This window comes from Phoenix dactylifera, unplaced genomic scaffold (genome assembly GCF_009389715.1).
Source record: "Phoenix dactylifera cultivar Barhee BC4 unplaced genomic scaffold, palm_55x_up_171113_PBpolish2nd_filt_p 000843F, whole genome shotgun sequence".
Lineage (NCBI taxonomy): Eukaryota > Viridiplantae > Streptophyta > Magnoliopsida > Arecales > Arecaceae > Phoenix > Phoenix dactylifera.
The window spans coordinates 109,872-180,819 of NW_024068208.1; the positions used below are offsets into that span (position 1 = coordinate 109,872).

Here is a 70,948-nt window from a genome sequence, read left to right on the forward strand (position 1 = left end):
GCTTGTGGCACGCAGTGCAGTCCATTCTTGGGAATGGTGAGGTGTTGACAGTCGTAGCAGGGTATGATCCATGGTTGATATGTCGTGGCGTGGCCGCCAAGTAAAGCATGGTGCGGTAAGGTTGTTACAGGGCATGGCCGCAGCATGTGGACGACGAGGTCGGTCTTCTGAGGTCAGCTCGGCCTTCTGTGCTCGACAGCCTTCTGAGCTCGGCCTGCATGAGCTCGGTTCAGACTGCATGAGCTCGGCTCGGACTGCATGAGCTCGGCCTGCATGAGCTCGGCTCGGACTGCATAAGCTCGGCCTGCATGAGCTCGACCTGCATGAGCTCGGCCTTCTGAGCTCGGCCTGCATGAGCTCGGCCTCATGAGCTTGGCCTGCATGAGCTCGGTCTTCTGAGCTCGGCCTCATGAGCTCGGCCTGCATGAGCTCAGTCTTATGAGCTCGGTTTGGACTGCATGAGCTCGGCCTTATGAGCTCGGCCTGCATGAGCTCGGTCTTCTGAGCTCGGCCTCATGAGCTCGGCCTACATGAGCTCGATCTTCTGAGCTCGGTTGGGACTGCATGAGCTCGGTTTTCTGAGCTCAGCCTCATGAGCTCGGCCTGCATGAGCTCGGTCTTCTGAGCTCGGCTCGGCCTGCATGAGCTCGGCCTAAATGAGCTCGGCCTGCATGAGCTCAGGCCTCCTGTCGAATTTGGGTGCTTTAATTGTATTTATGGGGTGGTCCATTTTTCCCCCAACAGTATCTTTGAAGCCGTGATGATTTCACCCAAGAGAGGCTGCAAGCACTGACGGAAGATGAGAAGAGGTTGTGCAGGTCCAGGACTATAAGGAGTTGCACGGCTAGCTGCCCAAAGAGCCTAGACCCAGCGAGGGCAATCGCTGCTATGAGGACCAACCATCAACTGCACTAGTTTTTCTCATGTGCACATGCTTCTCCTCTTCACTTGTAGTTATAAATGGTTGCTAATAAGTTGTATATATGCTTGTCATGTTGGTGATTACTTCTATAAGCTACGTGTATGTGAGTCATCACGCACGTAAACATGCCTGTGAGAGCAAACAAAATGCTTTTATTATTCTTTTAAGTGGAACTTAGGTTATATTTCAAATGTGTTTCGAGTTCCATAGGAGTATAGGTTCTTAGTGCTAGAAACTGTTTATGGCCACTTGTGGTTGGTAACAGAGATATCAGATGATATTTTAACTTGCACACTCTCATCCGATCTTCCTGTATATGGTTCGTTGCTCATGTATATCTACAGGGATATGACTAACTGTGTATCCCTTCGATCACTCCCATTCAGTTGTTCTTTCCACTATATATCTGCACATACTCCATTTATAAAGTTATCGAGATTACAAAATCTTTATGGTATCAGAGCACGTTTTTTCCTCCAACGAGAAGAAATCGATCTCCTCCCATGGCCTCTAGCGATTCATCCAGTGCTACCCTTGCTGTGGTTACCAGTCCCACCACCACCATGTCTCAGCTAATCTCGATCAACGCAACCACCCAGCTTCCTTTGAAGCTCTCGTCGTCCAACTTTGCTTCATGGCACGCACAATTTGTTTCTCTTCTTATTGGCTATGACCTAATGGGTTATGTGGTGGGGACACAGACCTCCGTTTCCAGCATGTATATAGGCGTCGCCGGTGTGCATAGCACTTCGGCCACCCTAGTTTTATTTTTTTGTGTATTTTTATTTATTTATTATGTATTTTCATCTTTTATTAGTTGCTGGCTTGTATGACTGTATTTAGCTAGTGTAGTAACCCATGATGTTGTTGGATCATGGGTAGTTACATGATCATTTGTGGGGATCATGGGTAGTTGCATAGGGGGCTATATATGGCACCTCCATATCTCCTGTTTTAGTAGAGTAATTTGGAAATGAAAACTTTGTCTTGACATCTGGCAGACTCCAGAACTTCTCTCCCCTCCCCTTTCAATTCATATTTTCTTCCCTAAATCATCTGTCCTGCATCAGAGTTGGTGGGGACACAGACCTCCGTTTCCAGCATGTACATAGGCGTTGCCGGCGTACATAGCACTTCGGCCACCCTAGTTTTATTTTTTTGTGTATTTTCATTTATTTATTATGTATTTTCGTCTTTTATTAGTTGCTGGCTTGTATGACTGTATTTAGCTAGTGTAGTGACCCATGATGTTGTTGGATCATGGGTAGTTACATGATCATTTGTGGGGATCATGGGTAGTTGCATAGGGGGCTATATATGGCACCTCCATATCTCCTGTTTTAGTAGAGTAATTTGGAAATGAAAACTTTGTCTTGACATCTGGTAGACTCCAGAACTTCTCTCCCCTCCCCTTTCAATTCATATTTTCTTTCCTAAATCATCTGTCCCGCATCAGTTTGGTATCAGAGCTTAGGCAGGCTTGCCACTATTGCTAAAGCCTCGATCCCTCTTCTATATTTTCCACTGTTCCTACTGTTCTCTTCTTCTTTCGGTTTCAGATAAAATAAACACCTTTTGCTGTCTCCTCCCTCTCTCTCGGATCTCGCACCAGACAAAAAAAAAAAAGCAGAAGCCTCTGCGGCTGGTCCTCCACTTCCATTCTCGGCCACTTCTCCTTCCACAGAAGCACCACGCCGATGTATGGCGGAGCACTGCCGGATCCCAGGATTCCGGTGGGCACACGAAATCTACACGGTACCCCGACCCGGACACCGGAGCGTGCTGATGGACCACGAGTGACTCCCGTTGCCAAAAAGAAGAGGAGCATCGCTGCCCTTCTTTCGGCTCTGTCCCTCGGACCCGCTGAAGCGCCCGCCGGCCACCGCGCACACGAAGAGAGACGGGAAGACATTACTAGTGAGAAGAGACCCAGTGCCAGAGCAGGTGACCGATTGCCGGCCATCACCACTGGCCACTAAGATCCACCCACACTGCTGGCATGAACTTCGGCACGATCGGCCGCTGGGAACCGCCAGCAACCGTGGGCGTAAATCTCAGCACGCTCACTTGAAATTGTTGGAGAGTTTCAAGTTGGTAAACGGGTAACCTCCAAACTCGTTAACCCTCGGTCAGTAACCCGGATCCGTTCCGGGATAAAGAAAAAAAAAGAAAAAAAAAAGAAAGGGTCACATGACCCTCACGTGAGTCCCGCACGTGACTTCCACACGTGACAACCTCAGGCGAAAGCACGTGACTTGCACGTGCTGTTCCAAAAAAAAAAAAAAAGTGTACCTATCGTCCCGACGAAGAAGAACCCTAGATCTTGGGTTCCGCCACCACCGCCGCCGTCGACGCATCGCTGCCACGCCACCACCGCCGCTGTCGCCGCTCTTACAACCGCACCCACACTTCCGTCGCCTCCCACCCCTCTCATGAGACAGTGCTGCATCCGAGGTATTCTAGAAAAGAGAATACCTCTTCTTCTTCACGACCGGCCATCCACAGGGCCGCCGCCGGCAGGTCGCTGCGTTCCCCTTTGCTGCCGCCAAGCCGCCTCTCCTTTCCACCGCCAGGCCATTCTCGTTCGCCGACGCCGCTCACCTCCATGACCGCACACACCGCTGCCTCGGTCACACCGCCACCCCCCCATCATCTTCTCTGTTGCCGCTACCACCTCCTCCTCCATTGTCGACTCCATCGTCCGCCATCGCCGCTTCCTTCGCTCCCCAAAACAAAGATCGCCACCCTCCGACATCGCTCCTCCCTTCTCCCCCCTATCTCCCTCAGCCCTTTTCCCCATTGCTCAAAGGGATCTGAAGCTATTCCAGAAGCTTCGGGTCCCTTCTAAATTCCTGCTTTCGGGCGAGCGGGCCGGCCCAGTGCTTGGCCCGTTGTCACGCGAGCCCGGTTGATCCTCTGGCCCATTGTCTTGCGGGCCCAGCTTTCAGGCCCCTGTACTTGGAGCCAGACCCTGCAGTGAGTTGGGCTTCCACAACGATACCCGTAGTCGACCGTCTTCCAGCAGCATCTTCTACAAATCGTCGGGCTCCGGTTCTGCATCCTACACTCTGACATCCAAACTCATCCACTGACTCAGATCTGTAAGAAAAGGTCGTATCTTTCCTTTAAATAATTTTTCAGCCTTTTCTTATAAACTAGTTTATCTTTAGATTATTATTGTTTTCACTTCATGTTGTCGGTTTAAGATAGGACCTTAATTTTGTAATAGCCTATGCCCCTTGAAAATACATATTGAGCCTTATAAATTATTTTCAAATCCTCAAAAGGCAACTAGAAAATTTTACTTGAATATGGTGAAACCCAAATCAATTTGAAGGACCCCACTTTCGTTAGATTAACCTGCGAAGATTTTGCATGACCCAGACCAAGGTTAGCAGTATCTAAGGTCCTGATATTTAGTTATAACCTATGTAAATTCGAGAGCAACCAAGACTCTGACATAAGACTTTTAGTCAAAATTGTTAATTTTAATCTGAAAGCTATTTTTATATCTAGGATTTTCGTATTCTAGAGCATGACAACTCGTAGTGGTACATCCTACTCACATGAGATGTCTACCAACCCAAACCAACACGTGTTAGATGCCATAGCAGCATTAGAAACCAGATTAGGGGCAAGGATCACTGACCTTGAAGCTAGGCTGAATACCCGCTTGACTGTGGCTGAAAATTCAATCACCAACCTTCAAGTTACTCACAACGATGGAGAGTTTGAACTTGGTGAGTTTGAACCGCCCCGCCCCAGAAGCATTGGGCAACAACACCAAAGGGACTATCTAAGAGCGCGTGAGACACCAGATGAGCATGTAATGTGCAGTATTAGGATCGATGCACCAAGTTATGATGGTCGTCTCGACCCAAAGTCTTCATTGACTGGCTCGCTGATAGGGACCATTACTTTGAATGGTATAATCTATCTGAAGATCGTAGAGTTCGTTTCGCAAAAATGAAGCTCACTAGTCCCGCAAAGTTGTATTGGAATACAATAGAAAATATGCTTGCTAGAGCTAGGCAACCCCCTATGGTACAATGGGATGAAATGAAGGAGAAGTTAAAAGAAAAATATTTCCCAACATCCTATAAGAGTCGCCTGTTAGATTAGTGGCAACGACTGATTCAAGGAAACAAACCTGTGTCTGAGTACATCGCTCGTTTTGATGAGTTCTTCATGCGATGCGATGCACGCGAGAGTGTGGAATTGACCCTTTCTAGGTTTAGGTCCGGATTGCGAGATGATTTACAAAAAGAGCTTATTCTACGCGAGGTCAATTCATTAGAACATGCCTATCAACTTATCCAAGACATCGAGCGTTATACTAATAAGACAACCTTTAGGTGATTTGATCTTAAGGAGACCAATCATAAGTTTACCCACGGTAGTCAAACTAACACTTGGAGTAAGCCTAATATTAGAAATCAAGCGACAGAATCCCCAAAAATTAATGATCAAAAGAATAAGGGAATTTTAAGTGAACCACCCAAAATTTCTCGAGATCAGTATTACAGATGTTTTGGTTTTGGGCATAGAGCTAGTCAATGTCCTACTAAGAAAACACTGGTCATCGAAGAAGATAGAAATGATGAAGAGGATGAGTTGGTCCATGAACCAGAGATAGACCTTGAAGAGTCAGATGAAGGTGAGGAACCCGGCTCATTTGAGGGTTCCACCCCTTTAGGCGTAGTTAGGTGTGTCCTTACACAACCTAAGCAAGAAGATGATGACTGAAGGCGTCGATCCATATTTCACACCTATATCAAATGTGGCGAACATAGCTGTAAGGTTATCATTGACAGTCGGAGTAGTGTCAACATTGTATCCACAAGAACTGTCAAGAAGCTACAGTTAAAGACAGTGCCTCATCCTAATCCTTATAATGTGTCTTCGGTGGATAAAACCGCTATACCAGTCACTGAGTGTTGTCTAGTCTAAATCAACTTTTCTGAATATAATGATAAGGTCTGGTGTGATGTTATTTCCATGGACGTTGGACACATCATCCTTGGTAGACCGTGGCTTTATGATTTGGATGTGACCATTTATGGCAAATTCAATTTCTGTTCTTTTGTTCACCAAGGAAAGAAAATTTGACTAAACCCTTTGCCTCCTAGGCCTTCTATTGCTGGAAAGAAGGATGTGAAGGTTGAAAAGCGCCTTCAAATCATTAGTCCTAAGGAATTTGAGAAAGCAGCAGCCCAAGAATCCATAGTCATTGTGTTAGTATCCAAAGAAGTTGTTCCTAATTTTCAAATAGATTTTTCGAAAGAAGTTTATCATGTTCTGGAAGAATTTAAGGATCTCTTTCCTGGGGACCTTCCTGATGAGCTTCTCCCTATGCGTGATATTCAGCATGCCATAGACTTGGTCCTAGGGGCGACTCTTCCGAACTTGCCTCATTATAGACTCAATCCGATTGAACATGCTGAATTGAAACGGCAAGTTGATGAACTACTCCAAAAGGGGTTCATCCGAGAGAGTCTTAGCCCGTGTGCAGTGCCTGCACTTCTAACGCCCAAAAAAGACGGCACTTGGAGAATGTGTGTAGATAGCAGGACAATCAATAAGATAACGGTTAAATATCGATTTCCAATACCACGATTGGATGACATGCTTGACACGATGGCAGGTGCCACCATCTTCTCCAAAATTAACCTTAAGAGTGGTTACCACCAAATCCGTATCCGTCCTGGTGATGAATGGAAAACAGCTTTCAAAATCAAGGATGGATTATACGAGTGGCTAGTCATGCCCTTTGGGTTGACAAATGCACCTAGCACATTTATGCGAATTATGACCCAAGTGCTAAGACCTTTCATGGGAAAATTTCTTGTAGTCTATTTTGATGATATCTTAATTTATAGCAAAAACAAGGAACAACACCTTGAACACCTACGTTTGGTCTGCAATTCACTAAGGAAAGAAAGCCTATATGCGAACCTTAAGAAGTGTTCATTTATGACTGATCGTGTAATCTTCTTAGGATTTATTGTGTCTTCTGAGGATGTTTCAGCAGACCCACAGAAAGTCCAAGCTATTCTTGAATGGCCCGAGCCTACTACATTATTTGAGGTGTGAAGCTTCCACGGCCTAGCCACCTTTTATAGGAGGTTCATCAAGAATTTTAGTACGATCACTGCACCGATTACGGATTGTATCTGGAAAGGTGAATTTCACTGGACCGTTGCGGCCTCAAAGGCATTCCAAGAGATCAAGACTAGAATGACAGAAGCCCCAGTAATATGCCTCCCCGATTTCACTAAAGTTTTTGAAGTCTCTTGTGATGCATCTGGTATAGGTATAGGTGGTGTCTTAAGCCAAGAAAAACATCCTATCGCATACTTCAGTGAGAAGCTGAATGATGCCAAACGAAAATATTCTACCTATGACAAAGAATTTTATGCTGTTGTACAAGCGCTGCGTCACTGGCGTCACTATCTGCTACCTCAGGAGTTTGTATTATATTCCGACCATGAAGCTTTGAGGTACTTAAATTTTCAAAAACGATTGAGTTCACGATACGAAAAATGGGCTGAATTTCTTCAAGAATATATCTTCGTGTTGTGTCACAAAGCAGGTATTGACAACAAAGCAGCTGATGCCTTAAGCCGACGTGTAGCATTATTTTTTTCAGTAAGCATAAATGTTACTGGATTTGAACGTATGATTGACGATTATGCAACTTGTTCAGACTTCGTTGAGATCTATGCGAGCGTGTTAGAAAGTTGCACCAGGGACAATAGTGATTACCTTATGGTTGATGCCTTCCTGTTCCGAGGAAACAAGCTGTGTATCCCTCAAACATCCTTTAGAGATTTTCTAGTTTCGGAACTTCATGCGGGAGGAATAGCTGGCCATTTTGGTAGAAATAAGACCATTGATATGGTCGAACAAAGATTTTATTGGCCTAGTTTAAAACGGGATGTTGCAAAAATTATTGGTCAGTGTCCTACTTGTTATCTATCCAAACAGCGCAAACAAAACACTAGTTTATATACCCCCCTCCTATCCCAGATCGTCCTTGGCAGGACATTGGTATGGATTTCGTGCTAGGATTGCCAAAGACTAGAAGTAAGCATGATTCCATTCTCGTGGTAGTGGATCGGTTCTCTAAGATGACACATTTTCTGCCCACTTCCAAGACTTCTGATGCCTTCAAAGTTGCGAGGATCATCTTTGATGAGGTCGTTAGGCTCCACGGGCTTCCAAAATCGATAGTGACTGATAGAGATGTCAAATTTGTTAGTTATTTTTGAAAGACCCTCAGGAACTTTATGGGTACTAAGCTTAAATATTCCACAGCCTATCACCCTCAGACAGACGGGCAAACTGAGGTGGTCAACCGCAGCCTAGGAAACCTTCTACGATGTTTAGTGGGTGACCACCCAGGTAATTGGGATCTTCTCCTATCCATAGCTGAATTCGCCTACAATAGCTCTGTGAACAAGACCTCTGGCTTGAGCCCTTTTGAAATTGTCTTAGGCTATGTACCGCAAAAACCTGTTGATCTTATCCCAGTAGCACCTAACAATAGAATCTCTGAGACCGCTGAATCCTTTGAGCAATACATGCAAAATTTACATAAAGAGATTAAAAAGAAAATTGAAATCAATAATACGAGATATAAAATGGCCCTTGACTTACGTCGACGTTATCAAGAATTTCGAGTGGGTGATGATGTAATGATCAGAATCAGACCTGAACGGTTTCCACCAGGAACCGTTAGAAAATTGCACGCCCGAAGTATGGGTCCATACAAAATTCTGAAACGGGTTGGATCTAATGCATATGTGGTGGATATTCCAAGTGATTTTAGGATTAATCTAGTTTTTAATGTAGAAGATTTAGTTGCCTACCGAGGTCCGACAACTATTCCTGCAGACCCACTCAATGAGCCTGACACTGCCTCACATCCAATTTTGAGAAAATATCTCCTGCTCCTATCTTGCCTCCTGTACCTTTTTCTCCGTAGATCACAGACACAGTGGAACAACTTTTGGACCATCAAATTGTTAGTACGCAGAACGGTGGTTATCAGCGATACCTGGTCAGATGGCATGGTCGACCTCCGTCAGATGATACCTGGATTAGCAGAGATGAGCTTCAGCAACTTGCTTCAGACCTGTTGGAGCATTACCAGACATCCGTTTCGCCAGAGGCGAACTCTTCTCCGCTGAGGAGAGTTGGTGGGGACACAGACCTCCGTTTCCAGCATGTATATAGGCGTCGCCGGCGTGCATAGCACTTTGGCCACCCTAGTTTTATTTTTTTGTGTATTTTTATTTATTTATTATATATTTTTGTCTTTTATTAGTTGCTGGCTTGTATGACTGTATTTAGCTAGTGTAGTGACCCATGATGTTGTTGGATCATGGGTAGTTACATGATCATTTGTGGGGATCATGGGTAGTTGCATAGGGGGCTATATATAGCACCTCCATATCTCCTATTTTAGTAGAGTAATTTGGAAATGAAAACTTTGTCTTGACATCTGGTGGACTCCAGAACTTCTCTCCCCTCCCTTTTCAATTCATATTTTCTTCCCTAAATCATCTGTCCCGCATCATTATGTCAACGGCACAACCCTGTGTCTGCCAAAGGAAGATGCGTCCGCTTCATCATCCTCCGCTTCGTCGTCTCTTTCCCCAGCATATCTTCTCTAGTTCTGACAGCACAAGCTTCTACTTCATGCAATCCTGGCATCTGTTTCCGAAGCGATTATCCCACTGATTGCAACGTCGGAAACCTCTCATGCAGCCTGGTCAAAGCTTACTCGGCTTTATGCCAACCGTTCTCGTACCAGAGTCATGCAGTTGAAAGAAGAGCTTACCCACATCCAACATGGTTCTTGTTCCGTGACGGACTTTCTCCATGCTGTGAAGATCATTGCTGATAAGCTCGCTGTTATTGACACTCCCCTCTCAACAGATGATGTTACACTTCATGTCCTTAATGGACTCGGCCCTGAATATTGGGATATTGCTGCACCAATCCGAGCGTGTGAGCCTCCTCTCACCTTTCAGGAACTTCATGATCTGCTCCTCAGTCATGAAACTTATATCCGTCGCCTAGAAGCATCTACTGCAACCTTGGTTGCAACCGCAAACTCTTCTCAACGTCGAAACCCCAACTCCAAATGGTTTCTTCATAACAAGAGCTCTCATCCTCCCTTTGGAAGGCCTAGAAATGCTTCTCGTCATGACAAGGCGTCCATTATTTGCCAACTCTTTGATCTCCATGGCCATTCAGCTAAAACCTATCGAGTGAAGCTGAAGCACAACGCCTCTGTCAACTGTGCTTCTCCCAATTCCTCTTCGAACAAACAATGGCTTATTGACTCAGCAGCATCGCACAATGTAACTTATGACCTCTCTAATCTCTCGATTCATTCCGAGTATGATGGTACAGATGAGGTTGTCATCGGTGATGGATCATGTTTGCACGTAACCCATGTTGGCTCTACAATTGTTTCTCATCCCACTCGTTCCTTCAACTTATCTAACATTCTATGTGTTTCGTTCATTCATAAGAATTTAATTTCTGTTCATAGCTTCACCAAAAAGAATGATGTTTTCTTAGAATTTCATCCGTTTCATTTCTTGGTGAAGGATCAGAGAACGGGGGCGACGCTCCTTCAAGATAGTTGTCATGATGGTGTTTATCCACTACCGGCACCTGTGTCTTCTGCGTATGCTACTGCACTTGTCCATCAACGAACCACCACTGCTGTCTGGCACCATCGCCTAGGCCATCCTTCAAATAAAACGGTTTCATATGTTCTTCATCATTTCTCTCTTCCCTTTCGACAATCTTCGTCGGATGAAAACTCTTTATGTATTTCCTGTCAATGCAATAATAGTCATCGCCTTTCTTTTCGATCCACTTCCCTTATGAGTACTCATGCTTTAGAATATTTGTATACTGATGTTTGGGGACCAACGAAGCATAGCTCCATTGATGGCCATCATTACTATGTGATCTTTATTGATCACTTTACGAAATATTGCTGGTTTTTTCCTCTCGCCCGCAAATATGATATTCTGTCTATCTTCCAGCAACTGAAACCCATGCTTGAAAAATAGTTCGGTCATAGAATCAAAAATCTTTACTCTGATAACGGGGGTGAATTTGTGAAGCTCCACTCTTATCTTCTCCAACATGGCATAAGCTGGTATTCCACCGCACCTCATACTCCTCAACAGAATGGGACGAGTGAACAGCGTCATCGACATATTGTCGAAACAGGTCTTACCCTTCTTCATCAGGCCTCTCTACCACCATCCTGAAGGAAAAATTTCCCGAGTTGTCCGATAAAATCGAACGCCAGGCATGAAAAATCAGTTTTAAATTTTTTTTTATTTTATTTATAACAATTATAAATATTAAATTTAAATTTTATATAAAATTACCTCAAGCCCGTAGCGGAAGTTGGTCGAGGTAATTTGAATCTGGATCTGGATCTGGATCCCTGAAGGTAGCTCTGCAAGGCCTGGATCTGCAAGCCCTCTACTTCGCACGCACGTCAAGCTTCGCAAGAAGGTTGGATGATGTCTTTACTCGTGCAAAACAATCTTTTACAAAAGGGACCCTTGGAAGAAAAGAAATCCAGAAAAAGGACCTTCCCTTTTCTCTTTCTTTCTTTCTTCTCTTTCTTTCTTTCTTCGGTTTCTTTTCTCCCGTTTCTTCACAGCACGCCTAAGCCACAGACGCCCGTCTCTTGATCCTGATCACAGAGGGAATAGAAGGGAGGAGAGGACATCGGATCTGGGCCGAGCTCCAAACCACCAGAGAGAAAGGACTCCTTCCTCTCTCTTCTTCTTCTTCTCCACAGAATCAAAAACTCCTTCTGTCTGACTATTTTCTTCTCAAGAAAATTCTCATCCTCTCATCTTCAAGATGATACGGTGGCCTCAAATAGGCCAACGCTAAGAGGAGTTAAGAGGCGCTATTGACCAAGCATTAAAGAATTCATTTATGGATGAATTTCATAACGCTTGTTTCAAAACAAACGGTGGGAAAAAACTAATGAATCGATGAAAACGTGCCAGATTTCAAAGATCTAAATGAACCGGAATGTAGCCGGTTCAAAACCGAACATTCCGGTCCAGACGGCAAGCCGAACGGAGTCCGGATGGTGGCACGTCGTGGCGTTGAACCAAGGACGGAGAAGACTCTGTTTTTGCTCCCAGGCTTCCTTTCCATCGCGGCTCACAAGCATCTCTTAAGGGTCCATGAGCTTAAGGGTCCATGGGTCCACAGGAGGTATTTAAATGGGATTTAAAAACCAAGTCAGCCGTTAACCATTGAAATGGTTTTAGCCAAATAGGAAATGGGTTAGCCCATTTTGTAATAAAGCAAGCCTATTTGGTTCTAATCCAAATTGACAGCCGATTTAAATGATTTTTGACTCGGAAAAAATTCCACATGAGTCCGACTCATGGGGAATTCAATTGGGTCCAGTTTTGGCTCGATCCAAGTCCGACTTAGATCAGAACAAATACGAAATTAAATCCCACTTAAATCATGATCGAGCCCAATTACACTAATTTAGACCCAATCAAATCCAATCTCAACAATTGAGTCCTGATCAAGTTCCATTACATTAATTGAAACTTGATTGACCCGAAATACAGACTTAATTAGTTGTTCATCCATGAAATTTAGCATGTACCTCATGTTCAGTGCTAGCTGAACATAGACAGAACCAAATTCCAAATGACCCACAATTTAATTCTTAATTAAATTGGGTCAAGACCTTCTTACTTAGTTTGACTAATGTGCGTGACTCCGATAGGTTCGAACACTAAGCCGGTAGTACATGGACTACTCCATGCACTAATCGAGGTGACCATCTAGCAATGATACCCGACGTCCGGATAGGTCGAATATGCAAAGCAACATTCAAGAACCTAGACGTATGGTTGTTGCATAATTCATCCCTATGACCATCGATGCTCAAGATGACCTCAGAGTGAACTGTCGAACTCTGGGTCCGGTCATCCATAGTGTATTTCAATTAATCAAATCAAGTGACCATCACTTGGTTTACCCTGGCCAAGGTTTTACTGAATTGAAATACAGCGAGACATCAACTCCTATAATCTGGAGCGGTCAATCCCATCTTGACTCGTACACAGACTTCGCGAGTACTTGACTGCACCCAGCATCCTTCCGATCCCTGAATTAGAAATTCAGGTCATCCAGTGCCTAAGTACAGTGAGTTGCTTGCAAGTCACCGTGACAGTCTCAGGTCTAAGGGGTACTTATGCCCATACGCTTTGCGAGCTAACTCCCGACAGTAGAGTGCTACGCAGGTGAGTCACTGTTCAGTGATGATGTACTCCTACATCTCACATGTATGCCATACAGTGTCTCCACACTTCTTGGTTTAAGAGGACAACCAACTAAATGACACACAACGACCTATACTTGACATAGCTATTGTCCAATTGACAGCTCATCATTTGGTCGCGAACTGGTTTAAGGACTAAATGATAAAACCTCTTTTATCCACTAAATTAGTCCTAAGGACTTCATCACAATACACAGGAGTTCAATTTGAAGATGTAACACTTGTGATGAATAGAAAATTGCCAGAATAAATTTTTATTCATTTTAATAAAATATATACATAATCCAATTTCTTACAATTAAAAATTGGCTTTGGGACACAATTCCCAACAACTCCCACTTGGACTAAAGCCAATTTGTACAGTATCTTATACCCATCTTCGATTTGTGATAATCGAACTCCTTTACAGAAAGGGCTTTAGTGAATGGGTCAGCTAGGTTCTCCTTTCCATCGATCTTCTGAAGATTGACGTCACCTCGTTCCACAATCTCTCGTACAAGGTGGTAGCGACGCAGAATGTGCTTGGTTCTATGGTGAGACTTTGGCTCCTTTGCTTGTGCAATGGCTCCAGTATTGTCACAATACAAAAGAACTGGACCATTGATTGAGGGAGCAACACCAAGTTGATTTACAAACTTCTTGATCCAAACAGCTTCCTTTGCCGCATCTGATGCAGCAACATACTCTGCTTCGCATACGGAATCGGCTACTGAATGCTGCTTGGAACTTTTCCAGCAGACTGCTCCTCCATTCAGGGTAAACACAAATCCTGACATACTCTTACTGTCATCATGGTCTGACTGAAAACTAGAGTCTGTAAACCCCACAAGTTTTAAGTCAGATTCTCCATAGATTAACCATTGGTCCTTAGTATTTCTTAAATACTTAAGGATGGTTTTCACCACCTTCCAATGGTTCTCATCCGGATCAGACTGATACCTACTCGCTACTGCTAGTGAGTAAGCAACATCCGGTCTTGTACATGTCATGGCGTACATGATAGAACCTATTGCAGAAGCATATGGGATTCTACTCATACGCTCTCTCTCTTCGGAAGTTGTCGGACAATCTTTCTTAGAGAGAGAAATTCCTTGGCCTATCGGAAGATAGCCCTTCTTGGAATTCTCCATGTTGAACCGCTTCAACATAGTGTCGATGTACGTGGATTGGGACAATCCAAGCAACTTCTTAGATCTATCTCTATAGATCTTCATCCCTAAGATGTAGGATGCTTCTCCCAAATCCTTCATGGAGAATTGTGATGACAGCCAAAGTTTCACATTTTGTAATGCAGGAATGTCATTCCCAATTAAGAGAATGTCATCCACATACAACACAAGAAATGTGATCACTGAACCGTTAACCCACTTGTAGACACAAGGTTCTTCTTCGTTCTTAATGAAGCCATATGTTTTGATAGTTTTATCGAAACGTATGTTCCAACTTCGAGAAGCTTGCTTAAGTCCATAAATGGACTTTTGTAGCTTGCATACTTTGGACTCGTCTATGGATGTGAAACCCTCAGGTTGTATCATATACACCTCTTCTTCCAGCTCTCCATTTAGAAAAGCTGTTTTCACATCCATTTGCCAGATTTCATAATCCATATATGCTGCTATAGCTAGCATGATCCGAATAGATTTTAGCATTGCCACAGGGGAAAAAGTCTCGTCATAATCAATACCATAACGTTGACGATACCCCTTGGCAACCAGACGGGCTTTATAGGTTTCCACCTTTCCGTCTGCGCCTCTCTTTCTTTTGAAGATCCATTTGCACCCTATGGATTTTATCCCTTCGGGTGGATCAACTAGTGTCCATACACTATTGATTTCCATGGATTCCATTTCGGATCTCATGGCGTTAAGCCATAACTCAGAATCGGACCTTTGCATAGCATCCATATAGGTAATCGGATCCTCATTGTTCTCATCAAGCTCAATAGGATCTGCATCTTGGACCAAGAAACCGTAGTATCTGTCCACTTGACGCGGTACTCTACCTGATCGCCTTAATGGTGCTTCTACATTGGGCTCCGGGTTTGATCTAATCGAATCCGGTTCTGTGGGTTCAGTAGTTTGTGTTAAATCTTCCATCTGCTGAGCTTCATTAAGTTCAACCTTAGAGGCAACAATTCCTTCACTAAGGAATTCTTTTTCCAAAAAGGTTGCCTTAAGTCCTACGAACACCTTTTGTTCATTAGGAAGGTAGAAGTAATAACCCCTAGTTTCCTTGGGGTACCCTACAAAATAACACTTATCGGACCTAGGACCAAGTTTGTCAGTTTGAGAACGTTTAACATAAGCCGGACATCCCCAAACCCTAAGGTATGAAGTGTCGGCTTACGCCCAGTCCATATCTCATATGGAGTCTTCTCAACAGACTTACTTGGAACCTTATTTAGTATTATACACGCAGACTCTAAAGCATAACCCCAAAAAGATACAGGCAGACTAGTAAACCCCATCATGGATCGAACCATGTCTAACAGAGTTCGATTCCTCCTTTCGGATACACCATTGTGCTGAGGTGTTCCTGGAGGGGTCCATTGTGAGAGAATCCCATTCTCCTCTAGATAAGTCAAGAAATCACCAGAAAGGTATTCTCCTCCTCGGTCTGACCGAAGGATCTTAATACTCTTTCCAATCTGTTTTTCTACTTCATTACGAAATTGTTTGAACATTTCAAATGATTCCGACTTGTGCTTCATCAGATAGACATACCCATACCTGGATAGGTCATCTGTGAAGGTTATGAAGTAGGCATAACCACCTTTGGCACTTACGTTCATAGGTCCACATACATCAGTATGTATGAGGCCAAGAACATCGCTGGCTCGTTCACCCTTTTCAGAAAAAGGTGACTTGGTCATCTTACCCAGAAGACAGGATTCACAAGTTAGCAATGATTCACAATCATTGATTTCTAAAATGCCCTGTTGGGCTAACCTGTTTATCCTGTTTTTATTTATGTGACCTAACCGGCAATGCCACAAATAGGCTTCATTGACATTATCTAACTTAGGGCGTTTATTAGAGGTGTACATTACATTCACAGGCAGTGATAGAGTATAAATGCCATATTTCAATTGTCCACGAAAAATTTTAATACCATTCAAAATGATATCACAAAAATTTTTTTTATTGATAAACAATAACCATTTTTGGCCAAAAGGCCTACAGAGATGATATTCATTAAAAATATTGGACAATAATGACAATCATCTAATATGACTACTCTAGATTCAAAAACAAGCTGAATGACTCCTAAAGCTAGGACTGGAACTGATCTTCCATCTCCAACGTTCAGGAATCTCTCGTCATTCTTGAATCTTCTACTAACTTGAAGTCCCTGCAACGAATTGCAAATATTAATTGGACTTCCGGTATCCAATACCCAAGTGGTAGAATCATAAATTGAAAAATTACAAGGTGTTATCATATAATTACCTTGTGCAGCAACTGTTTGCTGCTTTTTCTTCTTAGGCCTGTTTGGATCAAGGGACGCTATGTAAGCCGGACAGTTCCGCTTCCAATGACCCATCTTCTTACAGAAGAAGCACTCTGCCTTGCTCTTATCGGCTTTATGCTTCTTAGTCTGGCTGGGCTTAGAGACCCCAGCACGAGCTTTCTGCACCTTCTTCTTCTTTCCTTTCTTAAAGAAAGAAAGTCCTGCAGAAGTCCCACCTACCACATTCACCGACTCCTTTTTGAGTTGGTGATCCTTCTCATAGGTCTGCAGTAAACCTAGCAAACCATGATAGGATACTTCAGGTTTAGTCATTCTATAATGACTAAGGAAGGTCAGGTAGGACTTGGGAAGTGAGTTTAAAATGGCGTCCTTGCCCAATTGCTCGTGCAAAGGAAAGCCAAGTTTACTTAGGCGATCGATTTGTTCGACCATGTACAATACATGATCGGTGACCGATGCTCCTTCCCTCATGCGGGCATTGAATATAGCGCAGGAGGTTTTATGCCGTTCAACATCATCAGGTGTGCCGAAAGACTCCTTCAACATTTGAAGGATTTCCACTGGCTGCGCTTCCTCGAATTTACGACTAAACTCATCATTCATCGAGGCCCTCATGATGCAACGCACTGTAGTGCGATCGTTGAGCCACTTCTGATAAGCGTCTCTGATTGCACGTGGTGCATTGGCTGCAGGTTCCTCAGGTGCAGGATCCGATATCACATACAGGATCCGCTCATGCTCTAATACTATTTTCATCTTTCGATACCAGCTATCGAAGTTAGGTCCATTAAGCTTATCATTGTCTAATAGTGTTCGGAGGGACAATGAGTTAGCCATATCTGAAAAATAAAGGAAAAACCCAACTAATCAGTATATGATTTATTTAATCCTAAAGACTTGGACTTTAGTCTAAAGTTTTCTCCCACTATTTTAATCGAATTAATAGCCTCTACCTTTAATTCGAGGAATTACTTTAATTCCCTAGTGGGTACTAGAATCCGCATAGACTGCATACGGGCCCGAGGAAGGCTCGGCCAACCCATGTGCATCTAAGGGTAGGTACATTACCAATTATTTCTCTAAACAATTTCTAGCAATCAATTTTGCCCCAAGTGGTAATCAGTAGGCGGAGGCCTCCACTGAAAATCCTGGTTAGGTCCAACCATTAATGAACTAACTCGATGATACTACCTAATGTATGATCAGGCCCGAGGAAGGCTCGGCCAACCTAATCACAATTAGATAGCTCAAAAAGTTATCATATAATGAAGGATAATTCCAGTATTTAGAGGAACACCAGAAGGAAGCGTCCTGCATGTTCAACTATAATATTGGACCTATTATCATTCACCTTAATGGGAGGCTATGATCTAGTTATCTATATAACTTTATCATTTTAAGGATCTAATAATTTAGAGGATTTTAAATGATATGTAATACTGACCGATAATTCTAAATCCTCCCACTGACTTCACCAAATCATATAGAGGACTAGCTCTTATTGGTCTATTAGACACCTAAATCAGTCACACTGATTTTTCTTAATGGCATGGGTGAGTGCCAAGTATCAAGGTACCTTAATCAAAACTTGATCGACCAAATTGGCCAGGTAAGAGAGATCATGGGAGGGTTACGCCATTAACCTCTTTCCTAGACACCAACTATGTTGGCCAGGTAAGAGGTAGCCCCAATTAAAAACCATGATCAAATGCCGACTTACCTTAGACACCAATTGGTTTATCAAGTTAATTTAGGTTATCCTTGGGAACTCGGGCTCGACCACTAAGCCACAATCAGATCCAATTGAAATGTTTGGATATGATAAACTACAACTATTGAGTTTGATCATTTTATAAACCTTGATTTAGTCTAGTTCAACTATTGATTAGATTAAATCATGTTTCTTAAGTTAGTCCATTTCAATTTGATTTCATGATTAGGTCTAACCTAGTCAACTAATCTGATTGTGCTAACCCATCCCCAAATCCCATGTTCAAATTTAAATTTTAATTCGAATTTCAAATTTTGAATTTTAAATCTTTATTTGAAATTCAAATTTTAAATTTTAAATTCAACATTTAATTCTTTATTAAATGCATTATGATCATGGATTCAAGGTGTCAATTTATTCCAAATATAAACAATTTATATTTAAATTTTGTGGTCATAATAAATTTAAAACTGAAATTTCATAAACATCAATTATGCATAATTTCACAAAAATAAACTATTTATTTTATGATACAAATTAATCTCAATTTTGCGCTAGGACAACCTTTTCACTATAAGGGGTTAACCTTATTGCAGGACAACCTTATAATTCAGCACAAGATTGATATTTTATCAATAAATCTAGATCTAATCTAAATTTAAAAATTAAATCATGCATAATTCTAGATATTATAGGCCAATTCCATCGGCCAACCTGGCTCTGATACCAGTTGAAGGAAAAATTTTCCGAGTTGTCCGATAAAATCGAACGCCAGGCATGAAAAATCAGTTTTAAAATTTTTTTTTATTTTATTTATAACAATTATAAATATTAAATTTAAATTTTATATAAAATTACCTCAAGCCCGTAGCAGAAGTTGGTCGAGGTAATTTGAATCTGGATCTGGATCTGGATCCCTGAAGGTAGCTCTGCAAGGCCTGGATCTGCAAGCCCTCTACTTCGCACGCACGTCAAGCTTCGCAAGAAGGTTGGATGATGTCTTTACTCGTGCAAAACAATCTTTTGCAAAAGGGACCCTTGGAAGAAAAGAAATCCAGAAAAAGGACCTTCCCTTTTCTCTTTCTTTCTTTCTTCTCTTTCTTTCTTTCTTCGGTTTCTTTTCTCCCGTTTCTTCACAGCACGCCTAAGCCACAGACGCCCGTCTCTTGATCCTGATCACAGAGGGAATAGAAGGGAGGAGAGGACATCGGATCTGGGCCGAGCTCCAAACCACCAGAGAGAAAGGACTCCTTCCTCTCTCTTCTTCTTCTTCTCCACAGAATCAAAAACTCCTTCTGTCTGACTATTTTCTTCTCAAGAAAATTCTCATCCTCTCATCTTCAAGATGATACGGTGGCCTCAAATAGGCCAACGCTAAGAGGAGTTAAGAGGCGCTATTGACCAAGCATTAAAGAATTCATTTATGGATGAATTTCATAACACTTGTTTCAAAACAAACGGTGGGAAAAAACTAATGAATCGATGAAAACGTGCCAGATTTCAAAGATCTAAATGAACCGGAATGTAGCCGGTTCAAAACCGAACATTCCGGTCCAGACGGCAAGCCGAACGGAGTCCGGATGGTGGCACGTCGTGGCGTTGAACCAAGGACGGAGAAGACTCTGTTTTTGCTCCCAGGCTTCCTTTCCATCGCGGCTCACAAGCATCTCTTAAGGGTCCATGAGCTTAAGGGTCCATGGGTCCACAGGAGGTATTTAAATGGGATTTAAAAACCAAGTCAGCCGTTAACCATTGAAATGGTTTTAGCCAAATAGGAAATGGGTTAGCCCATTTTGTAATAAAGCAAGCCTATTTGGTTCTAATCCAAATTGACAGCCGATTTAAATGATTTTTGACTCGGAAAAAATTCCACATGAGTCCGACTCATGGGGAATTCAATTGGGTCCAGTTTCGGCTCGATCCAAGTCCGACTTAGATCAGAACAAATACGAAATTAAATCCCACTTAAATCATGATCGAGCCCAATTACACTAATTTAGACCCAATCAAATCCAATCTCAACAATTGAGTCCTGATCAAATTCCATTACATTAATTGAAACTTGATTGACCCGAAATACAGACTTAATTAGTTGTTCATCCATGAAATTTAGCATGTACCTCATGTTCAGTGCTAGCTGAACATAGACAGAACCAAATTCCAAATGACCCACAATTTAATTCTTAATTAAATTGGGTCAAGACCTTCTTACTTAGTTTGACTAATGTGCGTGACTCCGATAGGTTCGAACACTAAGCCGGTAGTACATGGACTACTCCATGCACTAATCGAGGTGACCATCTAGCAATGATACCCGACGTCCGGATAGGTCGAATATGCAAAGCAACATTCAAGAACCTAGACGTATGGTTGTTGCATAATTCATCCCTATGACCATCGATGCTCAAGATGACCTCAGAGTGAACTGTCGAACTCTGGGTCCGGTCATCCATAGTGTATTTCAATTAATCAAATCAAGTGACCATCACTTGGTTTACCCTGGCCAAGGTTTTACTGAATTGAAATACAGCGAGACATCAACTCCTATAATCTGGAGCGGTCAATCCCATCTTGACTCGTACACAGACTTCGCGAGTACTTGACTGCACCCAGCATCCTTCCGATCCCTGAATTAGAAATTCAGGTCATCCAGTGCCTAAGTACAGTGAGTTGCTTGCAAGTCACCGTGACAGTCTCAGGTCTAAGAGGTACTTATGCCCATACGCTTTGCGAGCTAACTCCCGACAGTAGAGTGCTACGCAGGTGAGTCACTGTTCAGTGATGATGTACTCCTACATCTCACCTGTATGCCATACAGTGTCTCCACACTTCTTGGTTTAAGAGGACAACCAACTAAATGACATACAACGACCTATACTTGACATAGCTATTGTCCAATTGACAGCTCATCATTTGGTCGCGAACTGGTTTAAGGACTAAATGATAAAACCTCTTTTATCCACTAAATTAGTCCTAAGGACTTCATCACAATACACAGGAGTTCAATTTGAAGATGTAACACTTGTGATGAATAGAAAATTGCCAGAATAAATTTTTATTCATTTTAATAAAATATATACATAATCCAATTTCTTACAATTAAAAATTGGCTTTGGGACACAATTCCCAACACATCCTTCTGGTCTCATGCCTTTCAAACTGCCATTTATCTCATTAACCGCTTGCCTACACCCCTTCTTCACCATCGTTGTCCTTTTGAAGTGCTCTTTGGACGACCACCCACTCATGCAAAGCTTAAGGTTTTCGGATGTCAGTGCTACCCATGGCTAAAACCTTACCTTTCTCACAAACTTCAACCCAAGTCGAAGCCATGTCTTTTCCTCGGTTGCTCCACGTCTCAGAGTGCCTACAAGTGCATGGATCTTGAATCCTCTAAAATTTACATCTCTCGGCACGTTGTCTTTGATGAGTTTTTGTTTCCTTTCACCACCAAAACTAATTCCTCTTCCTCTCCATCTAGTGCGTAGTAGCAGACTTCATGATCCCACCGGTACCACCTGTGGTTATTTCTCCTCCTAACGTGTCTTCTCTTATAGGTCCTCGTCTACCGCTCCTTCCAGACACTTCTCCACGACTACATAAGTCATTGCCTTCTCCTGCTTCCCCAGCTTCCTCCGTGCCCATAGCTTTAATTCTTGTTGCTGCCTCTCCACCTCCAGAACCAACTCGCTTGCATCCCATGGTCACACGATCTCGCAACAATATCTTCAAACCTAAGCATCTTTATCTTGTAACCAAACATGCTCTTTCTCCGCCAGTAGAGCCCACATGTGTTTCCGAAGCCCTTAAAGATCCTCACTGGTGACACGCCATGTCTGAAGATTTTAATGCCTTACTTCGTCATGGGACCTGGGACCTAGTACCACGCCTGGACTCTGGTAATCTAGTTGGTTGTAAATGGGTATTCCGAATCAAACGACACCCAGATGGAACTATTGAACGGTACAAGGCTAGGCTAGTCGCAAAGGGGTTTCATCAACGCCCGGGGATTGATTATGCTGAAACATTTAGTCTGGTTGTAAAGCCGGTCACGGTTCGCAGTGTGCTCGCCATCGCTGTCTCACAGGGCTGGAGTTTACGGCAGCTGGACGTCAACAATGCTTTTCTTCATGGGACTCTCACTGAATCTGTTTACATGGCCCAACCTCCCGGTTTTATCGATTCGGCTTCTCCTTCCCATGTCTGCAGGCTGAAGAAATCTATCTATGGGTTGAAACAGGCTCCACGCGCTTGGTACCAGGAACTATGCTCATATCTTCTGGAACTTGGCTTCTTCAATTCTAAAGCAGATTCCTCTCTGTTTATTTATCACAAGGACTCCATCCTTATCTACTTGCTTGTGTATGTTGATGATCTTACCATCACTGGGAGTAATCTGGCTGAAGTCTCTCATGTTGTCACCAAGCTACGCGCCCATTTCTCTCTCAAAGACTTAGGGTCCCTGCATTACTTTCTTGGGGTAGAAGTTCTTCCCACTCTACACAGTTTGTTTCTGTCTCAGCACAAATATATTCGGGACCTTTTGGATCGTTCTCAAATGAGTGGTGCTAAGGCCATCACTACTTCTCTTGGCACGAAGGGGAGTCTTGTGCTGGATGATGGGTCTGGAGCAGTAGACGGCACTGCGTATCGTCGTATCGTTGGCGCTCTTCAATACCTTGCCTTCACTAGACCTGACATTGCCTTTGCCCTGAATAAGCTGGCTCAGTTCATGCACAAACCCACCCAGCAGCATTGGACAGCCACGAAATGTGTCTTGCGCTATCTGAAACACACCATTGATCACGACATTCTTCTTCGTCACAACAACGTTCTCCATCTTCGGGCTTATTCAGATGCCAACTGGGCTGGCAATCGGGATGATCAGACGTCCACGTCTGCTTATCTCGTCTTCCTTGGCGACTGCCCAATCTCCTGGAGCACACGGAAGCAATGCGCTGTGGCGAGATCCTTGATTGAGGCCGAATATCGAGCACTAGCTACTACTTCTTCTAAACTCGTCTGGATAAGGTCTCTTCTCTTGGTGCTTAGACAACAGCTTCTTGCCGAACCAACGATATTCTGTGATAACATCAGTGCCACTCAACTCAGTCTCAATCCTGTTATGCACTCTCGCATGAAACATATTGCTATCGACCTTCATTTTGTTCGGGATCTCGTTTCCAAGGGAATCCTGGCCGTCTCTCACATCAGCACAGTGGATCAGTTGGCTGATCTGCTCACCAAGGCTCTTCCCCGTCGACGATTTCAGTTACTTAGTTCCAAGATCGGTGTAACTGAAGGTACACACATCTTGCGGGAGCATAACAGAGATATCGGATGATATTTTAACTTCCACACTCTCATCCGATCTTCCTGTATATGGTTCGTTGCTCATTTATATCTACAGGGATATGACTAACTGTGTATCCTTCGATCACTCTCAATCAGTTGTTTTTTCACTATATATCTGCACATACTCCATTAATAAAGTTTTCGAGATTACAAAATCTTTAGTTGGCACCTTCATGAGGTCCATGGCATGGAATCCATGCTCCATATATGGGCTTGGGCAGCTGGGGTAATAAAGCAAAGGGGAAGTCGGCTGGGAATGGAATCCGTGCTCCATCGACATACATGTTACTATGAATGGATATATTACAAGTTGAAATAAAATTATGGCAATATATAAGCCCATATGAATGCCAACTCATTCACTTATTCAACCATTGGATATAGCAAAGATCGTATATGGTTGTCTGGTTCGTATGCATGCATGTGTTTTGTTTAGAAAAAGGAGCAATGGGATGGATGCTTATGATGCCAAGGACAAATTTGTGTGGGATAAAATCCGCAGACATGTATTTATTGACAAATTATAGTATAGGAACGGAGGTGTATGTTCTATGCAAAGATTTTGTTCTAGATCTAAACATCCAGTGACAACGATGATATATTGAAGTACTAGTCACTTACAAAGATTTCTCGAGCAAAAAGTGTGCAGGCTCTAGCACTAGATCCAATCTCAAATTTAGAACATGGATGACAAAAATAATGAAATTTGTCTAGATTCCAAATTTTATTGAAAAAAACCTGTAATCTCTAATTCCTATAACAATTCAAGCATTGTTTGTACAGTCTCCATTAGTGGTAAGCATGGTGCTCCTATCTTTGCTCGAGCTAAAAAAGAATTCTTGCAATTTTAAGGCTAATCCTCTCTTGTTTTGAACTTACTTCTGGATTGTCTATCAATTACAAAAAAGAGCTCAATATAGCCTATTAGCCTAGACTGTAACTTGGCATATGATTGTGTAAAGTAGCTTCACTGCTCTTTTGTTCTTATTCCATTTTAGTATCTTGGTTCATCACTCTATCTCCGGGGGCCTAAGAAGAGAGATTGGCTATCACTTTTGCGGCGAATTGAAGTTAGATTAGCGATATGAAAGGGTAAATATCACTCCTCTGGGGGAAGATTAATTCTAGCTAATTTTGTCGTCACCGTCCTTCCCTTCTATTACACATCCATCTTTAAATTGTCTGTTTGGGTTGTCAAAAGAAGACAGATATAGAAGATCCTTCCTATGAAGTGATGATAAGAATGGTAAAGGAGGAGGGGGGTTTAGGTTTCAAGAACATTAGTCAGCTCAATCAGTCAGTACTCGCCAAATGGAGATGGAGGTATCTTACAAATGATCTAGGCATTTGGGAAAGACAGGTGCATTTTGCTTATAATAAAAAAGTGAAGCTATCTATGAATTGGAGGCCAAACAAAAAATGTTCCAATCTATGAGAGATGTAGTTAATACTCTACCCGTATTATGGAATGGAGCAAAATATCAGATTTGCAACGGTCAAGAAACACTTTTTTGGAAAAATTGTTGGATTTCTAATGCTCCTCTGCAAACCCTCTTCCCTAAGGTCTATGCAATCAATGAGAAAAAGAATGGATGGTGGCTGAATTTTTCAACTCAAGCACTTTGGAATGGAAATTTAACAAACCTAGGTGACCCACAACGAATATTCAAACTGAATTTAATAAATTACTAACTCTTCTTGCTCATGTTTCTCTTAACTAGGATTGGATAGCAAGAATTCCTTCTCAATCATCTGTCTACCAATTCATCAATATGAGAGGCATTAAATACAAGTTCACCGATGACCTTTGGAATCTTTATGCACCACTTAAGGTTAGACGATTGCTTGGCTCTCGGTGTTCTGCATCCTCAGTCCTCTTTTGAAGATATTTATTTCATATGGTAAAAGAGGTCTTTTTCTAAATCGGCCCACCCTATTATCCTCTTGCTCTTCGCTGATATAACTTGGATATGCTAAAAGGAATGGAATGCTAGAATCTTTCTCAAGAAGTACTCTTCAATCATAGTCATGGCTTTGAAGGGCCTTAGCTTCTTTAACGATTGGTTTTCCTTGTGCAACCAGAAGTAGCTAATTGACTTAGAAAAAATCTGGATAAGGACAAAGAATATACTATCACTGTTGAATGATGACTATAAGAAGCAGACTCTCTATCAAAAACCTGTTTGTTGAAAAATCAAACCAATGCTCACTTGCAAAGATGTAATTGTTAGAAGCCACAAACTAGTCTCGTTCTTTAAATATTTCAGATTACAACCAGCATGGAAGTTATCTTTCCTTTGTTTTATTTTTCAGAACCAAACTGTTTTCAGCAAGTCTGACCTTCAGGGTGACCTCCTTTGGTAGCAGAACATGTTGTCTTAATCAGGCTATAAAAATTGTTCTGTTCAGATCATTTCCAAAGCTTTTATGAGCTCCAGCCCCTCAAAGTCTCTTGGGAAAGCTTCAAACAATATTCATATTGGAAACCAGCTGGGAGAGGATGCCCTGCTCAAAGGCCATTAGCACACTTATGTTTAGCTTTATTGACCAAAGTCATCTACCTAATGACACCTCAAGCTTCCTCCTCTTTTTTTTTGTTTTGTTTTGCGGGTCAAGTATATTACTTTATTTGCTAAAATTGGATTTTTTTTTATTGGACGGAAATTTTAAATTGGGGAAGATATAGATGCTGTGCTGTAACATTTGCAAATCCTTTCCTTCTTTCTATAATTATGTAAATAGCTTTTTTCTCTTTAACAAAAAAAGAATTTGGGTGGCATTTTTCCTCCCTCACCCCTAAAAAAAAATGCCAATATACTACATACACATGGCTGACCCAATTAAATCATTTCTCTTCAATTTTACAATAATCATAATTAGGAGGTTTTCATGTATTTTGTAATCTATCTATAATATAGTGCTAACTCAATATTAATGTCTGTAAGTACATCTTTGTGGCTATAAAGAAAGGAATTTTTTCTCACTTCGGCCAACTTAGTAGGAAACTCCAATCTTAGATCCTTCGGTCTATTTTGTGCAATCAAAATTGCAAAAGGCAAATAAATTATCGATAGATTTTTTTTCTTTTCTTCCGTTTGCTCCTCTGTAATTCTTTTCTCTTTGAATAAATTTCTAGCTTACCTTCCTTCTTTTCCAAAAACAATAAATAAAACTAATTTATGCCCTACCAATAATAAAAAATGCTAATTTTTTTATTGAAAAATATTGTTAATTTGAAAAATTGCTTTTGAGTCAAATTTTAGATGGGCCTGCTTGGGCAACAAGTTGTTAAGTTCGGCCCACTAGCCTGGTACCGGAATTTATAGACTACGAAGATGCGCACACGGTTTCGCTTCTCGAAACACAGACGAATTTCGGGAACCGCTCGAGCTCGAGTTCTCAGAATCCCAATCCGCTTCCCTCCTCCCTCTTGGCTCGTTTTGTACTCCAAAACCGTCCTTCCTTCGAAGCCCAAAAAATGGAAATCGTTCTCCCATGGAGAGCCTGATGCCTATTCCCCAAATACCCATGCACTTCTCTTGTGCTTCGCTTTTCGCTCCAAAGTCATGCTGAGGTCTCGCCTTGTGGGAGTTTCCCTTCGAAACGGATCGAGGGTCTTTACTCGGTCTCCTCCATCTACTAGGTAATGGCGATTTCTTTAGGGTTTTCTTGCAATCTTGTAGCATTGTTTTTTTTATAAAAAAAAAATTGCGGACTATGTGTTTGTGTTAATTCCTCCTATTCTTAGTTTTAGAACTTTGAGCATCACACGGAGCTTGCTGTAAATAAATTTGCGTTGGATGAGGAACAGTTTAAATGGTTTAACGATGTAATAGTATGAAGCTATTTTTGACAATCGATCTTGGGTTTAGATTATGTATAGAAATTCAGTGAGAAAACAATGTTCAGGGAAACGACATTGTTATCAGAATTTTTAAGAGGTGGGAGACTATACAGAGATAGTTGTGGATTTTGTCGATGTATAAAAGGATTCTTTAAAGCACTTTTAAGTGGAGAGTCTAGTTGTTGTGGAATTGGGACCATCTGTTTTGCATCACAGATTAATAATGGATGAAACCTGAAGTCATGTCAATGAGTGCAATGGGGCTTCTTGATGTGGTCAGTGCTGTTCTGTTATGATGTGGCCTATCTTTTTTTTTTTACTTAAATAGTATTGAATGTAGGCCTATAGAACAGATTTTAGGAAAATTTATTGGGAAAATAGTCAAAATGGTTGGAAGGATTTTGGAGACCGTAAATTTGGAGAAATGTGAAGTCAGTTCAGCGTGACAAACACTTTACTGATACTTGTTTTTTTCTCTAAAAAAGGCTTGAAATTTAAATATGTTTGCAATCTAGAAGATGGTAAGAAGGGTACTAGGTGGAAGGAAATTGCCAACATTGTGAAAGTTATTAATTAAGGGAACTCACCAATAAAGTGAAATGCAAGGAAGTTAAAACAAATGCAACAGAAAGTTGTTCACAAGAACTAAAGGAAATTAAAGATGTAATTTCCACAGTTTTTGCATGAAAGGTTGCTAGGAAATTTGGGGTGTCTTAGAGTATGCATATGACCTGGCTATTGAGAAGCTGGTGAAACCATATGGACTCTTTGTCAAAAGAAAAATAGGTAACTGCCCAGACTATTTCCTTTTTTTACATTTATGCTTGGTTTTTTATGATGTGTCCCTGTTTTCCCTTGAATTTTATCACAACAGAGTTACTTGGACATTTATGTCATTTTCAAAAATCTGTGTTGACATGTACCTGCCAGTTAAATATATCCATCAGACACTTTAGATATCTACCATAATTTGGTATATATGGGTGCAAAGTTGAATTCTTCCAGTGCTGAGTCCTGCGTCTCTCACATGAATTTCTTGTTAATCAAAGTGGCTTATAGTTGTTCTTCGAGCTCATGTACTACTAGAGGCATTTAAAAGCTTGGTGAAATGTCGCAGACTTCTGTACTTAACCTAGGCTTTGGAGTTACAGTTGGGAACATGTATTTCAATAATAATACTACCTGTGTGTCATACAAGATTAGCTTCTTAATTTTTTCCCTTTTTTTTCTACCTTCCGTTAACATTCTTGATGCTCATGCCCTTAAGTTGTTAAAAAAAGGATATTAAACAATCACTCAAAAATCATGATCTATCTTAGTGATGAAATTTTTAAAGTATATGAATCATCACAAAATTTACTATCAAACATACTCATGAATGATTGCGGCCACTTTATGTATGATACCATGTGCAATGTTGTCATGGTTATTTGAACTAATCAATTACTGATAAGTTAGTACTAACATCAAATGAACACTTGTCAAGATTATATAAGATAAAACTGATTAATAGATATTACCTTTAACATTTTCTATTCTTCCACTGTAAATTACTTATTGTACAGTGTAATAAAAAAAATGCCCTGTGTGTCCTCTAACTTGTATTTTTGCTCTTGTCAAGTAAATACTTAAATATGCTTCAAAATGTCACTCTTCTTTCCCTATCCATGCAACACCGTGATAGCTTGTATGCTTTTTCTTTTTTTTCTTCCTAACTACCAGATAGTCCATGGTGTAAGGATGTGCATCCACATTCTTATTCTGATTGAAGCAAGATTTTTTTGGTGTTTGTAGTTGTCAACCACGTGATTGCTAATTTCACAAATATTAAGGATCTAAGAGTGAATAAATGTCAAATTAAAGTATAATTTGGAAATAAAATGCTGGTCTTGAGCATGCTGAACATTAATTATTAAAGAGAACACCTTCCTGGTGACTGTTTCTTTTTTTTTTTTTTGTTCACTGTTAATTTAACATAGGAGTAAGCAATTCCTGGAAAATTTTCTTTTGCTGAAAAAAATAAAAAATGTGACTTCTTCCTCTTTGCTTTGCTTTCTTGTTTGATTATTTGAGGAGAAGATCATTTCCTAGTTATTTTACATCAAAGTAAACCTTAAACTATTTAAGAAAGGAATTTCAATATTGAAGAGTTAACACATCGAGGTGTTTAAACGAATTACCAATAAGAGGCTTCTTAGATTGACAGATGGTGTGGGGCTCGTGTAGGGGTTTGTTATACTTAAAATAACTGGAGCAATGGTTTCAGCTCACCTACTACCAATCTATTCTTAACCAAGTACCATGTCCATACTGTAACCATCATCTTTTTATGGAACCAAGACAACTTTGAAGATATTTTCTGTTGTCCTTCATTTTACACTTCTTCAGGTTTAACATGTATGTTAAAGAAATCTAAAATCTCTAACAAAACTGAGAGTTCCTTTTTTTTGTTTTTTTTTTAATTTAGGTGTGTGTGTTGGGTGGGGGGGGGGGGGGGGAGGGGTAAGTTCAAGTCCATAATTAATGTTTCCAACTTTCCATTTTTGCAATCATGAGACTGGTAAGGATGAGAACTTGAAAAATGCCAGTTAAAAGAAGAGAGTTATTCATGACCTTCCTGAGTTGTTGTAGCTGGCTGACTTAGGCAATCTTACTTTCTTTGGCTTTGAGTGGAAGCAGGCTAAACAAATCATGAAGATATTTAAAAGTTTCATATGATTATCAGCTAATGCAACCAAGGTTCCTGAAATGAAAGAATGTGATTATTGTTGGAGGTCCAGCAAGGGTGGATAGGAATTTGGTCTCTTGTATATGCAGCATGTTGAAGCCTTGGTTTCCAGCTTGTTTCTAGATAAATTCCTAATATCTGTTTGCGAGTGTAATAGATGGTTGTCCTAGGAAAAAATACATGTCTGGACCTTTTCTAAATAGAAACAGTGTTGATATGAATATATATATCTAGAAGATGCAATATCTCTATATATGATACAAAAGGCTTTGTTGTCCAGATGCTGTCTGGATTCAGAGGCTCTCAAATTCTTTGTTCTTGGTTTCAAGGTTTTCTGGAATTCCAGTTTGTTAAGGAAACTAAACGGCCCTGATCCAAGTAGGCTGACATGCCTGCAACCAAATAAAGTGAAAATATTTTCCCCCAAACCCAGCAGATCTTGTCCATAGCATGTGCATCTATTATAGAAAGAGTAAAATCTATCTGTGCATCTGACATCTTCAGATTAAATGCTGGATGACAATGCCTACTCTTTTTTCTCTTTTTATAGTAAATGTGAAAACCACCATGTTATATAGGGAACTATATTTAGAGAACTAGGAAGCTTTTCTATTTTGTTGAGATCAATATTACTAATTTTGTTGTATATATGTTTTTAGCAGATATACTTTTGAAAAGTCATATTACAAATATCATTTTCATAGGAGATGGGTACCAGCCTTCATGAAGAATTTCCCAAGTATTTATGGTCTCTTATTTAGACAAGCAGGACTTACAGCAAATCTCTGTCTATATGCATGTAAATTTGCAAATGCTAATGATGGTTTTGTCATTGTAGGGTTTATCCTTTTCAGGGCTTCCAGTCCCGAGGCTATATAGAAGGAACAAACTACAGGGATCATAAGCTACCAAGAAAGCTTCCAGAAGATAACGAGTTGCATTCCCAATCATGGAGAAATTATATTATTGTATGCTGACTTCAGAGTACCAAAGTTCCCCATTTACATGTGATAATTTGATGCATTAGTAGTTTGGAAAAGTCTATCTTTTCATGTCCTCTGAACTCATATTAAGAAGACGTATGTTATAAACTTTACAGTCTAAGTTTTGAATTATGTCTCATGGTTGAACAAATATTGGATTTCTTGCAGCCCACAGCTGTACTAGTGATTGCTGGAGCAGGCCTACTTATTCACTACAATGATGAGAAACGAGCAATCCCAAAAGGTGCCTTCCTTAGAATCTGCAGCATGGTTGATGCGCTAAAATTATTTTGTCTCGTTGGTTACTTATTACATTGTCAAATATTGTAACTTGATCAATCCAGTCCCTTATATGCACTTATCAATATAAAATAATCCCAGATACACATACATATTGTGAATGCTTTATAAATTTTCATGGTGACTTTTGGAGACCAACCACCCCCCCCCCCCAACCCGCCCGAAAAATCCAGGGGCTTGGCAGGGGAAAAAAGGAAAAAGAAAACACTTCAACTATAAATAGGAGACTTAGGTGCAAATATTTTTCTGGACCAATCTCCAAAACAATCATTAAAATACCCTGGAAAATGAAGCCCAATTTATATTGCAATTATGCAAAGATGTCTAAACTAAGTGCAAACTTTAAATGCTTCAAACTCTCCTCAATCTGACGGTCCATCGTGTTTTTAGCCTTATTAGGATGTATTAGGTTGTCTTAGATTGCCCATTCTGCTATTTATTGATTTATTTACTTACATATTTATTTATTTTTAGTGGTTGTGACTGGGGGCATGGCATCATGATTGTTGTTTAATATGATCCCTTGTGACTGTGATGTCATCACTTGATCTTAGGCTGCATTATTGCACGAGGAGCATATGCATTGGTCTTTTTGAGAATTGTCTTGTTGAAGTAGTTTGTTTAGATCTCATTTAGTGAAATCAGTATTTTGCCAACAATGGAAGAAGCAATCTACAACTGTCAGCCTTACCATCTTTTAATGCCTACTAATTGAATAATAGGCTGGTGGCAGCTTCAGTTAAAAGTATACTTTGACCTCTGGAATCTTCATACTAAAGAAAATATATGTTTTTCAATGCTATGTCTGTCTGTCTGGAAGATGATTATCAAATTTGCTAAAAACTTATGGATCTTCCCTGTGCCAAGATTTTGTTATCATGCATTTAATAATAAAAATGTTTCCTATGACGTTTCAGGATGGTAACCATATTCATCTGATTTTGTGATTTTTAAATTTATAAACTGGCTATAACAAGTTTGGCAAATCAGGCATATTGGTGATGTTCGTACATTTCTATTCAGTAATTTTGTCCTAGAATTCCTCTTATCATCTCTATTTGTGTATTGTTTGTGCATCTTTGTAATTCTAAATACATGTCTACGTTGCCAGTCTTAAGAAACTTCTCTTTTTGCTAGGTGATCTTTAACCTGTCATCTGACATCCTTTCATATATATTTTACAGGATCACATCAAAGTACAAACTCTGATGGGAGTAAAGTCAACAGACCTGCAATTGGAGGCCCATTTAGGCTGTTTGATACAGAAAAAAATTTGGTAACTGAGTCAAACCTTCAGGGAAATTGGACACTCATGTACTTTGGGTACACTTCTTCCCCTGATGTTGGACCAGAAGAAGTTAAAAAGATGGCCGAAGTCATCCAGATATTAGGTGGAGCATCTTCTGCCATTCTCAATTGTCTTAAAAACTCTTGGTACTTAAAAACATGAGAAGATGATCTGTATGATTGATGTGTATTAGCCTTTTTTGGAATTGGGGCTGCAAGCGGATTGGATTGACCTGCTTCCATTCTGAAACAGATCCAACAATAATCTGTCCCAATCTGAACTGAAGTTTTTTAGGCTTGGAATTGAAAATTATGACCCACTTCAAATATGGACTGGATTTGAATCACTAAGCCTTCAATCTGTATATGAACTTATCTGAAGCTAACCAGCAATAGTACACTATATACTTTAGAACCCCCCTTAAATGTAAGAAATTAATTTTCCTTTAGTACATAAAGTTAATGTATTAGTCGTTATTTGTCATGTAAATTACAATTTATATGTGATTACTGATCAAACTTTATGGTGAGTAGGCTGTTGAAACTCTACATGTTGCTTATTATTATTTTATAGGCAATCAATTGATACACGTTTATAATGATTTGCACTTGAATTATTTTGACCTGATTTGACTTGAGAAACCAGGTGGATTGATAAAATAAATATTAAATCCGATCTGATTTAACCCAAATGGAAACGAATTAGGCTTGGTTCAATTATTTAACTTGATTCAAATATGGGTTGGATTTGGTGTGTGCTGATACTGGATCCATTTGTACCTGCTTGCAGTGGTAGTTGGAGCTAAAAGTTTTTGTGCTGGATTTTGCTTCAAATGCATCGACCCATTATTTTTGTCTTTTTGAGAAACCCTAAATGCCATAATATCAGCATAACATGAAAAACAAAAAGGATATGCAATTTTTACTTCAGATGTCTTATTAATCTTTATAAAAAGAAACAAAAAAAAGATGGTTTTTGTTGCTTATGGAGGAATGATAAATGTATTCTAAATTTAGGACCAATAAGGGGTGTTTTTAATTTTTCATGATTGGCATTCGTTGAGCCGTGCCTTCTTGTGTTATCTCCTTCCATTTTGTGGATATTTTCTCTTGTAACATAGATGATGGTTAATTAGTTACCTGACTGCACCTTCAGAGTCTGAACACAACTTCAAGATCACTCCTATTTTTGTCACCATTGACCCTCAGCGTGATTCCCCTGCTCAACTTAGGGCATACCTTGGAGGTCAGTTATTCTAGTCTTAACTGCTTAATATTTTCTTCAATCGATTGATTCTCATTATGTCTCTGTACTGAAGATTTTGAAGTTCTTGTCACTTTGTGGTTGCAGAATTTGATTCAAGAATAATTGGATTAACAGGCCCTATTGCGGCTGTAAGACAGATGGCACAGGAGTACCGCATTTACTTCAAAAAAGTTGATGAAGAAGGCCAAGATTATCTTGTGGAATGTTCACATAACATGTAGTGTGCTCTGTATTGCAGAAATTTGTTTAAAAAATAACAGATGCTAAAATCGATGCTTAACTGTTATAATTTAATGTATATATTGGCAGGTACCTGTTAGATCCAAACATGGAAATTTTGAGATGTTTTGGAGTGGAATATGATGCTTTGCAGTTGTCTAATGCGATAATGATGGAGATGAAGAAGGCATCAAAGTGACCAACCTTCTATGTACCATTTCTTCCTCTGATTTTTTCTAAGGTGAATTTCTCTTTTGATGTCATTGCTAGCATGTATTTGCTTTATTGTATTTTGACACTGAATTGTTCTATGTTTTTCTATGCTATTATAGAGGGTTATGTGTTTGTTGTTTCAGGTGATTCTCAAGAAAGTTTGAAGGCATAGATTGAATGATAGAGCTCAAGAAAAGTTTTCAACCATTCTGCAGTTAAAAATATGGTTCGGGAAAAAAGAAAAAAAAGCTAGCGACTTTTCTTCTGAATAAAATTACAGGTGAAATGGCTTTGTAATTTCATGGAAATTTTGTCTTTTCACGACAATTAGTACAAATTTCTAATTCAAGTTATGAAGCTACGCAGAACCCATTTGTCTATCTTTGATGATGTTGTGTTTTGTCATCCGCCCTAATAAACATTCTTTCAATTTGGTTGACTTCATCATACTGGATGCATCTTGTAATTCTTTCCATGTAAAATGGCTAGTGAGCCACATCATCAATTGTTTCCAACCTATAAGCAGGCCTTTAGATCAGTTCAAAATCTCAGGAAGGTCACATGCTTGATCTTTCTCCCAGAATCATGACTCTGAATGCTCCAAGAGCCAGTTTCATTTCCTGTAATAACAATTCGTGGTCTACAAAATTCAGCAAACTTGCATTATTTTTATATTATGTGTCTTCCTGGGAGACTGATCCTTTTAGAACCTTGCCATATGCCCTGCTGCTCTGTATAACTTACAACCCATCCTCACCCCAGTTGCCTTCCATTGTTGTTGTCAGAGCTTTCCATCATATGTGCATAATCTGTAATGTGAGGTCCACATGATGGCAAAGTTGTTGCTTCTCATTATTAGGACTCAAGGTCACATTATTTGTTATGATGAACTTTTACTTTTTCTTTTTTTCTTTTCTTTTTGTTTTTGCCATTTCCTCTCCAATTCCTTCATATCCCGTGTGTTGATATTTGCAAGCTCCTCAAGATCTTTGCTTGCCGACCGCGAGCAATATTTCAGATGCCAGTGTTACTTTCCTTCTATTATGTCAAACAAGTTGTTCCAATCCTCCCTGATATCTCCAAGTTCTGTTAATGGACAGCTTTGTCTGATCAAATAAGCTTGTTGGTTTTGGGATATTTGCCTGTCTCTTGCTTTCAATTTGTGAAATAAAGGAAGAACTAATAGCTACAATATGTTCTTATACTTAGCTCTGAATGCTAGTTTTCTTGTAACATCATCTTGGATTAGATGGTGCTATAAACTCTTCATCCAATGCAATGACATTTGTGAATCTCGAGGACTTCCTTAACAGAACAACATGGCAGGAGGCGATCGGTGTCATTATACCTGTTTCTGATGGTCCTGTTGTTTGGATGGCTGTGATTGACTGAACTGCTGCTTGCTGTTCGTGGGAAAACAGCAAGTCGCCAACCTGATATGGTGGGAAAACGGCAGGGTGGGTAGGGCTGGAAGTGGGCCGGGCCGGGCCGGGCCATACCCCTACCCGAGCCCGGCCCGAAATTATTTTTCGGGCTTCGGGCCGGGCCGAGGCCCGAACAGTTTTACAAAAACTCAGCCCGAGCCCGGCCCGAGCCCGGCTCGAGCCCGGCCCGAGCCCGATTGGGCCAGCCTGATCACGAGCCCGGCCAGAGATGTTCGCGTCCGGAGCAAGCTCCCGAAGCCACAAATCTCTGTGCACCAACATGAAGGCGTGGATGCGATCTGATCATTCCCATGTAGGCCGGACTGCGCCCTCACCTCTCGGCAGAGGAGCCGAGCTCCAGCTCATGCTCGGTGTCATCGGCGCCGGCGCGCCTCTCGTCTTGTTCCCCATCTAAACCCATAAATTCGCCCTCAGTCACCACCTCAAGGAGGATCCGATGGTAGGTCTTCTTCCTTTACTTAAAGGCATAAAGCCGCTGTTCTAATTTTTATCTACTTCCAGCAACTCAAATGGTAAAGAGGGGCAATCCCTGACTCCCATTCACATAAAAAAAAAAGAAAAAAAACTTTATTTCTTATTCTTCTTCTCTCTCTTTTTCTTGTTTTCCCCCCCGAATAAATGGCAGGAAGCATCAATGGCAGAATACATAATACAACAATACATCGCGACGTCAGGCGGCGAGCAAGCATTAAACTCGGTGAGTAGTATGTACACCATGGGGAAGGTAAGGATGACGGCGACGGAATTCCGAGCAGGCAATGGCAATAACGCCAGCCATGCCAACAAGAAGGCGAGCAAGGGTGGTGGTGGAGGGGAGATGGGAGGGTTCGTGCTATGGCAGAAGAAGCCGGACTTGTGGTGTCTTGAACTGGTGGTGGCCGGTTGCAAGATCAGCGCTGGGAGTGACAGCAAGGTGGCATGGAGGCAGACAGCATGGCTTCGCCTCTGTGCCTCTGCAAATCCCTCGGGCAAGTTGGCAACTGGGTTTAGCCGCGATTCGGCAGACTGCAGACACAACTGGGTTTAGCCACGATACGGGCTGGAAGTGGGCTCGGGCTTGGACGGGCCCGAGCTGGGCCAATGAAATACCCGAGCCCGGCCCGAAATAGAAATGGTCTTAATCATTCAGCCCGAGCCCGGCCCGAAATGCATTGAGCCTAGCCCATAGCCCGGCCCGCGGGCGGCCCGACCCGATGGGCTTCGGGCCGGCCCGAGCCCACTTCCAGCCCTAAGGGTGGGTGGGATTCGGCTATGATCAGAGGCCAGCGTTGGATTACGTGGGCCGGGCTCCCTCCTGTTGCTATTCCCTGTTCCACCGCTCCCCACCCAACTGAACCTTGGACCGGACGAGGTCGGACTCCGTACCCGTTGTGTTGACTTCTCTCAAAACCGGGCCCTATTTTTGTTTTCTTTTCTTTGTCTCATACTTCTCTTTGGGGATTACAAGATCAAAGGCTTGTATAAACAAACCACACCTGACCCAGAATGAGAAACAAATCGAGAAATATTATCATCACCAAGTATAAATTGCAAGGGCTAGCATCTACTATTAAATTGAGATCAAGGTTGAACTTGGGTTAGAGTGATTTGAATATAATGGCATCCAACCCATTGTTAGGTCTAGTTTAGCCAATCATACCTAATTTGGGCTTCACTTGGATTAAAAAATGTCGACTTGAGATCTAGTGAAGCTGGTTTAGGTTGAAGGATTAGAACCCAACCTAACCCACCCTAAACTTGACCCAACTCAACCTAATCTATGTTCTTCCAGAGCCAACCCGGCAAAGCGTGACCTAAACTAACCCAATCCAAATTGCTTTCTGGTTAAAATTTTCCAATAGTGCCGGCACTTGGACTCCTGTTTTGTCGCCAAGCTGAATGTCGGATACAATTGTGTTAGGATTGGATGGTTTGTTCATTGGTTGGACTTTGGTTGGCAATTAAGCTGGATCCAATTCCAATCCATCCAATTTGTGCATTTAGCTTGAATTAGCCTATTCCAATCCAGGGATTTAAAAAGGATAACAGATGGCCTCAGCCAAATTCCAGCTGGGTTGGTTTACGTGAGAAGCACCACTCCTACGTGACGTCTGCACGCGGCCGCACCACTTTTATCGCTGTATAAAATAGCACCAAAAAAAAAAAAAACCATCTCTTTTCAAATTAAAAAGTTCTTTTCTAACGGTCCAAAATACAAAAATCCAAATATAGCTAATAAAAAACACCACCGCCAACTTTTTTTTCCAATTTCACCAGAGATCCACATTCCACCGGCTTCCGGATTTCGCTCCCCACTAGCTATTGCCACCCCAAAACAGATCTCCAAATCTTAAAATATCACACAAAAAGGCTAAGATACAGCCTTGTTCTTCCGTTCTTCTAATCTGAAATTACTGTTTTCTTTTTTTTTGTGTGTGTGTGTTAAAATACGGTAAAAATGATCAAAAGGAAGGCAAAAAGGAAGCTTGGCTTCCTGGAGACTTTTCTGAGGTAGATCTCCCAGTTCCAAGTTTCCTATGGTAGCACCTTTTTTTCCTTTTTTTTTTTTTTTTTTTTTCTTGCATGCATGTTCTATTCTTCTTCTTATCCAAGCAATCCCAAGTCCTCTTTTTCCCCTTTCCGCCACCTTTTTTTTCTCTATTATATTGTTGTTCTTATGCTTCCTAGACTTCTCTCCCACTATGTTTTCAGCTCTCAAACCATGACAACCCCACAGGAATTATGAATTCCCACCAAATTTCCAATCGCATTCACTTTTAAATTCCCCCACCCTTTGCCAAAAAACAAGGCCCGATTCCCACCTCCCTCTACTCTGCATGGCTATCAGAGCCATGGACGATGCGAAGAAGCCATCGGGGTGCGGCGTGATGGTGTTCTACGGCGACATGTTCCGCCGCCGTGGCTTCTGGCACCGTCGGTCAGCCTCGACGAGCTCGGTGCCCCAGCGATCCCCAGAACACAGAATTGCGAAGCTGCCATCCTCCAACGGACGGCCTCAGCAGCCTGCATCCGATGACAAAGCCATGGTGCTACCAGCAAATTTATCTCAGCCGCCTGCCACCAAGCCTGCAAGCAGCTCCATGCCCGCTACTCCCAGTCCACGGAAGGCTGCTGCTTCCCGGAGACAGCCGGAGTCGAACAAGGCATCGACGTCGGTTCATTCGAGCAATGGCCTGGCGGCAGAGCTTGACAGCATGATCTATGACCACCGGCGAGCTAAGGGGAGCGGTAACTTGGTCCGGGTCTCCTCCGGCAATGCGATGGTCTATGGGAACTTGGGCAACATCAGGGGGAATCAGAATTCGACCAATTCTCGAAACCGGGATGTGTTTGATTACCTCCCGAAGACTGCCAAGGAGTCAAGATTGAATGCCACTTGGAGGAACGATTTCAGTTACCCTGGGACTAGTGGAGTGATGGGCAATATAATGAAGAACCCGGCAAAAGAACCAGTAGAGTCCCAACCAGAGCTGTGCCGGGCTCTTTCGAAGAGATTAGATCCGGAGGAGTTGAAGGAAATGGGCAATGAGGAGTACAAGAAGGGGAGGTTTGCCGAGGCATTGGCTCTGTATCATCGGGCAATTGTCATGAATCCAGAGGTGGCTTCATACTGGAGCAACAAGGCGGCGGCGCTCATGGGTTTGGGCCGGCTTCTCGAGGCAGTTGGCGAGTGCAAAGAAGCTGTAAGGATTGAACCTTCATATTGCAGAGCGCATCACCGGTTGGGTACTCTTTATCTCAGGTAATTGCCAGAGATCGAAGCCTAACCCTTTGAGAACATTCAATAGATCGAAACTGGGTAAATTAGGGTCGGTACGACGAATATTTTGATCGAATATTTTGGTTTTCCTTTTTTGTGTGTGATGAGCTATTTTGATAACGACGCTCTATAGTTTATAATGTTTCATGAACTAGAATGCCTCTATTTGTTTGGTTTTATAATTCTGAGATGTTGTTCATCTAAATTGCTTCCTGTTCATTCTTCTGGCTTGGAAACATTTTTTCTTACTTGTGGCCTGTAATTGCTGAATTCTAAAAGATACAATTAGGGCTAACAATTTATAACGGACATTTTTTTCTCATCTACTTATTTGAGTTTACATTTTTTCTTTTTCAGAACAATGAGTTCATGAGTGCTATTAGTAAGAAAGTCCCACTAATGAAGTAAAGTTCAACTTGTATGTCATGTTGTCTTCTTAAACATCTGAGTACTAATTTCTGTAACTTGACCATAGGCATCTCTGCATAAATTAGTAAATTTTCGGCAATAGAGCTACTCTTAATCACCTTATTGTGATACATAACATTAAATCGACTCTGAGGTCTGTAATCTTATTATCCAGTCGTGGTTTTATGTGATTTTTTAGTTCTGAAATGTAGTGTAGCTAAATCTATTTTTAGTCATCGTTCTTCTGGCTTAGGGGCATTTTCCCTTCATTTGGCGTCTGTTTTCTTGAGTATGTAAAAGTTGCAATATGAAGTATCAAATAATAATATAGAACTTTTGACTTGTTCTTCAATATACTGGTTTGAGTTTGTGTTTAGCAAAGATCTCTACTGATTTCTTATGATTGGCTTATATTCTAAGTGATCTTCTTCCATGTGGAGTACTAAACTCAAAGGAAGGGTGGCATCTTTCCTTATAATTTACTTCTTTCATAGCCTTATTTAAACAAAACTTGATATTTCTGCACATATTTCACAGACTGGGAGAAGCTGAGAAGGCAATTCACCATTACAAGCTATCACGAAAGGAAACCAGCTCTAATGACTTCTCACAAGTGCATGCTCTCCAGACCCATTTGGCCAAGTGTAATGAAGCACGTAAGCAAAAGGATTGGCTCACTGTGTTAAAGGAATCACAGGCTGCTGTCTCTGCTGGTGCCGATTCTGCACCACAGGTCTTACATCACAATAACCTTTCAGTTTACATGGTGGCAGAAATTATACCTTATCTTGTTTCATGTATTATCTTTGCCTGAAAGTATATATGCCCAAGTTTCCTTATCTATTTCCTTGCCTAAATTGATTCATTATTTCAAAATGTTAGTTTTTACTTAACATTACTATGTTATATGTTTTTGCCACACCGCATATCGTTGCCCCGTTGAGATGCAATCAGGTTCCATTTGAAGATCTAACTGCAATCAAGATTTGAGTAGAACTTACAGTGAGGAACGTCAGTTGAACGCTGTCTAAAAGATTTCCTGTGTCATTTTGTTTAATATCTTCATAAGAAGAGTATTAACTGTGGTTGGGTAGAGATAATTTAAGTCTATACATTTTTTCTTGTTCAACTTCATCTTACATGCCCATTGTGTTATGCTCTTAAGGTCTTTGCATTGCAAGAGGAGGCACTTCTGAAGCTCCTGAGGCATGACGACGCAGATTCAGTGTTAAATGGTGCACCCAAATTTGACATTGAAGCATCCACCAAGTTCTATGGTGCCGCTAGGAATGCATACATCCTCATAATCCGAGCACAGGTTGATATGGCTTTGGGAAGGTTAGTTTCAGAAGCTCATCATATAGAAACCAAACGACATACTTTGAAATGCATCCCTGATTAATTAGCACATATTAACGGATACTCCTGTTTGATTTGGATGAAAGGTTTGAGGATGCAGTCGTAGTGGCTCGAAGGGCGTCTGAACTTGACCCCAGCAACCGGGAGATAGGCGTCGTGGTCCGGAGAACCCATGCAGTGGCATCTGCCAGGTCCAAAGGCAATGATCTCTTCAAGGCCTCCAAGTATGGCGAGGCATGCATTGCTTATGGAGAAGGCCTTGATCATGATCCACAAAATTCTGTTCTTCTTTGCAACAGAGCTGCTTGCCGTTCAAAGCTAGGCCACTGGGAGAAAGCCATCGAGGACTGCGATGTTGCGCTTAATGTGCGTCCTTCGTACAGCAAAGCTCGTCTGAGGAGAGCTGACTGCAATGCAAAGGTGAGAAAACTTGCTTCATTAGGTGCGTTAGAATGCTTAAATACATTGAGCTTTGCTCAAAATAAAGAAAAGAAATGCATGAATTGGTGGTGTTGTGCAATATGTCATTTTAGATGGAAAGGTGGGAGGCATCAATAAAGGATTATGAAGTGTTAGTACAAGAAATCTCAGGAGATGAGGAGGTGTGCAGGGCCCTCTTTGAGGCTAAAGCCCAACTCAAGAAGCAACGAGGCCAGCAAGTGCGCACGGTTCAATCCTGATGTTCTAAATGTCAATTATGGGGAATCATCATATTGGCTGGTGCGTATCATTTCCTTCGCAGGTGAATAAAGAAGTCTGTGCTTTAGTTCTGAGGAACCCACAGAATCAAATTTTAACATACAGCAATGACTCGATGATCTACAAACAGCTTCAATCTAATCTCCAGCTTCAATCATCTTTAAAGGAGCTAGATGATCGTTTAAATGCGTCGTTCGGACTTATCTAGAGCTAAGAAGACTGTTGTCTTAGAGTCATCTGATTATAGTAAGATGTGTTCCTTCATTCTCTTAATGAAAGCAGTCAGAGCTTTGCTCTAGCTTTCTCCCCAGAAAAAATAACATCTGTTCATAGTAGAGTTATCAGGAGTGCATCATGCTTCTTTTCATTTGTTCAGTAAATTAACTGGGGCTTTGTGCTATTAGACTTTATTGTAAATTTGCTTCTTATAAAGTTGTGGTCCTCCTAGCAATCAGGTGCTAGTCTTTTTAGTTGATCATGGAAACACTCGATGCCCGGTAATTATAGGCTCGATCAAATCAAACTTTTTTTGAGAATAAAGGAAGCTATTTTACGAGCTTTTCAAACTTTATGCACGAACTAATCTATCAAGTTTCTTCTTTTCTACCTTATTTTTTGATGGCAGCTGTCTGTTGCTGTGCTCCTCAGCAAATTTGATTAAAGCTTCAACATGAGCAGTTCTTTGTATGCAGCAACACTGCATGCATGCTATACCCTTCTTATAAACACCTCATGGAAAACATTCTTCTGAAAAGAAGATGATATCCATAATGATGTACATACCGGTGGATCCTTTATGGTGATAGTTTCTGGAGACCCATCATCTAGAATTTAAATTTGCAGGTATTTGAATAGCCAATTATAGAAGATCTGTTGAAGCAAATGGGAACTCGCAAGTGGTGGCAGGCATCATTGGAATGGAGAAAATATGGAGGGTAAATGAAAAAGGAAACAAGAAAGTCTTTCACCAGGACAGAAGGGAAAACTACATGATGGGTGCACTGCGACCATTTTTTCCTCTGTTTCTCTGATGTATAAACAATGCAAAAAATAGTCATATTCTTCTATATCGAACATCTTTCTGCTCTATTATCATGACTAAACACTCGATGTTTTCCTGCTCCAAGGTGTCTTGTTCTGGCTCTGCAGTAAACTTTCGACTTTCAGTGAATTTAATAATAATCGAAGTGTTTATATTTGCTAACTACTTGTGAATTGAGTCTTGCTAATGGCATAATATAGTGAACTTTGTTCCTTGGAGAGCTTTAACTGAGACCGTTGGCGCGTGATGACCCGCAGCCGATCAACATGGGAAACTGATAGTCCTGTGACTCAAAATCTTTTAGTGGCATGTTGTGGTCAATCTAAGATTCAAAACGACGTCTAGAAATTTTTGTAGTAAATATTGAATTTTGTAGTAAGATAGAAGCCGTAAATTTTTCGTAATAAAGTAAAGGTGTGTATTCAAGTTCTTCCTCTTGTTTGTTGCTTAGGCTAGTTCAATTGCACTTTTCTTTTTTTCTTTTCTTTTTTTCTTTTGAGGGAAGATAAGGTTGGCATTCCATACACCAGGTTAAAATTCATTCTGGGATAAAAATTTACTGGTCCTTTTCCTTAAAAAAAAAATTACAATTACCCTTCTTATGGTGTTCGGTGTTGTGGTTTTCTTTATATGATACCTTAATGACAGCATTTTGTGGCGTCATTGCCTTCTCTATGTGCCATCAATGCTGTCTCTTCGTTCATTTGTTTTTTATTTTTATTTTTTGCCGCAGCGGCTATTCACACAGGTTTTATGGGTACAACCAGCAAAATTATATATAAAAAAAAAAATAGGCAAAGAGGCACATACACATAACTCTTCCAAAGAAACTCTTCTGAATAATGAGCAAAAATAAGGCGATCCAGTCCGCAGCCATGTTCGCCTTTCGGTAGATATGAGCAGCCTGAAAGGTGCTACAATCTCTCACCAACCTACGAATGTCACAAAGCACCGGTTGTCCGTCCCCATATCTATGCTCATTCTGGATCTATTCGATCACCGTCCCTCTAAATTAGTTAAGGCTTTGATGAGTTGCCAGCTCCGTAGTTGATTACTAACCAGTGGAAAAGTTTCCTTCAAGATAGATGCTATCTGCACCCAGAACATCCCTCGCATAAATTTTTTTTCGCATAAGTGATGCCCTCCCATGTTCCCAGCTTCACTCTTTCTTGAAAAACTAAGTTCTCGCACTGTAGATACATTAACTCAGAGCCACCGTTTAACAAAATCAAGAATTATTTTCTGGTGGTATATATTAAAAGTATATTAAACAAAGCAGACAAGACCTTCCAAAGATCTGAGAGGCTAAGGCCAAAGCATAAAGCAAACAAATGAAACTATGCAACTTTATCCTTATTTACCATAATGATAATGTCCACAGCAACAGATATGAGCTTTAATCACTGCATTTAGCTCTCTGGTATGTGGACCACAATATTCAAGAAAAAGGAGGGTAGAGGAGGCGCAACTTGTTTTCTATTCATATAAAGTAGCCATTGTTTCTGAATAACCTTGAAACCTTGAAGTCCAAATATATTCTTATAAAATTTTTGTTCCATCTCCTATGTGTTTTATTTAAACTGGCTCTATTCATTAGTCAATAAACTGTCGAAAAACAGAGAAATTACGATGCAATCAAAGTTGTATTCAGGATGAAGAAAGGTTACGGAGGAATAAAAGTTGTGCACTTTCAGATCATCAGCTAAAGCATCCGTAACTTAATTAGTTCTTTTCTAGCTTGTTTTTGTGGCTAAACCAGATCTGGAAGTGACTTCTTCTATCTTCTCAGTATAATTTTGCTGAAGTTTGTACCTAATGCAGCCTGACACTATCATCAATTATCGTCTAATTTGTTCTTCAAAGTTGTCAGAATCAAATAATATTTTTTCCTTTATCTATTGTACTATTTTTTTATTTAAAGCAAACTGCGTTTGAGCCTCTAGATCTTCAAAATCGGCCAATAACTGAGGACACTCTGTTTATCTCGAGCCTCCCGTGATTTGTAAAAGTGGAGCTGATCTTTTGTTGCTAGAGAGGGTGCAAATTTCTTATATTTTGTTCATAGAAGGAAATTGCCATTGGTAAATTCCTTCTCTAACTAAAGACGTGGTAGATCTATTCTCCTTTTCACATGCAGACAGCCTACTATATATTTTAGATGCTTCGTCTTATTAATAATAATTCATTAGTGCTGGTAATTTGCCGCACCCACAATCTGGGACATAACACGACCATGCTACCATGGAATACTGCCCACAACAACATGAAACTAACCATAGCAACTTGTATAAAAATCGATCTCATATAAAATATAAAAAAGTCAAATTTCTGATCAAATTAAATAATAAAACAAGTTGCCGAGCTTCTAAACCTAAAATTCAAATATTCAGGATTCCATAAAATTATCAACTATAAATTTATAATTAACTAATAAACTAAAAAATCTTCTACAAAAGCCTCTTAGCATAAACTTCGAGTCCGGATCATTCCCCATTTTTAGGAATCTTATTCATCTGAAAAAGTTAGAAAATAAGAGACGTGAGCTACATCGCTCAGTAAGTAAATCTTATCTATCTTATTGAATACAGTATAAATTTTTGCATAAATTAATGCACCATTTATAAATCTTTTACTATCATTGAAAAATAGAATGTTTCTAATAACAATATAGTAAAACAAGTTATAAAACTAATCATGCTCTTGCTTATGCATAAATCATACAAATTTTATAAATATAATTCCAATTGCATAGCATAAATAAAATCATAAATCATAAGCCATTTAATTAGTTTATGGTACAAAACATTACTCACAGATATTTAGTGATATAGTCATTTTGTACCCGTGATAGGACTGTCATCGTAATCGACAAAGTATAATAATTTGTATTTATTACCAACTTTGTAGCTGTTGGTAAAGGGCTGATTATATTGGATGCTAGCTCTAGAATGTTTATTGACCTCTACTTCTAGGGTCTATTATAGCTATCTAAGAGCTTTTAAAATATTTATACTTTTTCTTAAAATATACATATATAACATGCAGAAAAGTACTAAATGGCATATTCATATTTCATAAACAAGCTATTTACATTAAAATATTCTAGGAACTAATATTTTCATAATAAAGTATAATTTTCATAATACATATTTTTTATCCTTATTTTAGGAAAAATATAGAATCATTCTTTTCACGATAAAATAACCAGCAACTCAAAAACTAATAAGGAGTATAAAAATTACGTGTCTCTTTTCGCTTGAAACTTTAAATTTAATTATGCGAATCAGCTTAACCTATTCAAATCATTCAAAGCCCAATTAAATTTATATTCAATAACTTTAATCATACTAAAATTTTAAGAGAGAGAAAAAAAGGTATGATTGGTCGATCTGATGGTGTTCGATGGCTTTGAGTAGGTCAGATCTAAGCGATTCGATCCATTAACTATGAAGTGGGAACTCAATCAAAGCGAAGATTGTTTGACAGGGCTCATCCATAGTGGCATTCAGGGATACTCAACAAAGCTAGGATGATGGGTCCGACATATCGTTCGAATACTAGGGTGGTGCAGGGCCACTTTTCTAAGGTCATCCTGGATCCATAGCAAAAGGAGACAGGACTTCATACTGGGATCTATATATCTAATTGAAATAGGAGGAAAAAGAGAGAGAGAAAAAAAAAAAAAAACAGAAATAAGAGAGAAAGAGGGATGCTTTGCCTCTCTTAGAAGAGGAAGGGAAGTCAAGGTTGCTGAAGACCATGCGAGGGGGCATGGCTGGCAGTCGAAGCCAGTGGACAACAGGCAAGAAAACAGAAGAAAAATGGTTAGAAAATTAGGTGAACATGGGCTTTTATTTATTTTTGACCATTGGTTGTTCATCGGCAGCCATGGATTCATTGTGGAGGGTCATAAGGAGGCCAAGGAACTCAACTGGGGTAGGGTGTAAAAAGATGGCAACACTAGTTGCTGGAAAAAGAAAAAGATAGGCTGGAAAATAGGGGAGGAATAGGGTTGTTTTTCACAGTAAGTTTTCGATGAATCTCTCAACTAACGATAATGATTTAAAGCCACAGAAAAAAGAGGAAGCAAAGAGAAGAAAGACCGAGGCATTACCTTGGCTCTGGCAAGTATTAAAGCCTCAATTTTGGCAATGGGGCTAGGCAGCTAAGCCAGGTGTGGGGCTATGAAATAAATGCGAAAACTAGGGTTTTCTAGCCTCCAGTCCTTTCCAAGAACTTCGACTCCTAGTAAGAGTTTTTGAGGAAGGAGACTCCCATAGGAGGTCTTTCTCCAACAAGGCACGTGCAAGAGACGTGCCCGGCTCTGGCTTGGTGTTGTCCCAGAGATGGGCTGATCCAATGGACGGAGCCATCACAGTAATGATGGGGGTCATTAGAGCATCTAGGTTAAACTTTTTATCTAAAATACTCCAATCAAAAGAGCTGTGGCATAAGTAACAATCTACTAGAAAATTTTTACAATGATGATGGTACGGAAAAGTGATGACATTATGTATGATACTGCAAATTGAGCTTCTATAATTAGGTGGGGACACCAGGATTTCAAGTGTGCTTCAGCATCTGTCGGAAGAATGGGAGAGGAAGGATATAGTTAATTTTGAGCAGGTTTATCAGATATGTTGTACATATAAATGTAATCGGACCAAACTCATTGAGCAAGAACAAGACGTAAAAGGTGCCTAACCACTATGAGTTCTGAATTAAAAAATCACTGCCTCTGATCTATACCCTTCTCTTATATCAGCTAAAAGTTCATTAAAGTCATCATGTCATACTCATGCATGAATTCTTGTAGTAATGAGGTGACTAACATCATAGTATCTCCAGTGATCCCATTATAACAAATTTCACTTTGCACAACCAAGATTTAGAATCTTCTGAAAATACTTGACCTTCGCAGAAGTGTTTCTCGAGAGGAATCTGCTGAAATCTTTCAAGTTTCCAAAGGCTCCATTTTTCAGTAGGTACTTTACTAAAAATTTCTGAGACCGTAAAGAACTAATTTCCCATTATCGATCTTTATTTACTCGCTAAGAGATCAATCCCCATTCTATAGAACCTGAAGAACATGATTATAATTGCATGCTGAAGCGTACCGAGACTTTGGTCATGTTGTGCTTGTTTCTTTTACTTCTTTCTTAATTGAATACTAGTGTACGTCTCCATACTTGGCCAACAGCCACTAAATCACCAGAATTAAGCCCAGAGGGTATATCAGTTACTGTAAGCTCAACATCAGAACTGTTAAAACGGCATGCATGCAGCCATGGAATTGCAGTTGATGCCCCATGACACTCTGGTGCATGCATATATATAATGCCTGGCTGGGCCTGCACTAGTTTTGCCGTTGCACTCTCAATATTGTAATTGGATAAAGGTTACACCCCTTTTTCCTAAAAGAAAGTAAGTTCAAGATGCATTAGGCCAAGTTGTTGCCCCACCATGACATTAGGACTTCTTTCATAATAATATTAGTAGAACACAATAAATCCATTCTTAGTGATAGCTTTCCAATAACAATCAGTACTGCACCCTATTCCTCAACCACCCGCATGTGAAACCATGGAACTTAATTTCCGCATCTATATTCTGCCTGTGCATGTGTTTGTATGTGTACATAGCATTAATACATACGTACATATACATACATGACATAGAATATACATATTATATATGTGTTCACAAATAAAACATATACGAATTTAACATGTAGGCGAGATAAAAATGTGTGAGATAGAGGGGGGGGGGGGAGAGAGAGAGAGAGAGAGAGAGGAAGGTAGGGCGAGAGAGAGACTAACGAAAGAAGCTATATATATATATTAATCTATAAAATCCTTCAAACAAATTAAAAGGGGCAACAACAATAATAGAGATTGTACAAGGTTAACAGTATCAAAATTCAAACAAATCACCTCTGTTGTGTGGATTGTCCAGAGGAGAGAGAGAGAGAGAGAAACATAAAAATGGGAAAAAAACACACACACAAATACGAGTTTTTATGATCACCAAAAGGAGAGAGGGAGAGAGAGAGAGACGGGAAAAGAAAAGATATTAAGATACCACCATCACCACAAGCATCGTGTGAAAATTTCGCTATCGCCACCAACAACACCCTTCCCTTATCATCCATTATCTCTTCCAGCTCCGACTCCTCGCTAAAGGATCCATGCTCCCGACCACCCAAGTCTCCTTTGCGATTTCTGGCGAGACCTTGAAGAAGTCAGGGGCATAGCTCATCAACAACAACCTCTCTTTCTCTTTCTCCTCCTCCCTGATCAACTTTGCAGTCACCTCCTCTCCTGCTCCACCCCTTTCTCCCTCTAACCACCCTTTGGATGGAGCCGATCGGCACCTCATGAGCAAGAGAGCATTTGGAGGTGGCACAGAAGAAGGTGGTGCAACATCATTAAAAGTACCATCTCTCTCTTCTTCTTCTTCTTCTTCTTCTTCTTCTTCTTCTTCTTCTTCTTCCTCCCCTTCTTCTTCTACTTCTTTCTTACATCCAAGATGTTGGTTCTCTTCTAGAGCCATGAACCACTTAGAGAATATGTTTGTGGAGCCGCTGCTGTCCACTTCCTTCTCTACCTCTTCTTCCTCGTCCTCTTCACCATCTTCTTCATCTGTAGTGCAATCGACCGAGCCAAAGCACCTCATATCGAAGCGGAGGCCCCGGAGAGCCCCGAGGAACTGCATGATTTCCTTCTTGAAGCCAAGGGCCTCAAGCCAGTTGGGCCTCTTCCTGTGCTTGTGGAGCTTCTCGATCTCCTCCACCACTGAGAGCCAGTCCTTGTCGCTGGTGCCACTTCTGGGCCTGGGCTTGGCCCTCACTTTGATCTGGCCGGCGCAGGTGACCTTGGGAGACGTCGGCTCGGCAATCTCCGAGCTCATGTGCTTGGACTTGGTCTTGAAGAGGGGGCTGGCCTGGCCCCGGTTGCCGGACCTCGATGAGCGGCGCTTGCTGGGCTCCGTCGGCCGAGATGGGCTGCATATCGGCTTTGGCATCAGGGTTAGATGAGCTCTAGAGGGAAAGCAGACCAGAAGGTCTGTTGTAGCCCCTCCATTCCCTCCTCCACCTCCTCCTACTCTTCCTTTCATGTCGTTTCCTCCTCTTTCTCTCCCTCTCCCTCCCCCCTCTTTAGTTTCCTTCTCTTTTGTTTGTGCTGTTTGGTTTGCTTCTCTGGGCTTTGAGGAGAAGAAGGGTAGTTTAAAAGGAAGGAGTATGCCAGCTTTGCCTTCATCCTTTTGTGCTTATTTTAGTGTCTCACAACCTCTTTTTTTTCCTCCATCTCTCTCCTCATTTTGCTTTTGGCTGCTGATCACGGGGAGGCTCCTGTGTGGGCCTCAGCTTTGTGCATGGCAAATTAATTAGGTAAAGATGGCTCGCATCACTTGCCTCATGATCCAATCAAAGACCGATTTAGAGTTTGTGCAGGAACTAAAAAGAGAGTTAAGCTTGACAATTAGTTTGTTTATAGCTTCCACTCTTGACGAATTCTGATATATTTCTTGGTTTCGCATGGTAAGTAATAGATTGCAAAGAAATCTTATGGCTTAAGGAATAGTTTTCTGGTGATATATCATTGTTGGGAATAACCTTTTCTCAATCTTTTGGAATTACATTTTAACAAATAGAGGGCGGCTAGTGTAAGCTTGGACTGAGATAAATGTTGTTCAGCTGAAGCTTCTATCATAAACTATGTAAGATAAATAGTCAAAACATTATGATTCTTGATTAATTGTTGGCTAATGGAATGTCTGGCTGGTAATTGGATTCAATCAAACGCCTTTTCTTGGACGCTTTTTCTTTTTACTTAACTTTAGCACAAAATGTCTGCAACTTTAAGACCGAGAATCCTTTAAATTGACCTATCAATAGAAAATGGATGAAAAAGAAATTAAGGCTCTTAAAAGCCTCTCTAGCAAAAATATGCTATAAAATGTATTCTGTTTAATCATGCCAAAGATAAGAAGAACTGTGTTTGCTAAAGAACAATCAAGAGAAAAGAAAATCAAATACCAATAACAAATATATTTTATGAGGAAAAAGAATATATGGGACAAGTAGTACAGGATAGTGATAGAATGGTTTGTGAACATAGTATCAATGATAACCTCCTGATGTAGAAGAGGGTAGTGCCATGAGTGGGATGCCCACCAAAAAAGGTGAGAGATATATTTAAAAGGCATTGGTTATTTTTCTCAAAATAAGGACAGCATAAGCATGATGTTTGCTTGTGACTTTGTGGACTTGTCTTTTGGATGTAGGGCACTAATGTTTTACTTATACATGATAAAGAAGGGGTGCAATTATGAAAGGAGTTATGTAATTGAGAGCAAGGGGAGGGCCGCCCTCCCCACTAACGTTCCTGTGGTTGATTGCAAGCAGCTTTGTTGTTGGGAACCTTCTCAAGAGCTACTTTTAGGTCCATAGCAGATGTAAAGCTCTGCAATTGACTATTATTTTATCCTCCATTGCAACCTTTTGCTTGCATTTCATTTAATTTAAATTAGGAGACGAGGATGCATCAAGTTTGCTCAACAACCATGGGTAGGAAAAATATAGCCTGATGATGCAATTTGGGTTGGATTGGGTGATCCTGATTTTAATCCTAATCCATCGAGGTTGGAGAATACTAGCAGGCTAGCTATAGGATGTACAAATGTTAACAAGAAGATCGAAGTTAAATTTTTTTTTCCTAATATCCCCATAGCTGTCTTTGAATTGGGGTAATGCCCTTATTTGTACATGATAGTGTTAATAAATCAATGTGCAAGAACTTAATTAGTTTGAACATAGGAAGACATGTTAATATGGTGCAGCATGACATTTTGTGTTGTGATGTAATGGTTGGATTGGAAATTATTAGCCACATATTGGACCAGATTGTGAGTCCTAGTTAGGTTCATGACAGATGCAATATTCCAAAACCCACTTAATCTTCCCTTTAGGTCAATGTCATGCTAGTTCCATTGGCAACCCATGGTGAAGGCCTGTTGTGTCCTGATTGAATTTGTTCAATAAATCTATTATCATTGTTCAATAACTCGACTCCAGGTTTCAGCTAATCAAACCAAATTGCAACCAGAAAGCCTACTTGACCAATATCTTGGTAGCCCAACGGCTACTTGTGGTGCCAAGTTCAGAGAACTCGACCGGGCATCCACCTTATGATCCGCTGGTGGATGGAAGTAAAGCAGCTCTCACAACCCCAATGAGCCTAGAGACATTTTACTGGTGTCATGATCAATTTTTTTGAATCGTTTCTTTTCTTGTTAATTCTCAATTATGGACTATAAAAAGGCTTCAATTTAACAAATCACGCTCTGATTGTGTAAGGTTGTGACGAACTGCGCCATAACCATTTTGATCATGCTGGTGTATTGCTTATCTAATGCCTGATTCGCCCCCCTTTGTCTGTAACAAGCAAGCAATGGTATTAAACCACATCAACTTGGACCAAACTAAGGGCCACCAAAACCAAGGGCTATTTTGTGCCTCATCTACTTATCTTGACCCGCATTACATATATTTCGAATAGGCCTCTCCACTCCATGAGGACGGGTGCTAAAATCAAGTTGTTCGGCGTCTCAATCCTGCCGCTTAATTAATAACTATCAAAATCTCTACAAACTATAGGCACGTCTTATTGGGGGGTTTGGGATTTGGAATGAAACTAGAAATTAGTGACTTCCATTCCAGCTATTGGGTTGGAAGGAGTTCTATTCCTATTCCGATTTTAAGAAGGGATGGAATATGTACCCTAATTCCTCAGAATATAATCCGGACTCTCCTTTAGTATTCAAAGTCTACTTCGATTTCAGTCACGAATCCAATACATTGGAGAACATAGCTGTTTTGATTCTCATTCTAATTCAGATGGTGAACCAAATGCATCCTATATTTCTTGACGTTCCTCGTTTTCTTTCTCCATTGTTCGAACGTGGTCCGTTGGAGTTAAAAATACATGAATAGTTTAAGTTCATGGTAGTTGCATAGCACACCTGAAACCACTTGCTGCAGATCCCTATACCTGTCGACAACTTCAATGGAGAATTATTGGAACGTCCATGGCTTATATCTTTAATTTACCTAAAGTAAATATAGAACCAAGCACATCCGGATGAAAGATCTGTTTGATATAAGTGCATGGAAAGAGGCAAAGATATAGGAGACTTATTATTTTATCCCATGTAGTTTTAATAGGTTATTTGATGGAATAGGAATGGAAGATGAAGACAATTGGGTGTTGCAGAGCTGTGGAAGCCAGTATGGCGAAGGAGGTGAACCAAAAAGGGAAGGGAAAAGGTGCCATGAGCTTTGGGCACCCGTGCCAACACCTTTAGGTCCACCAAAAGGGTGAAGCGTGCTTGTAGACTGGTACTGGTCTTTGCACTGATACTTAGGTCACGCCCACTGCATTGATACTTGGACCAAACCGGTTGTCTAAACGAGAAATATTTCTTATTTGGTTGGAAATTTCAAATAAGAGGGATAAAAAAGTAGCATTTCTATAAAAATAAGATATTTTATTTTATGAAAAAAAATTATAGGGGACATGAAAAAGTTACTTTATCACCGGTTATGAATTGAAATCCGTTTTTTTCCAAAAGTACCCTTAAGCTATCAAAATCTATGGGTAAAGTCTTTCTTTTTATTAAAGGTACAACAGATATTTCATACAATATTTTTCAGAAAAGTAGATGTTCAATTAAACATAAGCTACTCTAGAATGTGTCACGATCAACCAAATATGCTAAAATTATTTTCTTGAGCACCATATTCTCAAGAATAATCTTTCTAGAAAAAATATTAAAGAAATTTTCTACGAACCAAACTTGTTCTTAGATCATACCCATTGGGCTTCTTGGGAAAAACAGGGTTCAAGCACATGTAATGTGCATGCATCTTCTCCGATAGGTTGGTTAGATTTAGGTTTATAGGTTTGGATCATATTCTCCACTAGGATTTAAGGCAGGCCCATTGGGCTTGTTAACTACTTTCTATTACCATACAATTAAGAGGTTGGCATGTGTGATCCATGGACAGTCTACAATCTTTAAAGTTATATATGCATAATATATATATATATATATATATATATATATATATATAAACTTTTTGTGTTTGATATTTTTGTGATGTCTTCAATTACCAAGAATTAGTTTTAATTAAAAAATAATTCGACAACTATAAGTATTTATAGGAATTATAATTGTTTTTCATAGATGGTGGGGGTCTAGACTGCATGTGGAAAGAAAATCTGAAGAATTTTTTCTCTCTTTCTTTTGTTGTGTACGCGCAAAGGAGTCAGAACATCAGATTGGAGCGTTAGGGGATGACTGGGATTGGGAGATGTGTGGTTTAAGGCTAGGAAGCCAATCCGGATTTATTCCTTTCCCAATAATATATTATAGCAAATGGTAGATACTATAATCAAATCTTTCCTCCCTCCCCTCTTCTTTGTTGGATGATTTAAGTCTCACAATTTGCATTCTTGGATAAATATATAAGTCTAACATCAACTCTCAAAAACTCGATTGGATACCAACATATCTATATCCATATTTGTTTTGCTTGATGAATACCGATACGGATATGGATATTAGTTGGATATAAAAATTTATATCCATATTTGTTTTAAATGTATATGGATACAAATCTGGTAGTCGAAGTATGAATATAAATACGAATATAAATCGGATAATTAAATTTTATTATTATAGAATCAAAGTTATTACTAAGTGAAAGGTAAATCAAGTTAATAGTATGTTAATATAGTCATTTATTATTTTTTTAAAGTTTATGAATGCTATATAAAATTAAATAGAATTACAAAATAAAAATCGGATATTTGGATATGGATTAGTTAGCAATCAATCCATATCCATATTTATTTTTTTTTTGACGGAAATGGATATGCATACGGATATTAGTCAAATGATGCTCAAATTTATATCTATATCCGAATAAATTTGGATACAAAAATAGATCGGGAGGGATATTATACGGTCCACTTTCACCCCTATTAACTTTAGTAGGTTGGGCTGAACTAAAACAAAGGATTGGACAGAGATTTGGGCTTCTCTGCGGACCTTAGGCCCAGATAATTGTTTAATCCTTGACATATATTACCAAATGTGGATCTGAACAATATTCCCAACCTAACTTGTTAACATCAACGACATTTTCCTGTATGCATGTGTACCAACGGAAACAAAAATCATGATTCCCTCAGGTCATTAGGGTATATCTATATGATATAATATAAAAGCTGGTCTTTTCAGCAGGGATGTATATAATGTTGCCAAATGTACGAAAAGTTTGCATGTAATATTGCCAAGTGTAGGTAGCAAGGCCACTTGTTTAATGATAATAAATCTCACCTCTAGCTTCTTTATCTTCCTCACCTTTTATAATAGTATAAATGATGATAATCCCTGGTCGACCAGTGTAATGCAAGACTAATGGATGCCATATTTATAATATTATAAATAATATTAAATCCCATTTAATTAGTTTTATGTAAGACTAATGAATGATGATAAATTATTAATTTTATGAAATCTAAATTCCTATTTAAAATATGTAAATTTAGACATGAACAACCTAAATCAAATTTTTATAAACACAGAAGATACTGCTAACATTTTAACACATGCTTGCTTCTTCTTTTTTTTTTAAGCAAATATATCATATTGGGTACGAATATATCTGATCAATTTTAGAGGAACCGGCGGAGACGATGGAGGAGGAGAAAAGGAGAAGAAAAACGCCGAATCTGATCACTTTCAGCGTGATTCCCGCCATATCTGGTCATGGCAGACACCCCCAGATCTAGCCCGTACTCTTACGATTTTATTCAAATAAAATGATTGTCGCATCTAGATCTACTCTCTCTTTTTCGCTGCCTATCAAATCTTTTTTTATATACTGAGACGTTGCCTCCCCTTTCGATTAATAGAACGTGGCATCTTGTAAATAATGAAGAGTGCGGGACCCAAAAGCATCACGCTACCCTCCGAGCACAAAACGACAATAATTTAAAGAATCGCATGTAGATATGCATGAAATGTCGTCTGGTCCAGTTAGGATGCCTGGCTTTCATCCAGGCGGCGACTCGGGTTCCAATCCCGGACTTGGGATATCATTTTCTTAAAATCAAACAAAATTTGATTTAAAATATAATATAATTTACCAAAAGCAGTCAAAATACACGGCAGATTTGGAAAATCTCGAACTAAGGAGTAAGGCCTAAATATGGTGCTGCTCGCTAAGGCCTAAATATGGTGCTGCTCAGAAATATCCAGATTATATTCAATAATAAAATAACATTACAGACAAAGCACGTAAAATCAGCATATAACTAACTATTCTAGAAAGGCCCCGTGGCTGGAAAAGAAAATGCTATCAGGTATACTCTCTAGAATTTATTATCTTTTAAGTTTTTTAAATATATTCATACTTGATACTCGATTATCCGATTTGTATGAAACATTCACTTCCGCACAAAAAAAAAAAATCTTAAATCTGGTGGCTTAGCAGGCAGGTCTCTTTAGCCCCCATTTTATTAAAAAAAAAGGAGTAAATAATTTAACTTCTATAGGGGGAAAAAGGAAAACTCTAAAGAAACTCGTTTCCCTTGACCAGACCAACAAGGCCGTGATATGATAAGATCTTCTCATCTCCATCCCTATCTAAACGGACGGTCCAGAACACCTGACCTGCACGACCACCGTCGCATCAACGGCTCAGATCATCCCTCGCATTTGCAAAGAAACCAGGAAAAAAAAATAGTAAAACAAGATCACCGCTCAGCCATTTATTTTATTAACAAAGCTAAAACCACACAGTACAAATAACAACGCAACCAACCAAAGCCCGGATAAGCTCTCACACCACGTGCGTCACGTGTCGGCCGATCCGACCGCCGATCTTTGACTTCTCCTCGGCATTTCCGCGCCCGGTGGTGCAGTAGTCGCGGGCGGCGTAGAGCTGGTAGGGCGCGGCGTCGGTGGCGATCCACTGCTCGACGGTGAACTGCTGCTGGGCGCACCCCATATGGGGACCTGTGGTTGTGACCTCCACGTAGTTGCAGTACCACCCGTGGTGGGACCCGCTCCCATCTGAGGTCAGATTCATCCAGCACGGCGTGGTCGAAAGGCACGGTCCCCGGCCGCTGAAGATGTCGAGGTTGCCCCTCTCGAAGTAGTTGTGGCCGGCCTCCATGATGCCACCCCACGACTCGATGTCCGTGATGGCCACGCCCCAGCCGTCCGATCCGGCGAGGATGAGGCTGATCACCGAGTCCGTGCCGCCCTTCCAGATGGAGCCCGTCCTGATGTACACCGTATACACGCACTGGTTCTCATCATCGTCGCCGTTCACGGGCTGTCAACAAGAGAAAAGAAAAGAGTTAGCAGGATAGGATGGTAAATAGATGACGATGGAAGCATACTTACTTTTATTGTAATGGGGGTGACGCAGTGGGAGACGATAGCAAGAGAGGAGACGAGGAGGAAGAGGAAGACGGCTTTCTTGGCTCCCTTGATCATCTCCTCTTCTTTTGCGGTGGCTATGGAGGAAAAGAAGGTGAGGGGAACTGGGGGTGTGGGGAGATGATAAAAAGGAAAGGAGGGGGGTGGTGGGGTCAGTGCCCAGCCAGTAATGTACAAACTGGTGGATATTATTAATGGAGATTTGTAGCTGGAGACGGGATATTCCTGGGATTTTAGGGGGATTTGGTTATGTTACTACGAGGGTGATGATTAAGTTTTCCTACACCAGTGGTTTGGAGCCAGTGTGGTAGGGGTCATTGATCATTTCCATACATATTCCTAGGGAAAACATTGAAAGCTGGATTAGCAATGTCTTGGGGCTTGAGTCTCAAGCCAGCATGAAAGAATTCTTGGTGGAAAACATTCGGACTGAACCTATCTGAAGAGCAAATAAAGTTCAATTAGAAGGTAAGGCTGCTCCTTGATAGTTATCGGACAACAGACCAATTAGATTCATCCATTGGTCTCGATCTAACCAATAGAAATATAAGATCGGAGTTCTCACCATGGGTCGAAACTTTATAGAGTTTGATTAACTTTTCTGATGAGTTGAGGGGTTTAATGTTTAGATACTTAAAGGTTTTGCCACAGCAGAATTTGGGATAGAAAGAGTTAGTATATGCAGCATTACTTTTGTACGTCGAGGGACTATTTTCATATTTTGAACGCATGATATTTAGATCTCATTCTTTATATTTTTTTATTAAAAAATTATTTTTTACCAAAAAATAAAAATATATTTATTTATTTGTACTTAAGTATTACAAGCATCTATAATCGGATTCTCAAACCTTGAACCGAGAACCGGGTTCGAGTTGTCTTTCTTTCACCATAGAGAACTCATATATTGGCCAAGCATGTTGTTTATTCTTAAAATAAAGGATGCAACTTTTATTTGCATATGAGGATATTTTAATTATTATTAGTAATAAGTATAATTTAATAATATCAATTAAATGATCTATTTGAGACTTGCAAGGAGGAAATGAGATGGAGATTATTAAAATAACATTAGATGTTTTGCTTACCCATCTAAAACTCTTTCAGAGTTCTTTCTCCTCCCTTAGTCCCTATTTGAAATCAAATTCCTTTTTTTTATTTTTTGGGACGATCTAGAACATGAAAAAATCCAGAATTATGGGAGCTAACTCCCAAGTTCAAGTTCGATCCATATAGTTATGAAGAAATAAACATGCCTTGAAATCCAATCAAAACAGAATATAAGCATCTGGCGGTAATAGGTAATCTATCCTAGTGTTCCGGCAGGACATGTAAAACCGTGTCACGTGAGATCTTAAAAGTACATCCAGGTGCGGCACGTGTTTCGAGAATTATCATCATAAGAAAGGGATATTTTTTTAACGCAAAGTCTCTCGGCGTTTTTTTTTTTTTTCTCGTGTTGAGGAAACTAGTGGTGTCTTCATTTATTTGTCCCATCTCCGAGTCGGTTGATGCTGGCGATGGTGATTAAAAAAAAAAAAGAAAAGGACCGACAATCAGGTCCACAGTCCACATTACGACGCACGAATCCAACGCCTGACAAAGTGAGAAACTTTCTGATTCTAGTGGGACCAGCACGCACAAAGTTGAATTTTTGGGTACGTGGCCAAGCGTAGGTTTCTGATTGATGATGTCTCATGCGGCAAGTCTCACAGCTGATCTTTATCCGTCCCATAGTCGGCAATCGAGTGGGCCCAATTAAATTGCCTTTCCTCGAGAGGATGCAGACTCCGGGAGATGGTTCCGGAAGAAAGGTTAATATGGTAAAAAGAAAGAGAAAGACACACACAATAAAGGGTAAACTGGTAAAAAGAAAATGGTAAAAAAGAAAGATAAAAGACGACAACAACAACAACCGGTGAAATGGTAATAATAATAATAAAAAAAGTAAAATGGTAAAACAAAAATGGTAAAGAGAAAGACGATGGGTTCCCACCGGTGTTCTTTCAGCGTTATTGGATGATAGTTGGACGGGATGTGACGGAGGCTATACAGCAGTTCTTCAGCACAGCAGTGATGGATGCTGAGTGGCAGAGGACCTTCATTGCCCTGATCCCGAAACAGCAGGATGCTTCGGAGCCGAGTCATTTTCGTCCGATCAGCCTATGTACGACTTTTGTACAAGATGACGACGAAAATTCTCGCTATCAGGTTGAGGGGTGTGCTCCCTAGGCTTATTTCTCCGGAGTAGGAAGCTTTTTTGGAGGGGCGGAGTATATCTGACAATGTACTCATTGCTCAGGAGTTTATGTTTGATCTTAGCAGAGCTTCGATGAGGAGAAGCTTGATGGGGATCAAGCTTGATATGGAGAGGGCTTATGACAGGATGAGGTGGAATTTTGTGCAGCAGTCCTTGCGGATGTTTGGGGTCCATGAGACATGGATCAGGTGGGCCATGGGTTGTATCAGGGTGCCCTCCTTTGCTATTTTGGTGAACGGTACGCCCTTCCGTTTCTTCGCGTCGTCTGGGGGTTTGCGCCAGGGCTGCCCCCTCTCTCCACTGTTGTTTATTATTTGTGCGGATGCATTGTCTAGATTCTTGCGGCAGGCAGTGACTAGTCAGGAGCTGGAGGCTTACAGACCGGTGGAGGGAGCAGTGGCGATCTCCCATCTGTTATTCGCTGATGATTGCCTGCTTTTAGCCAGGTCTTCGAGGCAGTCGGCTCGAGTTATTGGTCAGATTCTTCGGGATTACTGTGCTCTTTCTGGTCAGCAGGTCAATTTGGCCAAATCAGCTGTTATCTTTAGTCCGAAGACGCGCGGGGCGCTGAAGCTCTCTATACTGGAGGTTCTAGGAGTGGGAGAACAGGGTGGCCTGATGTCTTATCTGGGGGTACCATTATGTGGTCGACGACTGAGGATTAGGGATTGTGTGTCCCTTGAGACTAGTGTCAGACGCAGGCTGGAGGGTTGGCAGTCTCACTCATTGTCTATGATGGGGAGGATCACCCTGGTTCGTTCTGTACTCTCATCTGTCTCTATTTATCTTCTATCCCACGTCGATATTCCGGTGGCAGTCTTGAGGTCCCTTGAGCAGCTTTTCAGGGAGTTTATCTGGGGGAGGAGCAGCGGTAGAGGTGGGATCCATTTGGTGGCTTGGGAGGTTGTATGCCAGCCGACCAGTGCCGGGGGACTAGGGGTGCAGTCCTTGGTGACGAGACGGGAGGTGTTAGCGGCGAGGCATGCAGTCAGATTTGTGCTTGAGCCCAAGAGCATGTGGTCCTCACTGATGAGGGCCAAATATGGTGTCTTGGTGCCTGGGGGGCGGGTGGAGCGCCACCACTCTCCGATCTGGCGAGTGATGTGTGCTAGGCCTATGGCGGTGCTTCCGAAGATCAGATGGGTGATTGGTGATGACCGCTCGATAGATGTGCTGGAGGACAGCTGGGTGACCAAGTGGCTGATCTATCGTCTGCCGACCATGGTGGACTCTGCGAGATTAGCTGGGTGCAGGGTCAGCGACCTGCTGGATTCTGAGGGGAGCCATTGGAGGGTGGGGATGATCAGGGAGGCGTTTGGTGAGCAGCTGGCGGAGCTGATTCTGGCCCTGCCAGTCCCCTCTGGAGGGGTGTCGAATAGGCTGCTTTGGACTCCGACGGGGCGGTCGCGGGTGCAGGCCAGGGATCTTCTTGCGCTGTTTAGCAGGGCGCCAGCTCGACAGATCGTAGGAGGCTGGATATGAAGATTACGGATTCACCCCCGGGTGGCACTTTTCATCTGGAAGGTGGCTTGGGGATGTCTCCCGACCAGGAGTCTGCTCGTTCGGCGTGGTATGCGGGTATCTCAGTTTTGTGAGACGTGCGGTGATATCGTGGAGACCACCGAGCATGTTCTCCTGCAGTGCCCTAGGGCTCGGGAGATATGGCAGAGATCTGTGGTTCCCTTGCTTGATGCGGTAGTCTCGGCGCAGGATCTGTTGCGGGTGTTGAGAGATTCCATGTGTAGGCCCAGGTTGGCAGCGGAGGGGATATTGAAGGCATACCTGTCCTATCATATTTGGTTGGATAGGAACGCAGGCATATTTGAGGGGAGGCGAGCGCTTCCGAGGATGGTGGTGGACAGAGCGGCACGACATGCGAGGGAGGTTATGGCGGCTGCCACTGAGTTTTCTTCTGGGATGGCTAGGGACACCTGGGGTACTTCTCACGCTGTTTCAGCGCCCCGTTTTGTTCTTGTCTCTTGGGTACCCCCACCCCCTGGCTATCTCAAAGTAAACTTCGACGGCAGTAGGTCACTAGATGGTTTGACTGGAGGGGTCGGTTTTGTGATCAGGGATCACTGTGGTAGGTTGATGGCTGCAGATGGGCGTCGTACACCTGGGATCACAGTTGTTGGAGCGGAGCTGCGGGCTGCTTGGGAGGGCTTATCCTATGCCAGGCAGGTCCTTGGCGCCGAGCGAGTGTACCTTGAGGGAGACTCTGCGGTGGTGATCGATTGGATTCGAGGGGTGGACAGGTACGGTGACGGTCACCCCCTTATTCGGGAGACTCGGAGGATGGCTCAGATGATGGTCGGATTCCAGATTGGTCATGTGTTTAGAGAGGCGAACAGGGCCGCAGACTCGGTCGCCTCTTTTGTGGCCCGGCATTCCGGGGATGTTTTGTGGACGTCTGCTATAGACGCTCCTTCTCTTTTGTTGTCTTTTATTTCTACGGACGTGGCGGATTGTACTCATGTTAGATCTATATGAATGAGTAGCCGATTTTTACTAAAAAAAAAAAAAAAAAAAAGAGAAAGACGATGACCACGAATTCGGCAGCACTATCGCCGACAGCAATAAACCAACAACAAGACCAATAATAATAAAAATGCTTATGAAATAATGTAACAATAAAAAAATACGTAATTTTTTTTAAAATTGATATTTGCATATATTTTCTCGTAAAATACTTATTTTTGCTATCATACTCTTTTTTTTAATCTATATTTTTTATATATGTATTCATGTCATTTGATGTCGTTAAAAAATTAATGGTTTCAAATTAAAATAACTAAAATGCTCTTAATTGGTAGATGTGTAAAAAAAAAATTTATATGATGATCGCGATGAGAGACAAAAATATAATTTCAAAATTCTATTTTATTTTTAATTAAATAAATATGATTTTTATTTACGGTGTTAGAAGAATCGTTATATTAGAAGTATTTGTGCAAAAAACAGTATTTTATGAGGATACAGAAATAAATATAAATTCTAAAATAATAATCATGCAAATTTAAATTTTTAAAGGATATTAATGCAAAAAAAAACTCTAATAAAAATGCTTATGAAACAATCTGCTAAATTTCTCTCAAACAATAGTTGAACCAATAGAAGAGTAATTTGATCGAAAAGAGAAGTTTTCATAGCACGCTTATAAATAAACGCATGATATCGCTACCATCAAATAATACTGTAATTCTGTTGTGAGCTTGATTTATAGCTGGATTGACTCGTTATTGGGTTGGGAAAGTTTGCTTTGATTTAGTGCAATGCAGGTGGTTGGGAAATGGGAGGGTAAAACAGTGAAAATATCATGCGTTATGATATACCTGGAATTGTTGTTAGGAGTTGCTCAGCAGTTTGAAAATTATTGCAAAAATGCAGTAAAAAAAGAGGATACCAAAAGGGACTGACTTAAGTTCGCAAATTCTCGAACCCCATTAAACCACATCACTTTGAGAACTTAATTCGTTTTAACTGCATGACACTATTTTTTTTAAAAAAAAAGAGAAAAAAATCCACCCAATTTATTAAATAATAAATAACAAATATAATATCCATTTACAGAACCGAACACTCATACAACCGTACCATATAAGATAGCCAATCCAAAAAAAATATCAGAAATCTCTAAAAGGAAGCATTCATAAGCTCGCTAGACTTAAAATCCAAATGTCAAATCACATCTTCGAGTAGTTTAAAACTCAACATTGAAACATTCGAATTCAATTTTTGGTCACCAGAAGGTTAACATGATGTAGTATCTGCATGGCATGCCACTAATGAATCAGAAGGCGCCAAAGTTCTGAGAAAAGTTCTTGTCGACACAACAAATTGCTCCAGTCATCACTAGATTTGTTCTATCAAAGAGCTTGAAATAAATTTCGGTAATACACGATTCATGCAAACACGGAGCACACATAGACCCAGTTTATTTAGATATCATCAGATCCTAGAAATGCTCCTAACAATAAACCACATTTACATCAGCTTGAGCAAGAGTTTTACCTTGAACATATATAAAACCAACAACAAAACCCCTGAGGCATCTAATTGCCAATACAGAAGCCCATGCACATCCACAGTACTCAGAAAAGCTCACCTTCCTTGTGAGTGTGAATGACGCAGTCCCCCCTCGGATAGGAGACGCAGGTCAGGACATAACCCTTTTCCATCTGCGATTCATCGAGGAAGGATCCATCGGACTGGTCAACTTCGCCGGAGTCCATGCGGCCGGCGCAGGTGCAGCATGCCCCGGCCCTGCATGAGTAAGGCAGCTCCACTCCTGCAGCCTCAGCAGAGTCCAGAATGTAGGTGTCATCTGGAGCGTCAAACTCGTGCTCCTGCCCCTCTGGCCCAATGAGCTTCACCTTGTAAACAGCCATCGCAGATGCCCTGAAGTGGTTGGATACCTTCAGACTGGATGCCTTTGAGATGCTCTTCGAGGAGCTCAGCGAGCAAGCGCTCCTGAACAGCACAGATGGGGACTGGCTTCTAATGCTGCTTTTGACTGTGTAGGCAGTCGGGGTGGCAACGGTCGACATTTTGTTACCTATAAGATTGCAAAGTGCTAGATCTGAATCATTTCATACTTCAAGGAGGTGGACTCTGTTTGATAAACTGCTAATAATCTGGTCCGGGATTGGCGGATGCATTTTATGCACAAGGGCTAATATATTAGAACTAATCTCTAAAAACATGCTCAGCATATGCAATAGATGATCTGAAGAATTTTCTGATACAATATTTGATCTTACAGCATAAAATAAATAATTTAATGACCCCTCTCCATTACTTCCAGGGGAAACAAAACATGCAGTAATTAGATCTAATGTAATTTTACAAAATTCAGCGAAACTCGTGCATATGGGAATGCAAGATGTTTACAGACACAAGACTTCATGTAGTAATAACAAAGGATCTTGTTTCTAACTTTTCTGTTTACACTGGAAAAATGCTACTTGGATTCTCAAATGAGAAATAAGATTTTGTCATTGTACTTATATCTAATTCAAACCTAACAAAATCCAACCTATGCAAAAATAAAACAATGCATGCAACTGGATATGATACAGAAGCAAAATAGAGGTCAATGTGTAGCTCCCATGAAAAGTCAATTTACTGTCCGGAGCTGAAAAGAGAAGGCAAGCATGTAGCTCCTTACTCTCTAGTCAAAGATCCATGAGTGAGGAAGGCGATTGATATAAGTTACCTTCTGCTTATGAATAAAGGCTCACAAAACTGGAAGCACAAGAAACCTGGCACACGGACTATCACAGGCCAAGCTGACTTGTCAACCATTTCTAACATCCTACCAAAAATACTAAAGTCAGAGAAAGATATGAGATACGAAATTTTGAAGACTATATTATTAACTTTTAGAGAATTATCGGTTCTCAACAATGCCCCTGCTGTTTCAAATCTGGACAGAAAAGGTGGAGGGCTGATTTCAGGTTTACACCCAGATTTATAGGATAACTGCATCCTCCATGGATGTTGGATGGTGGTGGTGGCAACTTAGGTTATAATTGTTTCCATGCAATATATTTTTCTGTTCACAAGACTTATCATCAATACCCATGCTTGCCAACATGTAAAATATAATCTGTGCCACACATATACCACATTCTTATCATCATTGTCAATACTGTTTGAATCCCAATGATGTAGCTATTCATGAAACAACAGCATGAACAATAGTAACTGTACCCTCAATAATAGAAACAGAAAAACCCAAGCTTAAACTGTAAAAATCCATCAGTTGATGAGGACACAGCTTCATAGTCAAGTCTAATATACCCCATAACTGCAGGTTTATCTAATTACCGTAAAAAAATTCAAATCATGCATGGTTCTCTTGTTAACTCTACAAATATGAACTGACAAGGACACATTGTTCAATATGATGCACAAGTAGCTCATTCAGGAACTGATGTGCTGCCACAAGCTCACGACCATTTCTTAACGCAAAAATCTCATTCCTGGTAATAAGGAACCATAACCACATATCTATAGAAAAAAACTATTTTTTGAAAGATGAAAGCTGCAAACGATAACATTGGGTCACAAGAAACATTTAGTTTGTGAGAGTCTTGAAGATGGTGACATGGGATGTCTCCTACAGACCACTTATTCTGAAAATTATGGTATTGGCTGAAGGTATGACACCAGTTCCGATGAATTTACTCAATTCTTAATATTTACATTACGAACCCCTTCCCTTGTGACAACTAAATGCACTTTACCTACTCCATGCATATGCTTGAATAACAATAGTAAAGAGCAAATTGCGACTCCAATCCAGTAATTCTTTTAGAAGCTACCTCTATGGCCTATTTCATCTTAAATATTATAGTTACTTGAAAGACTTTCTTGCTCTATATATGTCCCTCCACACAACAGAAACAACAAAAATTAAAAATCCACTAGAGACAACAGAAATTGAACTTATGCCCACTAAAATGATCATCCTCCAAAACTCTTGAATACTATACATTAAGAGGCTGCAGTACATTTCTTCGAAAAATGAATCGAAATCAACCTACAGGTAAACATGCAACCATTTCATCAATATTTGTTAGACGACAATGATGCAAGAAACTCATGGTATTAGCTATGCAAGATTTAAATTTTCCAACATTCACCAGTAATCCTTCCACAACTTCAGATGAATCCCCTGCAGTTCTTTTCAGCTAATATACCTTTCACATAAAATTATTCAGGAATATAGAGTGCCAAAAAGCTGCTTACCATGTCGCTGGATAAACTATGCTGGTTAGCTAAAGCTGAGACAGTAAAACCAATGACGAATACTATGGCTACGACAGCCAAAAAGAAGTACAAACCATAAAAAAAGTAATTTTGGACTAACACATCTAAAAATGTTAATTGAACCAACCCTTGCCATCAGAATAACCAGAAGGAAGCCTAAATTTGCATCAAATCAATCCGCCAGAACAATTCAAAGATCATACCAGGATTTGGGTCATAATAATTCATATTCAATTATATAAAAATAAATGAACATAAAAGCAACGAATTAATGAAACATAAAACATATATATATGAATTAGACCATAAAACATATAAAAGTTTTAAATTGGATCCAAATCAGGAAGAGAGTAAACAGCAGACAGGAAGAGAGAGAGAGAGAGAGAGAGAGAGAGAGAGAGAGAGATGGAGCGATGGAAAGGAATGATACCTGGAGCGCGATCAAAGTTTATTGAAAGGGAAATGAAATGGAGGCTCCGCGAGGGTTTTCAACGAGCCACTACAGGGGACGAATCTTCTGCCCTATTATATAGTAGCGCGGGGGCGGCTTTATGTTGGGCGAGAGGTCACCGGGTTAGAGCCGAAATGCCATGGCAAGAGGGTCGGCGGAATTGATGAAATCTCAGAAATGCCCCTATTATTTTGCCCCGAAGGATGGAGAATTTTCTACTTTATTGTTTTACTAAGTTTAGCACTATATTTGAAGAAGGTTTCAAAAAGATAAACATTTGCAAAAGATAGAGAATTTTATGATTTAATATTTTAGTAAGTTTTGCACTATATTTTAAAGAAAGTTTCAAAAAGATAAATATGTACAAAAAAAAATGTTTTAATTTTAAAAAAAGTTAATTAATTTTATTTTATTTTTTTGATACAACGGCTACTCATTCTACTCTAGTATCGGTATAGCTAACCGAATCAAAAAGAAGGACCTGTCACAACGGTGCTGAAAAAAATTTCCAGATGAGTCCAAAAGATCTCTCCAGAATGTTGCGCCGCATAAATAGCCACCCAAGCTCAGTTTGCCTTATGGTAGGTTTGCACTTGAAAAAGTAAGTTGCTTATGAAATTGTTGTGCTTCTTTTATTTCACATGATGATAACAAGTATAAAATTACTATACGGTAATTTATATATATGTGTAGTATAATAGAGCTTTAAGAGAAGAGTAAGGTATTTTTTACAAAATAAAAAAAAGAAAAGAACATGATGCTTTTTCTCAAAAAAAAAAGAGATTAAAAAAAAAAGAAAATAATATCAAGAAGGTATAATGGTTTAATATAATCTGCTATTTAAAGTTATGCTTATTTTTTAACATATTTATGTTTGTCTATAAAGAGGGTTGAAGCATTTTTTTGATTTAATCTATCTTTAGATTTACTTATGAAGTGCCCAATTGCCCATTAGCCCATATCTAATTTTAGATTAAAAAGTTGAAAAACTACCGAGGGATAATAAGTCAGCAATTTAGTTTGATAAGGGCATTCTGGGCATTAGGCAGTTAACTAAAGGGGCGCGTCTATTCAGTGGACGCTGGGGCCGGGGATGGCAACCCCTCGAGTCACGGGTGGGACGGGTCACGGCTCCACCGCCTGATGATGTGGCAAGCCCCTACTAGCGAAGGTTGCAGAACCCACATTAGTACCTTTATTTCCGGTCGCGATGCCGCGTATCATATCATGACATGACGTGGATCAAACGCCCCATAAAAAATAGAGGTAATTAATGGCCAGTCCTGTGTTGGACCGGACTATAATTTTTAGTCCCTGTTTACTTTTTTTTAACAGCCGGTCCATTCCGTTTTTGGCTTTCTATTTGAGACGAAAATAGCCCTGAAGTTCCCACCGAAACAGCCAGTCCATCCCATTTCTGACTTTCTGTTTGAGACAAAAATATCCCTGAAGTTCCCACCGATTCGGCTTCATCTCTTCCCATTTTTCACTCTTCTCTTCACACGGAAATAGCTCTCATCGTTAAGGATTCATATTTCTCCGTTTTTGCAATCCTATCTCCCCACGAAATTTTCCATCTTCCTCACTGATTCCGATTGATCTGGTGTCCCCTGTTTCAAACCCTAAGACTGTAAAGAAGTTCCCACCGGCAAATCGCTCTTGCTCCCGACTGAGAGTTCCTCTGTCTACTCTATTTTCCGGCAGGTCTCCGACTGAGAGTTCTAAGTCGACGGCATTTTGTCGACTCCCACACCAGAAGCTTTCCTTGACGCTCGCGACTTCGCTCTGATCGTTGGTCGACGGCGCTTCGTTCGACATCGCTTCCCAAACTCTCTCCGAAGCATCTTGCCAGTTCTTCGACGGTTTGTAAACTCTGCATCATACTTTCTCGATTTGGTTTTAGTAGCAACAAACTGTTATATAGTATTGTAGGGTATTTATTTTAAAAATGTGCGAATGCTTAGGATTTGCGAAATTTTCAGACAGGGACGCTGTGATATAAAAATTAAGATTTTTGTCTTCAAAAAGCCTGATTATTTGGGAAACAATTCTGTTCGTGCAGCATTTAGTAAATCGAGCAGCCTCTTTCTCTCACTTGCACAATAATGGACAAGCACCTGCATTAACAATAATAAAAGGATGAGATCATCAACATCCTAAATTAGTTAGATATATTGTATGCTGAAAATTAAAAATATGACTATACATACCTGATTCTTGAAGTTGTCTTTCACATGACGGAAACAATATGAGTGGTAACTACCAGAAAAGTACTTCGGCACTGATTTAATAATTCCTTGATGTCTATCCGTCATAAATGTTATTTGCTTACTTCGCCACTCAATGCAACTATAAATTGCATCTTTCAAATTCCGACAAAACCAGTCCCAATTGTCATCAATCTCCGTATCGACCACACCATAAGCAATAGGAAACATATCGTCGTTTGCATCTTTGGAAGTCGCGCCAAGTATTACTCCTCCATCCTTATGCTTTATAAATGTTCCATCCATAAAAATCAGAGGTCTACAACCTCTTATGAAACCCACTACTGAAGCATGAAATGAAATGAATAGGCGTTTGAATCGACCTTCAATAGTTTCATACTCTGCTATGCTGTCGGGGTTGGTCTCAAGAATGGCATCGCAATACCAGTATATCCGGTCATAAGATTTTGATCTGTGACCATAAAGGTCCTTCATAGCCACCTCCTTCCCATGCCAAGCTTGATGATACGGCAATTCAACACTATATTCTCGATGAATATCCTTTACGATATCAATCGGCCTATATAACGGCATATCTTAAAGTTTTTCTTTAACTATGTTTGAAACCCAACGTTTCGAAGTCTTAGGATGTGACCGGACTTGCAACCCTCCGCCACATGTATGCTGACTATTCATTATTTTAATTGCAAAACTTTCTTGATTCCCAAGTCGGGAAGCATGGATATGCCATTCACATCCTTCGTATGCATATTCCACGGTCAGTCGCAGGCGATCGTTCTTCACAAATACAAAATCTCTACAATTTGCAATGCAAAAGTTGCGAATCGTGTCGCGAAGAGTTTCTACATCATTGAACTTCTGACCAACACCCTCAATAGAGGTTTTCCAAGCATCCAAAGAATTTCTTTGACTAGGTTGCTCTTCGATTGCAGCTCTTGTTTTTTCAACAACTTGACCGAAATTACTTAAGCTACCCTTTGAAAAAAATTTTGATCGGCGGCTACACTCAACATTTTGGGATGGGCCACTATCCCTACAATAAGTTTAACAAAAATTCAGCATACTAACTATTAAATTAGTGATTAACATGAAAAAACTAACAAGTGAAATATGCAATACAACAAAGAGTTAAACTAAGATTACCAAAATAGAAACAGATGCTATTAACTTCTGCATTACCTCATATCAATTACGACATCGGCTGCTTCGATCAAGCATGGAATATGACTAACAACCAACTCGATCACCAGCGCATTTAAGTTGACGTGTATTTGATGCATATTCCGAACATCCTTATCGCCCAGGAGCGAAACAAGCATTCTAGACTTGTTTGGAATA

General features: G+C 40.5%; 6 protein-coding genes and 1 pseudogene across 8 annotated transcripts; 4 read left to right on the plus strand and 3 right to left on the minus strand.

The window, feature by feature from the left end:
- Positions 1-915, plus strand: part of LOC120107372 — a 6,819-nt pseudogene extending 5,904 nt beyond the window's left edge.
- Positions 916-27,267: 26,352 nt separating this feature from the next.
- LOC120107373 (protein SCO1 homolog 2, mitochondrial-like) lies at positions 27,268-35,111 on the plus strand. Its single transcript, XM_039120632.1, has 9 exons — positions 27,268-27,469; positions 31,237-31,366; positions 31,550-31,707; positions 32,672-32,703; positions 32,866-33,072; positions 34,125-34,214; positions 34,320-34,452; positions 34,545-34,695; positions 34,811-35,111. Exons 1-8 carry the CDS (start codon positions 27,393-27,395, stop codon positions 34,651-34,653), a joined length of 936 nt encoding a protein of 311 aa, XP_038976560.1. The 5' UTR covers positions 27,268-27,392; the 3' UTR covers positions 34,654-34,695; positions 34,811-35,111.
- Positions 35,112-36,137: 1,026 nt separating this feature from the next.
- LOC120107374 lies at positions 36,138-37,218 on the plus strand. The gene is made up of 2 exons (XM_039120633.1): positions 36,138-36,503; positions 36,600-37,218. Exons 1-2 carry the CDS (start codon positions 36,321-36,323, stop codon positions 37,137-37,139), a joined length of 723 nt encoding a protein of 240 aa, XP_038976561.1. The 5' UTR covers positions 36,138-36,320; the 3' UTR covers positions 37,140-37,218.
- A 1,428-nt stretch (positions 37,219-38,646) lies between these two features.
- Positions 38,647-43,542, plus strand: LOC120107367 (inactive TPR repeat-containing thioredoxin TTL3-like). 2 transcript variants are annotated; one of them, XM_039120626.1, is made up of 6 exons: positions 38,647-39,854; positions 40,818-41,013; positions 41,446-41,618; positions 41,726-42,059; positions 42,173-42,359; positions 42,964-43,542. In XM_039120626.1, exons 1-5 carry the CDS (start codon positions 38,929-38,931, stop codon positions 42,317-42,319), a joined length of 1,776 nt encoding a protein of 591 aa, XP_038976554.1. In that variant the 5' UTR covers positions 38,647-38,928; the 3' UTR covers positions 42,320-42,359; positions 42,964-43,542. The 2 variants fall into 2 exon arrangements, with proteins under 2 accessions (XP_038976554.1, XP_038976553.1); XM_039120625.1 differs by lacking the exon at positions 42,964-43,542 and having other exon boundaries at positions 42,173-42,770.
- Positions 43,543-49,195: 5,653 nt separating this feature from the next.
- Positions 49,196-50,679, minus strand: LOC103720243 (tau-tubulin kinase 1-like). Its single transcript, XM_026809671.2, has one exon. The coding sequence runs from the start codon at positions 50,494-50,496 to the stop codon at positions 49,531-49,533; it is 966 nt and encodes a 321-aa protein (XP_026665472.2). The 5' UTR covers positions 50,497-50,679; the 3' UTR covers positions 49,196-49,530.
- Positions 50,680-57,190: 6,511 nt separating this feature from the next.
- LOC120107364 (PLAT domain-containing protein 3-like) lies at positions 57,191-58,035 on the minus strand. The gene is made up of 2 exons (XM_039120621.1): positions 57,862-58,035; positions 57,191-57,790 (listed from the first exon to the last, which is right to left on the minus strand). Exons 1-2 carry the CDS (start codon positions 57,952-57,954, stop codon positions 57,293-57,295), a joined length of 591 nt encoding a protein of 196 aa, XP_038976549.1. The 5' UTR covers positions 57,955-58,035; the 3' UTR covers positions 57,191-57,292.
- A 5,745-nt stretch (positions 58,036-63,780) lies between these two features.
- On the minus strand, positions 63,781-67,488 carry LOC103720245 (ferredoxin, root R-B1-like). Of its 2 annotated transcripts, none has more exons than XM_039120623.1 (2): positions 67,362-67,488; positions 63,781-64,712 (listed from the first exon to the last, which is right to left on the minus strand). In XM_039120623.1, the coding sequence occupies exon 2, from the start codon at positions 64,702-64,704 to the stop codon at positions 64,249-64,251; it is 456 nt and encodes a 151-aa protein (XP_038976551.1). In that variant the 5' UTR covers positions 64,705-64,712; positions 67,362-67,488; the 3' UTR covers positions 63,781-64,248. The 2 variants fall into 2 exon arrangements, with proteins under 2 accessions (XP_038976551.1, XP_026665474.1); XM_026809673.2 differs by lacking the exon at positions 67,362-67,488 and adding an exon at positions 65,373-65,669.
- Between the last annotated feature and the right edge of the window lie 3,460 nt (positions 67,489-70,948).

Bases quoted from the DNA above. Each gene is read 5' to 3' on its own strand.
- LOC120107373 (XM_039120632.1), top strand. From the start codon at position 27,393: ATGCTGAGGTCTCGCCTTGTGGGAGTTTCCCTTCGAAACGGATCGAGG. The intron at 31,708-32,671 runs GTAACTTGATCA...TTGGCAAATCAG, and splicing joins TTATTACATTGTCAAATATT to GCATATTGGTGATGTTCGTA. The intron at 34,453-34,544 runs GTAGTGTGCTCT...ATATATTGGCAG, and splicing joins GTGGAATGTTCACATAACAT to GTACCTGTTAGATCCAAACA.
- LOC120107374 (XM_039120633.1), top strand. From the start codon at position 36,321: ATGTTCGCGTCCGGAGCAAGCTCCCGAAGCCACAAATCTCTGTGCACC. The intron at 36,504-36,599 runs TAAACCCATAAA...CTGTTCTAATTT, and splicing joins CTCTCGTCTTGTTCCCCATC to TTATCTACTTCCAGCAACTC.
- LOC120107367 (XM_039120626.1), top strand. From the start codon at position 38,929: ATGGCTATCAGAGCCATGGACGATGCGAAGAAGCCATCGGGGTGCGGC. The intron at 39,855-40,817 runs GTAATTGCCAGA...CATATTTCACAG, and splicing joins TTGGGTACTCTTTATCTCAG to ACTGGGAGAAGCTGAGAAGG. The intron at 41,619-41,725 runs GTTAGTTTCAGA...TTTGGATGAAAG, and splicing joins GTTGATATGGCTTTGGGAAG to GTTTGAGGATGCAGTCGTAG.
- LOC103720243 (XM_026809671.2), bottom strand. From the start codon at position 50,496: ATGAAAGGAAGAGTAGGAGGAGGTGGAGGAGGGAATGGAGGGGCTACA.
- LOC120107364 (XM_039120621.1), bottom strand. From the start codon at position 57,954: ATGATCAAGGGAGCCAAGAAAGCCGTCTTCCTCTTCCTCCTCGTCTCC. The intron at 57,791-57,861 runs GTAAGTATGCTT...TCTTGTTGACAG, and splicing joins TCACCCCCATTACAATAAAA to CCCGTGAACGGCGACGATGA.
- LOC103720245 (XM_039120623.1), bottom strand. From the start codon at position 64,704: ATGTCGACCGTTGCCACCCCGACTGCCTACACAGTCAAAAGCAGCATT.